The sequence below is a fragment of the Macrosteles quadrilineatus genome, unplaced genomic scaffold (assembly GCF_028750875.1).
Source record: "Macrosteles quadrilineatus isolate MER2022 unplaced genomic scaffold, UCM_ALF_1.0 Scaffold_9__3_contigs__length_116548681, whole genome shotgun sequence".
Classification (NCBI taxonomy): Eukaryota; Metazoa; Arthropoda; class Insecta; order Hemiptera; family Cicadellidae; genus Macrosteles; species Macrosteles quadrilineatus.
Window position 1 is genome coordinate 14,270,143 of NW_026542602.1, and position 60,948 is coordinate 14,331,090.

Below are 60,948 nucleotides of genomic sequence, written 5' to 3' on the forward strand. Positions count from 1 at the left end.
ATAGGTACATAAAATCAAAATCCATTGGTTATTGGCGGGGTCGAACTCCGAAGCCCCGCACTCTACCACTAGACCAGCTCAACCCCCCCCCCCCCCCCCCAAAAAAAAAGCTATTATAAACCGGATCTTACTTTAAAACCCTTCAAATTATATGATAATAATAGTCTAATGTTCGAAATCACTGGGAAAACGTAAAAAACTGCAGTATATAAAGTGAGTTGTCTTGAAATCGCATATTTGTACAAAATTTGAATTGTTTGATGTTTACACTCAAGTTTGATTATGTGAATATCTAAATCTTACCTGAAAATGAAACTATAAATCGTTGTGTATTACTTTCAGAATTTTTTTAAGTGCGATTATTCGATATTCCTTTATCGTATTAAAAATTAATTTAGGACCTAAAAGTAACAGTGGTTCTTTTTCGTTCATTCGCTACCACTACTTTTTTTTATTGCAGCTCCGATATTTTTAACAGTTGGCCTAGTCTATGAATATATCAATTATAAAATGAGACTATTACAAACTAACCTAACCAACCAAACTTGCTGATTGTGAAAAAAACTCTGGTAGTGAATAAACAGAATTGCAATAAAAATGGTAGTGAATTTACTTAAAAGGACCGTAATAGTTAAAGATTTTACCCAACCCGCCATGTTAAACTTCCCTATCCCAAGCGTGATGTAAACAATTTCTTTACTTCACTCGGTGAAGTAATGAAATCCATTCAAATAACATTGAGTGCTCAACTTAATAAAATATACCTCTATACATTGACGCTAGAAATCAGCTGTGCGCTTATGCTTTAAAGTACTTTCCTACACTAGCTTTTGTTTGTAAAAGAACGTTACTGTTAGAAGATGAGTGAAATGGACAAAGGAAAATATTGTACCCCCTGCAATACTTAGTTGAATATTATACATCACTTAGGTGAATTATGCAACTCGCTTCCGCTCGTTGCACAACATTCACCTGCGTGATGTAAAAACGCTCTTACTACACTTGTAATGTAAATAGCTATTACACACATGTTTTAGTGTTAGGCCAAAATTTTCGTGTTCATATTATGTATCGATATTTTAACAGTTTAACTATCTATGAACACTTAGGTGCATTAAAATAGTGGAAAGATTTTAATTACTTTTTTAATAATTTTAAACTATTTTTAAATAGCCTGTGAGGTAAAATCTGATGTCACATGATTGTCAGGACTTATCATTGTCTCTGAGGCATTTCAGACTACATTGAAGACAGCCAACGGAGCGTACAAATTGTGGATCAGAGTGTAGTAGGGGACAATACATTACACATGAGCTCGCTTTTGTGTTACAAAGGACAATTCATTGGAGCTTTGTTTTCTAAGTCGGACTGTGAAACTAGTTTATGGTGGTGTACGTCCCACAGTAATACAACAAGCCGTAACAAGCAACCCCCTTGATTATGATACAGGGTGTCCCGTAAGTAAACAGCCAAACTCCGAGAAAAAGATAGGAGATTTTCCCCAAAAACGCTTCGTTACAGATATCTACAATTTTTTACATAAAAAATTTTAGTCTATGCTTTTACAAAAACTAAAATGACCGCCTCGAATTCGACCAATTCAATATTCTTTCTAACATAGCTTTCTTCTATCTTAAAATCCATACTAAGTTTTATAAAGAACGGAAAAAAATGTAAAAAGGCAAATATTTGGTTAAGGAAGTGTTTTGGGGTGTAATGTTATTATTTATTTTCTCTTATTTTGGCCCATATCACTATCTTTTGGAGTTTGGCTATTTACTTACAAAACACCATGTATAATGCAATGCACATTTCCATTGTAGTCTTTGGAGTACAAATGTTATGGGATTAAAATTTTAACAGTAAAAATTCTAAGATAGAGGTTGCTAACCAACCATTCCCTCATAACTATAACGTTTATGTATTTACTAAAAAAATCAGTAATCTGTTTAGTTACAAAAACTGAATGGATTTAACTTCAATGAAATCTCCTCGATTAATCTGGGAAACTTTAGACATTTTAGCTTTGGGAGATTTAGCCTATTTAGTTCTTGACACGTTACAACCCTGTATATCTATGAACATTGTTTTAATTTATCTTCTTCTATATAAATAAAATTAGATTTTTGTCTGTGCATTGCTCAGAATCATAAACTTTTAGGTTATTTTTACGTGTTATACATTAATGAAACCGAAACAAGTCTCATCTAAATTTCTGTCTGTCTGTCTCCCTGTCTGTCACGGCCCAAGAGCCATTTTAAGCGGCCTTCTCCTGAAAAACGAGAGTACCTATCATGTTCCAAATCATTTTAATCATTCACTGGATTGGCGAGATTGTCTTTAGCCATTAAAATGTGGCGTCACTACTTTGTAAATAAAATGACGGACGTTTAAAACCCCAATTTTGTGCGATGTTTTGTAAAAGTTTTCCCACGATTACTAGAAAAATACCGGTATGGATCATAAACATAAACAAATGACGTTGTTGGTCCGAATCATATACTAATTGCATTGAACATATGTTTTGGCAGTTCCATTTAAGCAATGTAAAATAATGTTTATTTTCGGGCCAAAAACGTCATTTGTTTATGTTTATGATCCATACCGGTATTTTTATAGTAATCTTGAGTTTTCCCAATGTTTATCACATATTCATCTATGAAATAACGAACAGCTGTTCGAATCAAGATTATTTCTTCTAGCTGTCACTGATATGTTTACATTGAATGTTGTTTACAAATAACGCAACCATTTCCGATCACGTTTTGAAAGCAAATCCAAAAGATTTAAAACGTTTTTCCTTACATAATAGTTATTTGTGCAACTAGTGAGAAAATTGAGCAATTGACTCACTCGAGATAAATCCTTACTCACGAGCCGTAGGCGAGTGTCGAATGGTTTCTCGAGTGAGGCAATTGTACTTTGAACTCGAGTTGCACATTATACTTTTCCTACAGTTACCATAAAACAAATAAATTGGTGAAGAAACATAACCTATTTTTACACAGAAGTGAAATTTTAATATAACATTTAATGTGAAGTGACAAATACAACAATACAACAGCTGACTAGCTGATTTACAGCCAGTGCTGCCAACGTATTTCGCGCGCATACGACGTTGCCTGCATGTTACGCGCTCACTATTTCGCGCCTTCACGTTGCAAATCTGGAGTGAGACAAAGTAATTAGAGTGAGACAATGTTAAAATTGTCTCACTGATGAGCGAATTGGCCACTTTGCTTTCTCAAATCAGTGAGAGAACATGTACATTGTTAGGTAACTGTAAAGGATCTAATTAATCGCAAGTGCAATAATTAGTAGGGTATCCGTAAATGATAATAGAGATTTTTTGTGAATAAAATTGTTCTTGAGTTTTGATAACCGATAAAAAGGCCTTGAATCAGTGTTGTATATGGCTGGGAAACTTACATATTTAAATGAGCGTTTTCAGTCGAGAATCGGCACAAGACCGACGCGCGTCTACATGTCCATAGTAAAAATAAAAGTAGGCATACCGTGTATTTATGTTTTATTCGTCATGTGTATAGTTCGTGTATGTGTTTCAAAAACTCCGAGACGCACCTAATGGGGAAGCTCAAGACCTTATATTAGGACTGATAATGGCGATTTAATTTTCCCGAAATGCATCTCCTGTAATAGGATAACTTACATTAGGATCGACCGGCGGACACAGGTAATTTTACCTTTTATTGATTGTCATACCGATTCGGAACAACAACAAACAACCTAAAATGAAGTTATGTGTAACTAGCTGTAACCCGCGGGCTTTGCCCCGTTTAACTTCTTAATTTTCAAGATTATCTCGTTTGCATGGCTCAATCACGTCCTGGATTAAGTTTGTTCGCTACGCTCACTCACCTTTAGGTTGGAGCTTGTTCGCTACGCTCACTCACCTTTAGGTCGGAGCTCGTTCGCTGCGCTCACTTGCCTTCAGGTTAGCTCGTTCGCTACGGTAACTTGCCTCCAGGTTGAAGTTCGTTCGCTACGCTCCCTCACCTTTTGGTTGCAAATTAGGGGATCACATCATTTGTCCGAGTTTGTTAACAATTACAAAATATTTGAAAAATCATTTGTCCGAGTTTTCAACTGTCCGAGTTTTGATAGATAACTAATAATAATTAGATAAATCAACTGTCCGAGTTTTCATTTGTCCGAGTTTTTAAATTATTTAAAAAAATATCAAAATATCATTTGTCCGAGTTTTCAACTGTCCGAGTAGGGGCAACATCAAAATGTGACCGGCGCGCCGAGACTAGCGTGTCTAGCGCCTAGTCAGAAGTCGATGTAAACCCCTTCTGTGAAGGAGTCAGGCATCGTGCGAGCCGCGAGAGCCCCTCACGTCGAATTAAGAATTAAGAAAAATAATTTAATTTTATATAAGACTAATTTTACAATTATTAATTATAAAATTTAACTCTCATCACCTAACACAACCAACCAAACTTGCTGATAATATAAAATACCCCCGCCATTATTATATTATCAGCAAGTTTGGTTGGTTGTGTTTGGTGATGACAGTTTAATTTTATAATTAAAAATTGTAAAATTAGTCTTATAATACAAAATAATATAATTTTTCTTAAGTCGACGTGAGGGCCTCTTGCGGCTCGCACAATGCCCGACTCCTTCACAGAAGGGGTTCACATCGACTTCTGAACAGGCGCTTTAGACGCGCTAGTCTCGGCGCGCATTGTCACATTTTGATGTTGCCCCTACTCGGACAGTTGAAAACTCGGACAAATGATATTTTGATATTTTTTTTAATAATTTAAAAACTCGGACAAATGAAAACTCGGACAGTTAATTTAACGAAATATTATTATTATTTAAACCATACTCGGACAGTTAAAAACTCGGACAAATGATTTTTCAAATATTTTGTAATTTTTAACAAACTCGGACAGTTGAAAACTCGGACAAATGAACCTCACCCCAAATTAGCTGTTGTCATAAATGTAAAAGAAGTAATAGTGCCGCACCCTGTTGGTAATCCTTGTAACTTTAATGCTATTGAACATCATAGAACAGAACCAACTTGTTTAATTGAAACAGCTGTTAAGATTCAATGATTCCATTTCTCATAAGGTTAACATGGGAAACTCCAGAGCCTCTGGGGTGGAGCCCGAAAGGATTTTTGAAATAAGAATATGCCTATATGTTAATCGGGAATGTGAGCTATCATCATGCCAAATTTCAGCCCAATCCGACCAGTATTTTTCGCGTTCACTTGTCACAAACATACATCCATACATCCATCCATACATCCAAACTTTCTCATTTATAATATTATAAGTAGGATATTTTGGCCAGCATATCTGAAAATATGCAAACCAACTGCTGTTTTTTATATATATGAAGGTTTCAACTGAATACTAAAAGATCCCCGGGCGTAGAACGGGTACACAGCTAGTTACTTGATAAAAAACCATGAAATGTGATCGCTCCGCTCAACTGGCTTTCACTGCTATGAAAGTTCCTAGATTATAATGAATTCCTAAATCTCTTAGATAACTATGCAACAATGCAGACCAGATGATTGACAATGAAGTAACGAAAACAAGGGTACAAACATATAAGCTTTTTTGTCACTAAATGTGTCTCACAGAACTTTTAATTTGGGTTTAACGAATTTAAAAAAAAAACTACTTGTAGGCCTATTTCCCCATCAAATGTTTAGAATTGGTGTAACTTAGTATCTCAATGAAAAAAGGATATTGGAAATGAATTTGAATGAGTTTTAAAAAAGAGTTATTAAAACCCTACAAGTATTTTGCATAACGCTTTCAGAAATCTAATGCACCATAAAGGTTGCCTAATGCATATTGAAGTGTGCTTTTACCGCAACAGAGGTTAATGGATTGGATATTCGACCACAATGGAAATCAATTTCCATGTCCGTCAAACTGTTAGGCTGTTTATGCAGTAGGAATATTAAGATTTTACTCAAATTAACTTACTTCATTTCAATTTTTTAAATCTTTGACATCTAGCATGCATACTGAATAATGATAATGATAGTATAGAGTGTATAGTTTTAACATATGAATCCAAACAACACCATACAATTATTATCCATGCATATCACTGTTTAAACACTATTTTTAACACAGGTCCGCTCGCCGTGTTTACTGGTTTATTTTATCGGCCATATGTGTGTGCCGTGCGCGCTGTGTTTGTGTACGTATATACGTTAAAAAACCTTGTGTCAAAAACCTTTAACCCTGTCGACCTCCATGTGAAGTAATACTCATCCTTGTATACACCTGATGATGACCTCCTATCAGGATGAACCTAGCTGAGGAATACGACAATTGGGTTACCAGAATCAGGTATTTAAACCATATTACTAGTTATTCTTGGTAAACAAAGGCTATTCATACAACAACTATTTAATTGATTTTTTGCTTCAAATTATGTACTTTAAAACATATATGCAAATTAAAATGAATAAATAAAATACAAATTGAACACATAAATGAAATATGCATTGGATTTGATTAAAGGCGAAAACCAATTCACAATAAATTGATATTGCTTTTATAATACTAAAGTAGTTTAACTCGTGTTCCTTGAGGGCAAATGTGATTGGTGTTATTTTTTTACCTTATCAGGACGGTTATTATTTTATTAATGAGTTAGTTTTGGCATATGTTTGCAATTTAAAGGGAGATCATAGTAGTTTAAGGGATGCATAAATAAAAAGGTCGTTATTGAGCCAGTGAGTACTGGGATGCAAAATTAACAATAGTGATTTGTTATTTTATTCTCTAGAGTGTAGATCTTACTGTAAATTAAGCTGGCCGTTGATTTATAACTGAATAAATACTTTTTTTAAGTTAACAGAATAGCGTCTATATTGATTAAAAAAATTATAATAATTTAAGAAAATGCGGTAGTTCTAACCACCCACAAGCCGACCCGCACCTACCAGCTCTGGCAGAAGAGCTGGGAACTGGAGACGCGGGGACGTTGGACCCTAGGAGCCTCCTAGGTTGGACCAGGAGACTGACTCAGCAAGTCCAACCATGGGTTGACCGACGGTATGGTGAGGTGGACTATTACCTTACCCAGTTTCTGACAGGGCACGGGTTTTTCCGGTCGTACCTGTTCAGGATGGTCAAAGCTGTGTCACCCAAATGCGCGTCAAAAATCACGCTTAGTTTATTTCGGTGTGATTGTAATAAAAGTAAAATTGATTTAATACAACTGTAACTATCATCCAATATTGATTTTATTCTTTTCGGTGGTGTTGTAATAGAATCCAATTGCTTCGAATAAAGAGTTTGATTTTTATTTTAACCAAAACTATTTTCATGGGTCTCTTTGTTTCTAGAACCAGATGGTTTAGGTTGAGCTATGTTCGTTAGTTATTTTACTTTTTTTTAAGGACTATAAAGTTGTTTTAATAACTCCGATGTTATTTCAAACAGTTTCGAAGATATAGTATACATTTAGTTTTTTTATGTTTTATTGTCTCATTTATATGCAATTGTTTGTCATTGTTGACACTAGCTCATTTCCCAAGAGAAATAACCACGAATGTCCGCTTTCTTGCAAACCACTCTCATGCCGAGCTTCATCGGACATCACGCCGGACAGATCAGCGAGATCTTGGAAACCCTTAGCTGTATAGTTCAGCAGGCGGTACACAATATAGTTAATTTCCCCTTACCAATTTTAAAGTACTCAGTAGGGCAAAAAATAAGGTATTTCCATCATAAAGTATTTCACAGATATACTTTAATATTGAGTGCGGCAAAGTAAAATGAGTCGACAAAGTCAAATGAGTGCGACAAAGTAAAATAAGTGCGGCAAAGTAAAGTGATTGCGGCAAAGTAAGTAAATGCAGGATTACCAATAGTTTTATGTTGTTATTTCGGGTAAAAAATAATTAATTTGCCACCATTTTGGAACAAAACTTGATAAACTTACCTTTAATAATTAACCTTTTTCCTAAAAATAGGTCTTCTCGTTGATTATCTATGCAACCAATTTCAATTCACTACAAAAATGTAAATAAGTTAAACACACATTGTTTATGCCGTCAATATATGTTTCATGTGACCTGACGATGAGAAGGGTACATTTTACATTGGCTGATTTATTATTCTCTTTGTATGAAAATTCTGTAACAAAATTAACTCGCATGCAAATAAAGCCCCAATTTTCAATTGCATCTGAATATTTTGCTGGGACGAGAAGTTCCGTTTCGTTTGCAAATGTTGTAAAAACCTAATTTATTTCGGTAAAAATATAATAATTATATTTCATTTACTATCATCATATTGGTTTGTTATTAGCTATTATATATGTATCTATTTGATCTGTGTATGCAGAAATGTCAATGCTTGACTGTTGTTTACACATCCTTTGAATGAAACGTTTTATCTAATAAAATTTGTTTTTATTGATATTGAACGTTTTGAGATTTTACAACAGTTTAAGATTTTACTGTTCTTTTAGGCCTCTATACCAAATGTGTAAATCTATGAAAAAGGTAATATTTTTTACTAGTAGTAGTAGTAGTAGTAGTAAGTATTTTAATAATCCTGAAAGTCCAAAATGTAATGTGCGATTATTCAGTTTGTACCTGATTTCTAAATACCCCCGCCGCAGCAAACCTGCAGACTAAGCGAATTTCCGTTAACCTGATTGGATTTACACTAAAATGCCTTCATAAAAATATCACATTTATTACCTATTTAAATAGAATTAGTTTAACGAGTACTTAGGTTTGCTGCAACAGGGAGGGTAAAAAAGATTTTTTTTATAAAATGATAATAGTTTAGTAAGAAATAAAAGTATTTTCCAAAATCAATCAAAATATGTTCATAAACAAGCAATCTACAATAGTTGACTTATTCTCCATAAGAATAACATGGGAATTTTAAAATTACAACTTTCTTGAATTTTCTCCGTAACAATTAGGCGCATAATAACGCTTCAATATACTAAATTATTTGTTTTTTTAAGCTCTACAAAATGGTTTAAAAACAAATTGTGAAATTTTGTGTTTTTAGGGTCAAAAATGGGAAAACCCTATTTTTACCCCATAAAACCCCCCATAAACCCCCGTTCCCATAGTCCGATCATGCTGGTTCGCGAACTCATTCAAGTTTATCCCGCCTTACACCTTCAAACCAAATTTTATCAAAATCGGACAAAAATTACTCAAGTTATCGTGCGGATGGACACACACATATATATATATATATATAGATATATAAAAATTTGAACGAATGGTGTTTTTGGCCTCTGGGGACATCAAAATGAAAAAGTAAATCGGTCCCGGGCTTAGGTCTTACCATGAGACCTACGGTAATAGCTACTTCCCTATAGGGAAATTCGCTAAAAACCGTTCATTCGATAACCATTACATGAAACTTTGGGAAATCGCTCTACATAAACCAGGGAAGGATTACAGATAAGACATTGCAGATTTACTGTTCTGAGAGTGTTTCGTTATGTTTTTTTGCTGATTCGATGTATTTAATTATTTTGTTTTATGGTTTTGGCAATTCAAGGCAAAACAACATAAATTTGATTTGATTTATATATATATATATATATATATATATATATATATATATATTACATACACTGTATACTTTAAATAGATATCGTTTTCCATATATGGTATAACTTATTTCCTACATATCCCTAAGATAGTTAGCCTAAACCAAAAAAAGCTTTACAATAAGCCATTTATAGATAGTTCTATTATAACCTACTTTAAGGAACACCTTACACTACCTATCTTCTGTACTTCCCTTTGAAATCCATGCAATACAGTTTGTTGGATCGAGCAAAAGCAGAGATATTTTACCCTAGTATCGGTCCTCTGCAGATGACATCCGTTCACTTCCTGTCGATTAACCTTGAAATGTTGCTTTCTTATCTGTATGCATCCATGCAGCCTCTGCGTAAACTAGCCTTACATTTTCCTCACGTTTCTTAAATAATCGTAAAACTAATAACTATTAAGATGTCAAAGATTCTCATATAAAATACATTTACTCCATTATAATTAACTAGTAGAGTACCGGTACCAGTCCTTCGTACGGGGTTGGCGTATAAGTATAAAATACTTTTGGCAGTTATAATCGTGCTTTGCGTTTGCAATAGAGGAGGATAGTGTTTGAGAAAATTGTGATTCTTTAAATTTACGGTATGCTATAGTATAACACATCTCCCATAGTTCTACCACTGCACCTAAACAATAGAAAATAGTATATTTCATTACTAAAACCGAAAGTGGCATTTTACGTCACGTGCACAAGTTTTTGTGTGAGGCGAAGCCGAACACAGGGAACCCCAATTTCACGTGCGAGGCGATGCCGAGGACGGGAATAATGGAGCAAGTGCCGGATAATAACTTTTGGTACGAGTTATGAACGATACTTTTCATCACGACGCAAAAATACACAAACACAGATTAGCAGACCTCAGTAATATTACAACTATTTTATTTCTCAATTAATTTGATTGAACATCAAAATAAAATAAAATCCTCTAAAAGGAAACCAACGTATATTTATCAATAAATTTGGTTTAAACACGAAAGAAATAGTTATTTGTGCAACTAGTGAGAAAAGTGAGCAATTGACTCACTCGAGAGAAATCCTTACTCACGAGCCGTAGGCGAGTGAGGAATGGTTTCTCGAGTGAGGCAATTGTACTTTGAACTCGAGTTGCACATTATACTTTACCTACAGTTACCATAAAACAAATAAATTGGTGAAGAAACATAACCCATTTTTAAACAGAAGTAAACTTTTAATATAAAATTTAACGTGAAATGACAAATACAACAGTACAACAGCTGACCAGCTGATTTACAGCCAGTGCTGCCAACGTATTTCGCGCGCATACGACGTTGCTCGCATGTTAGCGCTCACTATTTCGTGCCTTCACGTTGCAAATCTGGAGTGAGACAAAGTAATTAGAGTGAGACAATGTTAACATTGTCTCTCTGATGAGCGAATTGGCCACTTTGCTTTCTCAAATCAGTGAGAGAACATGTACATTGATAGGTAACTGTAGGAAAAAGAATAAAACAACGTTTAACAATACATACAGCTGATTCAAATCATTAAATTAAACCTTAACAAAACACTAGCGCGCGTATAGAATAAATGGAGAATTAATTGAAAGCGAGGGAAAGTAAATTTAGAGCGAGGGAAAATCAGCTGATCGATTTTCCCCCGCCCAAAATTAGAGCTTGGGAAACTACTACTTTCATTGATGTGAGCTGTTATCGAAAATAGTTACTTTCGTAACGGAGTGATGAAAAAGGAAATTAACAAACACTAGCTTTTAACCAAGGACTTCACCCCGTTTGACTTCATAAAAGTATTAACAAAACTATCGATTGGTTAAGTTCAGCCAAAACAAAATAAACAAAACAGAATACAGTAATACAAACAAATAATCACACGTGATTTTAATAAGGTAATAAATTGAAAGAACAGCTGAGGTATTTTTAACATTACAACATTAGGTATATGGAAAGTAACAGTGCAATTTATGAAATAATGCTTTGCGCAATGTTTCTCGTCATGATGAACATTTCAAGTAGGCTATACGGTTTATGGGGGTGTGACTTTTAGTTTTCTCAAAAGTTAATGGGTATAAGGATTTATATATGGATTCGCACAATATCACACGTTATTTATTAAATTAAGAACATAATCATAATTGTAAACAATCCTACTTTGACAGTTCTCATTGTGTATCACAGCTTGAATGTTGCTGCACCCTGTTGTAACCCTGCTGTCACCTTGCAACTTTTAATGCTATTAAATATCTTAGGACCAACTTTTTTAATTGGCAAAATTCAAATTCCTTTTAAATATTAATACTCATTAGAATAACATGGAAACTTTGAATTTCATCTCAGTCGGCCCTTAGTTTTCACGTGATGGAACTTCAGAGTTACACACAAACATCTATACTTTCATATTTATAATATTAGTAAGATTAATTTGTACGGTTTTAATTGTGACACAATGTCAAACCTTATATTCTCTAGGCTTTCATGGAGTCATGTCTTAAAAACTACAGTTCGTTACTCTCAATGCTCATACTAACCTCGAATCTTAGTCCATCCTATCCCAAAATGGGAAACTGGAGGGAGAAACATTTCACAAATTCATTCGCTACCTGGCGGAACCCGAGTGGCGATTTAGGTGTTATTGTTACAATCCTGCAAATCTAGCCCTTCTAATCAGCGAATTCTGTGGTCGCTGCTTCTAATAAACTGTTAGGCGATGGTTTAGGTATCTTGGGACGGTTATAAAACTCGTGGTGGTTAAATATTTCCTGTTTTTTTGGTAGATTATATCTATGCCTAATTGTTATTTGCCTAATTGTCGTATTTGTTCGTTTACGGGTTGTATATTTGCATGTAAGTAATGAGTATAGTATATAACTGCTATAGGCCTATAAGTAACAAATCCTATAATTTTTTTGACATCGAAAGTCGATGCGTATAGTATAAGCCCTGAAGGATTGACTATGGCCTGGGATAAGCACTACAGAGAACGAGGCAGTGCTGGGATCGTAATACCATTGACTATATAACCACAACTGTTGTGGTTATATAGTCAATGGTTATACCAATCACAATAAATACTGTAACTACAATCAATGTAGGCTTACTCGATTCGATTAACTGTATATAACAACTGAAAATTTTTGCCCAATATTATAAACAAATTAAGGTGTAAACTATTATCAAAATAATTATGCGGATATATCTAGTATGCTTGTTTTTATTATGGTATACTGATTTGGGAAAGTAAGTGGTTTAATATGTGATAATTAAAAGTATTATCTCCATTATTTTCTTAGGTGTTTTGATTATACAGGGTGAATAAAAAGTCAAGACCCCCCCCCCTCTAATATTTTTCCAAGTAAATATACAGAGATATCCTTTTGGTGGTCGAGCAATCTTAGTAGGAAGTTTCATTTTATCATTTTAAAATTTTTGAGTGTTCCCCCAAAAGAGGGGATTTGGGGGGCAACTTAAATATTTGAAATGCAAACCCCCTTCAAGTGACACCTCATTTTGAAGTGTTTACAAAAACTTAAAGAATGGTGAAAACTAGAGGTCGCTATCTCTTCTCTATCCAAAATGGCAGCCAATATTAACAATTTTACCGTTGATTTACTACAACATTTGACGGGCTACCATTTTGGATAGAGAAGAGATAGCGACCGCTAGTTTTCACCATTCTTTAAGTTTTTGTAAACACTTCAAAATGAGGTGTCACTTGAAGGGGGTTTGCATTTCAAATATTTAAGTTGCCCCCCAAATCCCCCCTTTTGGGGGAACACTCAAAAATTTTAAAATGATAAAATGAAACTTCCTGCTAAGATTGCTCGACCACCAAAAGGATATCTCTGTATATTTACTTGGAAAAATATAAGAGGGGGGGTCTTGACTTTTTATTCACCCGTATAGTTCTGTCAAACGCCCTACATTTCTAACTACAACTACAACATTATTTCAACTTTAGATTTGTATTGGTTGAACCCGAAGTAGTAGGACGACCTCCAAAACTTCGCACGTATATTCCTAAGTTTGGTTTGTGATAACACGTGCAAACTACTGGTTGTCTCACATAAAATCGTTTTATCTGTAGGCCTATGGCAAATATGGGAAGAAGGATCAGTGACAACTCTTATTACCAAAATAGAAAATAACACTCTATTTACAACAACAACTATTAGCCTATGATACAAAAGGAGTCAAGGACAATACTTAATACACAGAGTATAAGGCAGTGAAACACATCATAGATGATAAACATGAAATACATTTAGGTAAAATAATATAATTCGGTAAAAGAATACAGTAGTATATTTTGCTGTCCTACAAATGTGTTCATGATAGTGAAATAAAATCATTTAACAATTTGATTTTTGCTCGCACGCCCATTAATGATAAAGTCACTCTTTCGAAGAAGAGAAAAAGTTATCCTAAGCGTTTTTGCTTTTTCGTCTCATAGTTGAAGTTAAAAACTAAAGCATTTACAAGTCTTATTTAAAAAAATTACACACAGTATGTGTAACACATACTGTGTAACAGTATGTGTCATAGATTATAGTTTTACTTAGCTTCATTCACAATTTGATTAAAGAACAGTATTTAACTAAATGATATTACAAAGCATCATTTCCACATCAGGACTACTATAAAACGATAGGTTAAAATCATATTTCCAACCTGCATTAGGACTTGTTGTCTCTGAGACAGTTTAAATTACACTGTATTGAAGATGAACAATTGAGCGTACAAATGTTGGTAGTTTACCAGAGGACAATACATTACACATGAACCCAGTTTGTATCACAAAGGACAGTCCGTTGGGGCCATGTTTTGTAAATTGGACCGTGAACCACCTGTTAACTGGTTTACGTCTGTACCGTTAACGTTACAAACACAAACGAAACTACTAAACATTGAGTTAGGTAAAACAGTTATGAAGTTTACTGGCGTGGTCCATTTAATTTACAAATTTAGTCCATTTTAATCTTACGATATATCAAAACCACTGCAATGCCTTAGAAGATTTATCATAGTTGAAATGTTTATTATAGAATGTTAACGGATACCCAAAACTTTGCCTATACAACCAAATTTGCATCCATTTAATTTTAAACTCGATTTCACTTTACGATTATTTTTTTCCAATTGAAAATTTGGTTAGTTTATTTATTTTACAGGTTGGGTTATACCCTGGTCCCGGGTCCAGAGTTTACCATTTAACATATGGTAATAGTTTATTCCCTATAAGGGAATAACTAGGAAAAACTAGACTAGTGTAAAATGTTCCTCAGCGAATTGAAAATGAAAGGAGTCTGAAAACAATCAAAAAAGCTAAGTTAAATCATGCGATGGAATAATATAAGGAGACTCATATTATATCGTTCTTTGGAATGAATTATGTTTGTTTCAAGAGCAATGGGAATAAATCTTGGTTTACAATTTCAACTCGTAATAAAACCTAATCTTTTATTCATGAATTGAAATTGAATTAGAACTCTTAAGAGCAAATAAGAGAATGTATTTTTAATACGGTTATACAATGCTGTATTTTTTAAATATCCCTTATTATTTTGGCATAAATTCATTGGCATGAGAATAATTTATAAAATTCGTCTTGCTTCTCAATATACATGTATATTTTGACACCGTTCTACAAAAAGCATTTTACGTTGGATTGTATAAAAGTCCTAATTCAAGTTTGGCTACATATGGAACTTTCAAGTTAGAAATTACTGTTCTCTTTTTTACGATATGGCCACAAAAGCACACAAACAATAAAAACACAATTCAATTGTAAGAGAATACAATATAAAGGTAAATCCTGCCAGGTTAATATTCTGAGGATCTCAATGTTAAACGTAACAAAAGGTTTGTTTTATTTTATGGAAATAAGATATACCATGTAAATTTTTTTTAAACTTTCAAATGTGATAGAAAGTAATGATAAATATCTATCAATTATCGTCAAAGTACACGTGTAACTACAGCGTGTAGCGGCAGCCATATTTGCAGCAATTAAACCCTAATTACTATACCAGATACCGTACCACTGGTTACAAACGTAAACGGAGAGAAATACAAGCATGTTAAAATGCAAACGAAAAACTCTAAGTTCAATATTGTTTCTTGATTCTCAGTATTCATTAATCACTATTAGATTCTACATTTTTTATCTATATTATCGAATCTTGACTGTCACTTGTCGGTAGTATTTTCTGAATCCTCAATTCTTCATATACATGTATTTGGCATTTAAAGTTTATTATCCTACCAGTTCGGCCAAAATCAATGAATCAGATGTAACGTTGGGCATAAGCTCCGTGACTTGGTCAAATACACGGATATAGGCTTAGGCTAATAATACTGATAGTTATACTAGTTATAGTGACAAGTGGTGCATGCATAGAGTAAACTATGCCTCTGTAAACTATGACCCTGAAGACCGTGTCGGAATCCGCCCCTCATACAAAATATACAACCATCCATGAAACTTGAGTCTCAATTATCATTAATTTTTTACTCTTATTTTTCATTCTTCGTTCTTTTGTGGGTAAATATCGGATCTCTACATTTGGTCCTATAGTTGGTTCTTGATTTTCCGATCTTGGATTTTTTGTTCTCGGACCTCGGTTTTTTGTTCTTTATCCTTAATTATAAATTTTCTATTCTGTGATATTAGTTCTTAGTTTCGACTCTCACTCGAGATTCTAAATTTTAGATTCCCAAATCTCTGTTTTTGATTCTTGATCCTCAATTTCAAACTCCTCCATTTCTGGATTCTATTTTTTATTCTTGGTTGTAAATACTAAATACTTGAAATTCGACTTTTAACTCTCAGTTTCTGGACTTCGTTATTTTCAATTCCGAAAGATAAGATGTTAACATCTAATTGCAGCCAGCTAGCAAGAATAGATGATGGGACTCATCATTTTGTGTACAGTCCTGTCTATAAGTATTGTGTAACTGTACCCAGTTTTGTGACTGTTATATTTTTTGTTGAATGTGTATCAAGTGGCAATTTCAATTTATGTTGTGGTTGTGATGGAGGGTTTGTTCCTCGTTGTAAATCTTATAAGATACTATATTGCCACTTATCTCTTATCAGCATACATTGTCGACACCTTATAACGATCGCTGCTCTCAAGGGAGCGTTTTACGCACATCTTCTATATTCCATGCTATTGAAATCTTGAAAATCTTAGGTATAAAATCATATAATAGAACCATAATAGTATCTGTTAAAGTTTTCTTGTGACTATAAATTAATAAATAACCATATATAAACTAGCTGTAACCCGCGGGCTTTGCCCCGTTTAACTTCTTAATTTTAAAGATGTTCTTGCTCGCATGGCTCAATCACGTCCTGGTTGAAGTTCGTTCGCTACGCTCACTAACCTTTAGGTTGGAGCTCGTTCGCTGCGCTCACTTGCCTTCAGGTTAGCTCGTTCGCTACGCTAACTCGCCTCCAGGTTGAAGTTCGTTCGCTACGCTCACTCACCTTTTGGTTGCAAATTAGCTGTTGTCATAAATGTAAAAGAAATAATAGTGCTGCACCCTGTTGGTAATCCTTGTAACTTTAATGCTATTGAACATCATAGAACAGAACCAACTTGTTTAATTGAAACAGCTGTTAAGATTCATTAATTCCATTTCTCATAAGGTTAACATGGGAAACTCCAGAGCCACTGGGGTGGAGCCGATTGGACGGATCGCGAAATTGATGGTGTATAAACCTATTCCATGACATTCTACACGTATGTACCAAGTTTCGTGGCAATCGGTTCAGCGGTGTCCGAGTTTATCACTGCCAAACAAATATACAAACATCCTCTTTTATACTTATAGATATTACAAAATTGGGTTGATCCTAATTTAAATATCTATCTATACTATTATATAAAAATCTAATGGTGTCCGTCTGTATGTGTATTACTAATATGTGCAAAAACTACTGAACCAACTGGGCTTAAATTTTACAAAAATATAGTTACCATACCAAGGACCATTATAGGACTATTCACACTTCGATACTGACCGTGGGCTTTGCCACTTTGGCTTTAAAAGTTCTGGGGTGAGGATTTTAAAAGTAAATATTGATTGGTATCCATGGCTGCAATGAGAATACTCACAATGTTTACATTTGCTTTGACATTTCAATGTAAACAAGAAGAACTGCCAAATTGCATTTTTCACATTTTAAGACAGCTGATAAAATGATATTTAATATCATATTTCATACAATTATGTGGTTGGTTTATTTAATCTAAAAATTTATCAAAGATCATTTTTTCAAAAACTATGTCAATGATTATAGAATTTTAAAAATATTCTAAAAGCATTGTTGCATCAACTCAGGCTCTACTTTCGATTTTTAAGGTGTCTTAAGCTTAAGTGTTATGAAAATAATGTTATTGATATATTTTCATGAAAACAATAAGAAAATTACAATGTTTTATATGAATTTGGAGTCTACTTTAAATAAATTCGAACTGCTTAACATGTGTTAGATTAACTTAACATAACTTCAACATCACATTGTTTTTGTTTTTTTTTATAGCCTAATGTGTTAATGTGTTTTAGTATGTGTTAATGATGTTATTATATTTAGGTAAATTTAGTTATTGTGTTTTGCTAAACTAAAGAATATCATCAATAAATAAATTGTATATCGTTGATTTAAATACTCTTATTTTATCTTAACATAGGTTTCAGTTCACATTTACTTTATTTGATAAATTTATTATTTGTGTTTTGTCACATCACTGATTAAATTAAACCAAGGAAAATATAATAAAACTAAGCAGTACACAGTGTTCTTTTGTTTCTAAAATCAATGAAATATCTGTTACTACGTTTACTTAATGGTAAGTGTGAAAATGTAAAGGCAATAGACGATGGAACTGATTAAAAGAACTGGTATGATATTAAGTTGTTTGTTGATATTTTTGTAGAGTAGAATCAGAGATGCAATGAAGCATATACTATTACATTTACTTTTGTCCTTGGTCCTTGATGCTTTGATAATCATATTAGTTTTGTCTGCTGTAGTTAATGCTAAATTATTTGTTTAACATTTTTTATAGTACAGAAATAGTCTATTTAATATTTCAAAAGACTATTGATAAGGCACAATATTTCTAAAGATTATAACAGCTGACTTAGTTTTGCTAATGATTTATTATGAAGAAACTGAATATGGAAGGATTTGTGATTTAATATGAAGAAGAGTAAAATTTAAAAAATGTTCATTTAAATTTAAAAAATTGTATTTTTGCAACTTCAAAATTGAAATTAAAAATGTCAAAATAAAGAAAAAAGATATGTAACAAAGGGTGATGAAGGTAAATCATGTATGTGAAAGTTTTATTCGAAGATTTGGTCAGTTTTTCTCATATCAGCCTACACAAGATTTTAAATTAATCAAACCCATAATGGTGGTATCCACTACTTACCAGATTTAAAAGTCATAGCTTAAACGATTCTATTAAGGTCATAAAAGTTTAATTTTGTTTCTAAAAGCGTTGGTGGATGTCTAACTATATTACATGCAACAGATGTAAAGATAAAAATGTTTCTATTTTGTGTCCTTTCCCCGTTGCAAAGCACGGGTACAACAGCTAGTATTTTATAAATTACTAATTTGTACTTAAACCCAATTATTAAACACTCCTTCATTGAGTTATCATTATATCATTCTTATCCCCCCACTATGAGAAGGTGGGACCCTTAGGTTAACGTGTAGCCGGGCAAATTTTAAAAACACAATCAATTTACAATACATAAAACAAATTTACACACAACATTTTGGAAAATCAACCATTTTTAACATTTTCTGGCGTAGGACCCCTGAACCCCACTTTTTACTGGGGGAAGCCTTCCCTCCAAGTCCCCCCTTATGGAACAGCTAGATTGACGCCCATTCTGTCTGGTTTATGCGTAGGGCTTTTTGTTTTTTACAACGATTCGATTCCTGTTCCTTAACCAACATTTTAATTAATTTACCTGAATATTACAATAGTATATAGCTGCATTATATCAAGTTAAATAACTTCTTGATCAGCATTGTACGTGTTATTAAATTTACGGAGTAAATAAAAGATACGTCACCACTTAGAACATATATTTACGCTTATACTATTACTTACAAGACGGTAAATATACAAAAAAGATGGTAGCCTAAGTGGTGATCGATTTCGATTGGACACTCCAATCATCATCAGACCCAATAGGCGAATGTTGGCCTATGTTGGAATCTTGGACATTCGCCTTTGGGTCTGATGATGATTGGAGTGTCCAATCGAAATCGATCACCACTTACCATATTTTTTGTATATTTACCGTTTTGAGTAACGGTATAAGCGTAAATATATGTTTTAAGTGTTATAAGACGTATCTTTTATTTACTTTCCGTATATTAAGTTGCATTGAATAAACAATAAAGTATGATGGTTAATTGACATAATTGACTCTGACGACTCGTTCTCCACCGCCCGCCCCACTCCCATCTAGACACACTTTGAAACCCGTAGTACCTCTGTCACTATTACAGTTATATTATTTTTTATTTAAACTTAATTATGCCACTAGTATTTTTTCACATGGTTTGCTCTTGTAACTCCATTTAGACCATATCTTCACCTCATCATATCTTCTGTTATTTATTTATTTAGATTTTGTTTTTGATAAATAATGTTATGTTTGGATGCAACTATACAGTCTACGCACAGGCTCGCTGCCCATGTCGGCTTATTCTTTATAAACATGTACGCTTTGTAAACATAGATGTAATGCAAAGGTTAATTTTATGTTATTCTTTTAAATTCACTTATGTTTTTCTCCTTTAGGATTTGTGTACAAATTCTGTAAATAATTTGTTGGAATAAAGATATACCCAATAAAGAAAGATAAAGATAAAGATATGTATTCCTAAGCCGCTAATAGGCTCGGCGGAAAGCTTTTCGACAAGGAACGTCGTCAATCCATGTAAAGTGTTAGAGTTGCTTGATTTTAAAGTGGGAGAACTGAAATTTACAATATTTATGTAATCTCCAATCTGTATACATAATTTAAAACATATTACGATGAAAACGGATGCTACTTAAACCACTGGGACTGCCACCTTTAATTCCAGGCCGCGGCCTGGTAGAATTGGCAACGTTCAAGTAAAGCTGTTTAGAGTCAGACGTCCCAAGCTAACATGGCAGACATGTGACACCCGTTCACTTCATTATTAACTATGTATTATTTTAAAAGATAAAAAATGAAACTTATAGTGTCCTACACCAAAACAATATAAAATAAAATTTAGTTCTGTACATCAATAGCTACTTCCCTATAGGGAAATTCGCTAAAAATTGAGTCAATTTTTTTCATGGCCCAGTAACCAAGCTTTCGCATTCTTAAAAAATACACAAATACGCATTAGCTAGGCTACTAACAAACAAAACAGCTGTTACGGCACTACTGACAGCGTTGCCACTTTGAAGGCCACGGTCTGGAGTTAAAGGTGGCCGCGCTTAAACCGTAACCCTTAATAGGCTTTAATATAATGTACAAATAAAATAGTTCTATTAACATTTCACATAAAAAACTGGTTTTTCGCAACAAATTTATTTTCATAAATTTTGTCATTCAAGCACATAGACCATGCAAACTCCAAAACTCAACCTTTTATTTTAATAACGCTTAGAAACTCTTTCAAAATATATTTTATTGTTGCACAGTTATACCTTTGACTATTCCAATAGTCAATGGTTATACATACATGCTCAATGCTCGGTGTTTTGTTTGAAGAGGGGTTGTATAAAAGAGATTTTTGTTACTCTTTGTCACCCATATGGCGTTTGGCTTTTCGTTTTAGTCGATTTTTCTAACCAATCATATTAAAATGTCAAAATGATCATAACAATAAAATTCTGGTTTAAAGTTTAAAAGTTTGTAAACTTACTTGGATCGTTTAGTTTCTTCGTTTAAACAGGCATTTTTCATTCTGGGTGAGTATAGAAACAGTTAATTTGAAGAAATATTTTCATGCTAGAACTTAATAAAAACTAACTTCTGCAGAGCTTAAGTTTTCACATTATCCTGTAAAACCTAGAAGTGTTATGTAACCCACAAGTTGTTAAAATTGCCAACTTACATAAAGTATCGAAATAGAAAGAACCACAGAGTGAGGCAATTTTAATTAATACACCAAGAATATTTATGAGCTAGATAAGTAAGTATGTACTACTGTATTTACATACTTAACTATTTCTTAAAAACTATGGTTTGATAACCTAGTCATATGCCTGCTTGGTAAACTGATGCAGTACTGGGCTGCACTTTACTTGACGTCCTACACTCATTCGAACGAAAATATTGATCGATATATCGATTAATCGATTGCTTCATTCGATATATCGTTTGGTTAGTTAGGTAAGGTTAACCTAATTACGTTAATTACCTCCTTCGTCACCAAGACCAGCGATGCCGGATAGGTTCTGTCAATACTATTTACATATTACTCAAAACAAAACTTTTCTCTTTAGATAAACTTTTATGTCATGGCGGTGGATACACCCATACCTTCGAAAAAATCTCTCAGGCTATAATATGGCCTATCTTTTAGCCATGTCTTCAGGGCAGTGCTAAACTTAGGAGCTTCCAGGTTCTTCAGTGTTTGGGGTAGACTATTGTAAATCCTGAGTGCCATGGTCGGGTATGAATTTTTTGTTTTTGAGAGTCTGCAGAAAGGGATGTCTATTTCATTGTTACGCCTGGTTTGATGTGCATGTATGGTACTTCTTGTAGGGAAATTTAATAGGTTGTCTTTAACATGGACGGAACACAGAAGGATGTATTGGTTATAGACTGTTAGGACCTTTGTTTTCATGAAGAGCGGCTTACAGTGATCCAGTCTTTTACTAAAAGTAATCACACGAATTGCCCTCTTCTGGAGTATGAGGATGTCCTCACAAGCAGGCGCGTGTCCCCATAGCATTAGACCATAGCTCAATACACTATGGAAGAGAGCGTGGTATATCACCAGCAAATAGTGTGGACTTATCATATGGGTGAGTTTTCTAAGTAGGTGTACAACTCTTGATAGCCTTGTGCTGACCGCGTCTATATGCTTGGTCCATGTAAGTTTTTGGTCTATTTTAAAGCCAAGGAGAGAGACCACGCTATTTTACTAACCTAACTAACCAAACGATATATCGAATAAAACAATCGAATGAAAATATTGAATTGAAAAAACAATCGGATGAGTGTAGGACGTCAAGTAAAGTGCAGCCAAAAAGAATATAACAAATATTGTATTTTTATATAGATAGGCCTACTGTACAATAACAAGTTGTACAACCGAAAATCGTGTTATACAACAAGCTACACCTTTCCCGACCCATGTCGAAAATATGGAACTTGTTTACTAAACATGTGTTCCGCTATCTGGGCTCTAGATCAGTTTGCTAATTTCAGTCTGCCTAGCTTACACAACAGTCTACACATGGCATTCTTAAGTTTTTGTTGCTAGACCTACTGTACAATCAGTCCTCAATTCCCGATCCAACAAATCTTTGTTATCTCGTTCAAATCTTGTAACATTTCACTTACTTGTATAAGGTTACTTGTGATGATCCTACTAGTAAGTTAGCTTTCCAGCCGTTGTCGTCAAAGGTATTATTCAGGTATGTAGGGCCTATTTTTTCAAATTCTTCTAATTTGTTGTAGGCCTTTACTATTAAATAGTTCTTGAGCTTTTTCTTGAAAATGTTTTTATCTTGGCAGCTTCTTATGTCCTCTGGCAGTTTGTTAAATAGTTTACTTGCTGAATGATGTGGTCCGGCTATTACCAATGATGTTCGGTGACAATTTAAATGTCTAGCCTATGTGATTTTGTTGCCTGGTGTTGTAATTATGTACTTCATGGTTGCGGTTAAAGACTTCAGGAAATTTCCATATTATCATAGCTGATTCTAATATATATAGGCCTAAACGGAGGTAAGGGTGGGGACTAAGATTAGTAAAAAGTGGCCTGCGCCTTGCAATTAAAAAAAATGGATTTTACATATTATTCTAACAATTATTTTTGTAGTAACTTAGACTATTTCCTTATATCATTTGTATGTTTTAATTCTAATATGTCATGATCGGGTAGGGTCAACCGGGGCTAATATGAACACACCAAAATATTGGGGCTAATATGAACAATGACTTAAAAAGTCGTTTATCTGGGATTTTTAATCATGAAAAAAATATAATTATAAAGGAAATTTATTGTATTTTTTGTGTCCATAATGAGAAAACTTCAAATTTGACTTTTAGGTACTTTAAAAAAATACTTTGTTAAAACACTTTTTTTCCGCCCAAAAAACTTTTCCGCGCAAAGTGAAAACTTTTGTTATAACAATTTTTACATTGGTTGTAGGAATAATCTTAAGCCTGAATTTTGTTAAATAAGAATTGGGGATTATTTTTCTTTTCCCAAAGTTAAAATATATTAATAACAGCCAAAGTTATAAGCTTTCAAAGTTGGGGGGCTAATGTGAACAGTGAATGGGGGCTATTATGAACAACAATATATACAGTATATATTGTACTATATATACAAGCTCAGGCTGACGGGGAGATCGAAGTGATGGGATTTAAATCCTGTGATGAGGAAAAAAAATCATTCCTGAAAAAAGAAGATGATATATTTATTGTTTCTACCACTGACATTTTGGGGAAACTTCCAGACCCTAATGTATGTGGAACCAGTGATAGACATAAGTATGTCTTCGACAAAATTGTCGAAGTTTTTGAGGCGTAAGTTCCTCAATAAACTTCTTTGAAGGCCTTACAGTGATAAAACAGTTTTAATTTTATAAAGACAACAGTTAAGGTGTTGAATAGGCCTAGCCCACATTTTTATATTTACCTAATAGGCCTAAAAGTGCAATAAACTGTCATTTGCCTAAACGAACAATTTGCATTGTCTTAAATTATTGTTTTTTTAAGAGTGCTTTAAACAATTTGTATGTGGAAGAAATTTTTAATAAATAGGTACTCAGGTATGTTGACAGATAATTTTTTTCTTGTTTATATCTTATTATTATCCCTGTATAATATTTATAAATGGTTTTAAAAAAAAGGGTTACCGTAGGGCGACCCGCGGCTCTCCAAAGATACCTTCATATCTCAAAAACTATTTAAGATAAAATATTGAGACTTATTGCAACTGGTAGACTAGACCCTAGGCTTGTTCACAACAGCCCCCACATATGCCTAGTGTTGTAAATAACAGAGTTATTAAGAGTGTTCACATTAGCCCCATGGGCTGTTCACATTAGCCCCTTTTAGCGGGGCTAATGTGAACAGTGGTTTTTAATTTTTTTTTAAATAATGGTTACATTTATGGTTTTTGTTAGTAAATAAATAGATTCAGCTAAAAGAGCTGTATACACTACTATTTTTTCTTTTCTTCTGTCATTTACCATTTTTGAGTTAATGTCAAAAGTTTACTTTTTTTGTTCATATTAGCCCCGGTTGACCCTAGGTAAATCTACCATAACTTATTGACGTTTGGTAAGTCCGAGTATATACCTGAGTTAGCTCCAACTAAATTGTTTGTTGTGAAGGTCCGTAGCAGCGAAGGTGTTAAACATGTTCTTGGTAGCCTAATTCTTTTTGGCGCATACAACGTGCCAACAATCGTATAAATACAAGGTCAAGTTGAATAAACCAAAAGTTTAACTTAACATGTTTGACAAACAAAAGTTTTAACAAGTTGTGTAGTGTAAATGCGCTGCTTTAGGCCTGTAGTGCCGAATACAAAGATTGTCTCAAGTATTGGCTATGCTCATCCCATTGAATGGATTTGAATTACTGAATGATTAATGTATAACCTTCCAAAATTCCAAGCAGAACATGCTGACGATAAAACACGATCTCAAGAAAAGATAATGTATTATATTTTATCTTCATTACCTGCAAATTTATACGTATTGAATTTGCGGACAAAATGCCAGGTAGCCAGTAAATGTCTCAATCAGGCCAAGGTGGTAAATGCTGTTAAAATCCACCTCTATAAATCTCACAGAGCCATACTGCATTGATATATCTACCTGGATAACAAGTCCAATACCTATATCGACCCAACTGATAAACGTTACTGCCTAATAAAGTGATCTATTAACCTTAAAATCCCTAATGGATGAATCGAGTAATGGTTATCCATGTTTTTTAATGTTACACTAAAATAAAGCCTATCAATTTAATAGCCCTAGGTCTGTAACTGATTTGTGTAATTAGGAGTGTAGTTGTATCTCTAGGAAAAGGGAACTTTGATATACTACTCACTCTACTGGTTATCGATTTATAATACATCTATCCCATATTAATCGATCTTATCAATGTGTTAAATGTCTTGTGCAACAAATCATGTCTATGCCTTATTGACAGCCTTAGGTCTATGATTGGACTGTTATCTATTTGGAAACTACAAGTATTTGATTCTAACTGATAAGAATTACCCTATAATACATGTCGTCCTAGCCTAATTTATTAGGCCTATTAGTAAATTTTAAGATAACAGACACATGGGATTTTTAAGTAGGTAGTAATTTTGACTCAAATACTTAAATAAGACTTAAAATGCATAGTGCAACTAAAGAAAATAGCAGGAAATCATATTTAACCTATCCTAACATATACCATCTAAAGCCCCTGTCACACAGAGCTTTTTGCAGCAGCTAGTTCTCACTGCGAGGTCCAGCAGCTTTAGTTGCTAGTTCTCCAGCGCGCTAGAAGTCCAGTCAGACGAAGCTGGAGAACTATCGCTACAGCTTACAAGTTTGGTGATGTAATTGGAACTGAGTGTGTAGTTAAAAGAAAATAATGTTGTCTGTTGGTATTAGAAGTGATGTTTTGTCTATGATCAGCCATCATAGAAGTAAAAAGTGCAAGGAAAAAATAAAATTTTAATATATAAACACTATTATTTTGTATCTACTACAGGCATGTAAACTAATTAAAATTGAATAAGTTGTGGTAGGCGTATAACAAAAGGATTTTATCTTTCATCAACACAAAAAAACACATTCATTTAATAAATAAATGTGAGATGTAGCAATCGTTTTACAACAAGAAAATTATGACAATGCGTGAAAAAATTCCTAAACATGAAAGTTTAAATTTATTCTTGATTAGTTTGAATATGTATTCAATTAATTTAAATTAATTTTTCTTATTGCAAGAACTAGCACGATACTGTCGGACAGAGCTGGAACGGTACTAGAGACAACAGCTGGGTGGTCACATGACCTGCTAGTGACTCTTCAAGCGCTTGTAATATTAAACTGTTTGAAAACTCCAGCGGCTGGAGATACCAGCTCATGCGAGTGTTTCTAGCAGCTGGAGAATCGGTCACACGATGCTTCAAGCAAATTTCAATTTACCTCATTGGATTTTGACTCTAATATTTCCTTGAACTTGTGAAATTTATTCTCTATTTGTGCTTAATAACATTATATTTAATGAGTAAGTTACTTTTGTTGGCTGCTATAGGAAAGGAAATTCATTGTTTCCTTAGAATCAATTTGTCAGATTAATCTGCAGGTTTGCTGCGGCAGGGGTTTCAATACCGGTAGGCCTATGCTAAAATTTGTGCTGTGAATTGTTCATAGATTATGTGTTGGTTCAGCTCCCCCTTTTTAAGGAAACCACAGTAATGGATCCTATTATGCTGCAATCTATGATTTTTTGACCAATTACTTTGTCAAGAAAATTTCATTAGTTTCATTTATCTTGACCCTGTAAAAAGATTATGCAAGCTATTTTTTTGTGTTTTTATGCACTCACCAGTAAGATTGAGTTTTAACCGAGTGCTATCATTATCATTATACCTCCGCTATTCACAGCCTTAAGTTGTCTTGGATTTTAGCCTTAGACTAGCAAGGGTGAGGTTCATAACTCCAAGTTTTCATAACTCCAAGTACTTTTAAATACAACATTTCATAACTCCAAGTAAAATTATGTCCAAGTAAATTAAAACCAAAATATCATAAGACCAAGTTTCATAACTCCAAGCGTTCATAACTCCAAGATTCATAAGTCCAAGTTAAAATAAAACCAAGTAAATTAAAATACAAAATTTCATAACTCCAAACGTACAGATTTGCAAGGACCACAAGTCCAAGTTTCATAACTCCAAGGGTTCATAACACCAAGTTTCATAACTCCAAGTGACAATGGGTACAGTCCGTGCAGGAAACGATAACGTACGCACACACACGCACCCATTACACACACACATGCTGGAAGAGAGTTTCCGATGTTGGCGAGACTATTCGAAGTGGTGCGTTCCCTGTCGCTTTGCACGTTCGTCTAAATTGTAATACAAATAGTGAGAGGATTAAATTTACATATTAAATTCTGCGTAAACTGATGTTTAATACTATATAAATACAATTTAGTTCGTGCAGATGATTAATGTTTAATAATGGAAAATATGAAAAGGTTGTTCAATGTAAACATGAAAAAGTAAGTGAGCGAGGATTTTTTTAATATTTTGGTCAGATGAAAACTTTCAGAGAGAAAAGTATACATAATAAGATGTTCTTCAATTTTTGTTCCAAACATTTTTTCGTAAGACTTTTAGTTTGTCCAATAATCGACTTAGATGACCACCACGAGGTATGAATGAATTAGTTTACGCGCACGGTATTTTAGCAATTGCCGTCTTCCAACAACAATATTAAGGAAATACAGTATTAGTTCACGTTTTAAAATTTCTAAACTATGAAAAATATTTAGACTTAACTTCTTCAGCTGTATGTACGAAATTTCGAAATTTTTTCTACATAATATTCGTGATACACAACGCAAATAAGTCGTACTGCCTTTTTTCCACTATTTTTCATCTCCTATTTTTCGGAAAAAATTTAACCACGTTAAGGTTTCATCTTGTAGCATTCATTTGTAAATATAAAATTTGATTATAGTTACAATTACTTGTTCCCTCATAAATCTTTATTCCGTAACAAATATGAGAGTGTATGTTAGCAAAGTAAATTGTACGCAAAATGTATGTAGTGCATAATGGGTTTAATAAAAAAATACCATATTTAAAATTTTAAAAATACTATCTAGATTTGTATGATCCAAACAAGCGGATATAATCTATAGATAGGTCTAAACATTTGGATTTCGAGACTAAATTATCATAGAAATATGTTTTTGAGTAAATACATCTATATACTTAATACCAGATTGTTTTATTTGAGTTAAATAGAAGGTATTTATCATTTAGGTATTATTTAAGTACCTTAATGAGTTAAGTACTTTAATATAAGAATTGATGTCGTCCAGTGGTCAAAACTTGACCACAATCCAAATAAAATATGAACTTATCTATATTCATCCCGCGCTGAAAATCAAACATGTGATGATTGTGTGCCAGTCTTCAATTTGTTTTGATTTTCTGTATATTTATCGTTTTTATTGCGTCACCAGAATTTTAACTCATAATCCAAATGTTAGTTTTTTGCTTATGTTAAATTCGTTTTCGTACTTATTTTTCATCATTTTTTTAATTTATTAAGTTGTTCTGTTTATCTACAGGAAAATATGTTTCTAACTATGCGTAGATTTTCCTTGCGATGCACACGAGCTGAGAAAAGGGCCTTAAAGAAACATATTTGCCTATTAATATATAGATATAGCTAATACTTGTCATACCAATAAGGAGAATAAATAAGCAGACACAAGAAGGATCTTATTTAAGAAACATAATTTAATGTAGGCTATTCTAATAGCCAGTGAAATTTATTTTTGTAAACCTCACAAGAGAGATAATAGTAATAATAATCGAAAGTATATAGTAAAATTAGTGGGATTCTGTTAACTGCCGCAAACATTTTATCAGTACTGTTCACCTTTGTACTGTAGTACTGGCTAATCCCTTGCTTTGCTGGATACGTTACACACACAGATCTGTAGTCTTATGTGGACAGGCAAATGTTAAAAATTTTTAACAGAGACCACACACCTCTTTGTTTCCCTAGTTGGAACACATAATTCTTCATCCAAACTCTATGGGCCTTGATTGTCACTTAATTGTATACACAACATATGTAAGCAATATCAGTAGTGTGTTTTAGCTAATTTCCCATATAGGGAATAAGCTATTACCGTAGTACTCATGTAAGACCTGGACCCGGACCAAATTAATTTTCGTTTTGAGATCCCTAGAGGCCAAAAACACCATCCGTTCCTTTTTTGTTAAATTTTTTAGACAAATTAAAATATGATATTATGGAGCTATTTATGTTGCTAGCGCTAATAAGTGGATGATACTTAAATAATTTAGTACCTGGAGACCACTCTGCGATGCCAGCCTTTACTACTTCCTTCACCATTTCCTACGTCATTGTTTCCCTCCCTTCTCATACCTAGCATTTAAGTATTAGAGTTGCATTAATCTAACTGCCACAAACGGTTCCCACACTCTGCGATGCTAAACTTTACTACTTCCTACGTCGTGGACATGTTGTCATCTCTTTCCATTGCATTTTAGTATTTTAAATACATCTAATTGCCAACAACATTTCCCACACTCCGCACTGCTAGCATTTACTAATTCCTATGTCTGGAGATCTTTCCATCCCATCTCATAGCATTTCAGTATTTCACTTTCAGATACAAAAATCGAACTGTTACAATTGGTTTCCAGTTCCCAGACTCCACAGTGCTCGCCTTTACTACTTCATTCACCTTTTCCTACGTCGCGGACCTGTTTCCCTCCCTTCCCATTGCATTTTAAGATTGCAGATACCTTAAACTAATCCTTATAAACAGTTCCCACACTCCGGACTGCTCGCCTTGACTACTTCCTTTACCACTTCCTACGTTTCGGACCTGTTTTCCTACCTTCCCATAGCATTTTAAGATTGTAGATACCTTAATCTAATCGTCGTTAACAGTTCCCACACTCCGGGCTACTCGCCTTTACTACTTCCTTCGCCACTTCCTACGTCGCGGACCTGTTTCCCTCCCTTCCCATTGCATTTTAAGATTGCAGATACCTTAAACTAATCCTTATAAACAGTTCCCACACTCCGGACTGCTCGCCTTGACTACTTCCTTTACCACTTCCTACGTTTCGGACCTGTTTTCCTACCTTCCCATAGCATTTTAAGATTGTAGATACCTTAATCTAATCGTCGTTAACAGTTCCCACACTCCGGGCTACTCGCCTTTACTACTTCCTTCGCCACTTCCTACGCCGCGGACCTGTTTCCCTCCCTTCCCATTGCATTTTAAGAATGCAGATACCTTAATCTAATCCTTATAAACAGTTCCCACACTCCGGACTGCTCGCCTTGACTACTTCCTTTACCACTTCCTACGTCGCGGACCTGTTTCCCTCCCTTCCCATAGGAGCATTTTAGGATTGTAGATACCTTAATCTAATCGTCATAGACAGTTACCACACTCCGGACTAATATTTACCACAAAACTGATAACAACAATTAAACGAAATAATCTGCTTGGAATAATTCAGTAAGGCCACCAGAAATTATGCAAATCGGTGTATTGTTAATCAACGCTTAATGGTATTCATCGGACTCCTTTTCTTTTGTACTGTCTTTTGTAAATAGGCCATATGTGCATGCGTAAGCTGAGGTGCTCGTGGGTACAGAACGTCACGTTATGTCTTAAAATGTAAACAAAATGACAATAATGGCAGAATGTTTTCTCATAAGGCCCATGTTAAATTTTCAAAAGTTTGTACTCATATTATGGCGAAAATAGATTTTTCCTGGCTATACCACTGGTCTAGAACTTATTTTTGACACAGAACTTAGTAATTCCGTAAATATAAACGATTTTGTTAGAGCCGATTCCCAGATCGAAGTAACAATTATTCAAACTTTACTCGAGAACGGATTGTCCAATTAATTTGTTTGTGGCGTCAAACCATATGTTTATGAGAGTAAGGAATCTGTTACCAATACTAACTAGTGTACATTTTGCTCGAATTCGAGCAATTGCAAGGTACTGGTATTACAGAAATTATTTCAAAAACAATAACAGTAATATTTACAATGAGTTTAAAAGAGTCAACTCAAAGCTTACTGGTGTGTATCATATGGAGATACTCACGATGTACATAACAGTAATCAACATTTCCTAAAAATATATATAGCCGCATAAGGTTGTCCATGTTTATCTTCGTTACTAGCTGTACCCGCGGGCTTTGCCCCGCTTCATAAGTATTCGCATGGCTCAATCACGTCCTGGTTGAAGTTCGTTCGCTACGCTCACTCACCTTCAGGTTGGAAATCGTTCGCTGCGCTCACTTGTTTTCAGGTTAGCTCGTTCGCTACGCTTACTCGCCTCCAGGTTGATGTTCGTTCGCTACGCTCACTCACCTTTGGTTGCAAATTAGCTGTTGTCATACATTTAAAAAAGTCATCCCTTTATAGATAAAGGTTTTGATGTTTTAATATTTAACATTTGGAGAATTTAAACGTTGTTAAGTGCACAGATGTGCTGCGATTGGGGTTTAATACATTTGGACTTATTCAAAAGTAAAATAGTTTTCTGTGCTGCAATCTGTAGAGACACTGTGGCACTATTTCAAATCATGACTAATGCTAATACAGAATGTTGTAATTATTCAAACGTACAAAACAGTTGGTGAAAGTAAACATCTGCTTTTAAATTATATTTATTTGTAAAAATTCTAGATCAAAAAGTCTGACATTGGCCCACTTAAAACCCTCTGGGGCAGAGCCCTTTTGACGGATCTGCACCAAACTTCACTCGAACCATCCTTGAAAGATGCTTAATAATGCCTGAAAGTTTCATTACAATCTGTCGAGCGGTTTCGAAATCCATAACATATATACAGACACACACACACACACACATATACAATTATACATACATAGTTCCTCTTTTATAGATATAGATTGATAAACCTATGCATGTTACCACCCTTGTCGCCAGCAGTAAGTTTACAAATTTCATTCATTCTTTAATAAGGATAGAATCTGTTTTCATCACCACAAGGACTTCCTGTTGTCTGTCACAATTTTATTTGTTCAATTGGTATATTTTTTGTTTAGTTGCAATAACGTTAATTATATTTAACTGAGAAAATGCAAAGTTAAAGACCTTCTGTCGTTCAGTTGATTTTTGTTTCCCTTAGCATTATATGAATAATAATTAAAAGCCTTCAGTAAAATGTTAGTAAGGGGCTCTTGGATATTTTCATAGGCTATTATTAAAATTGTTTGACTTTTATGAAAACATAGATTAATGTCATTGACGTACCAGATTTATTTGGCTTTAGAGGGTCTCCTCTGCAATGATCACAGTCCATGTTTCCTAATAAAATTTGTAGCACTTCAGCTAACATCCTCGTTCATAGTTTGTAGGAATCTGAATCTTGTAGGTGTTCTTCATTATACAGGCTAATGACGATAGTTAATTCTTTAAAAAAATATTATCTCTATTTCTTCTACTAGGGGGCGTTCTATGACTTTTAATGTTTCAATAATTTGCAAATGGGTTCTTTCAATGATTTATTTTTTAAAGATCTAATTTTTGTAGGACGCTTTTCTTTGAAATGCAGCTTAAATATCGACAGCAATTAAGCAATTAGCTGATCAAAATTTTAACAATTATGATCTTCATAAGGATAACATGGGAACCTTCAAAGCCACTGGGGTAGAGCCCAAGGGACTTTTTCAAATCCAGTTCAAGACCAGTTGGCAAATCCACGCGACAGGCTCTTTCCAATGATACGTCAATGGATAAAATCGGTCAAGAAATGACGGAGGAGTTCAACCGACAAACTTCGTGTTCGCGTATTAATTATATAGATCTACGTATCACGTTTCGTTTAGCATACAGGCAGGAAATGTAATAACTTGAACCCATATGACATTATGGATCCTTTCATGTTCTGGAATTCATGGAGAGTTGCGTGGAGGGGCGAGCAGGGGCGTGTGGGACTTTTTTAGTATCCATACTGGCAACCTGCCTGCCGCTTACTTCGAATTGTCAATGTTACCAACATGACGTGGCTTCCATGCCCCGTCTTCTGAACTGCCCGTTTAAAAAATGTAAATTTAAGTAAGAAAGGCTTATAAATATTAATATAAATATAAATATAATATAATATAAAAAAAATTAATATAAATATAAATATAAATTAAAATATAAATATTGCATATAAATACAATCAAATTAAATGTAAACGGTTATGGCAGTTTACCAAATAAAAATATAGGCATACTGCACATCAAACTTGAGCTTAGAATGTGCATATTTGCTGAATATTATAGGTATGGACTAATTTCTCAGGTCCCCATAGGCCGATTTCAACGGGCTACGTCTGTTATGCTTTCACAGTTTGAATAATTTAATTCTGTTTATTTAATGAAAGAGCTGGGCAATGCAATTAATTGGCGTTTGTTTTATTTACTTGAAAAAATATGTTTTTGATGCTAGGAAATATGTTCATCTGGGGGATTATGTTCGGACAAAAATGTATTGCTCACAGTTTTATTTGTAATGTAAATAGTAATAACATATAAATAGGCATGACTCAAATTGAAGAAATGTCATAAAACATCTTATTGAATGAAACAGAAGCATTGATATCGAGGACCTTATTTGTGTTATTGCTACACTAAGGTATGTTGTCATAGTCTTTCGAACTGAAACATACGGTATCGGTTATTGGCAGTCCTAGGGGTAGCGTTGTTTCTTGCAACACAAAAATCATGAAAATATATCAAATGGTTATTGATTAGCATCGTGAAATAAATCACTCTGTGACGTTTTAATGTATAGTGTACATGTTGCTCGAAATCGAGCAATTGCAAAGAAGTCAAGTAGTTATTCAAAAACAAATAACATATTTGAAAACGAATGAAAGTCATAATTTCCGACGAGTTTAAGACTCAACTCATAGACTACGTACCTAACAGTTCCATAATAAACATTTCTTGTAAATATTTGATCATTTTTCAACATCTTATATGGTTTTTAGTGTATTCTACAATTTTATTCCACTTGTAGCCACATTATGTTAGTCAAAGAATCGTTTAAAAAGTACATTACCGTATAGTACACAGAAAAAGGGAAAAACAATAAGATTAATATCATTGAGCATAATTTACGACAAAATGAAAACAACCAATAATTATGGTCGCCGGAATAAGGCTGAAACACCTTTGACTTTAAATAATCTAAATATCCATTACATTTTAACCAAATATAAGCCTACAATTGAGTTATATTTCCATTTAACTTGCAATTCCAAGTAGGCTTTCCATTTCAGTGAACTAGAACTAGACTTACAATTAAATAATGCAGACTTAGGCAGAATAGGTACTGCAATAATTAGGACTTCCATTAATACGAACCGAAGATACCACTGAGTTTAGATGCTGCAAGTAGACATTCCATTGACGTGAACCAGACGTAACATAGACTTAATATACTGCGAATCGGCACTCCGTTTATGGGAATCAAATTAACCATTTCTTTGGATCCTGCGAGTAGACAATTTATTTATGTGAACGATATGTACCATTGAGTTTGTATACTTCAAGTAAACAATTCGTTTAAGTGAACCCGACATATAATTGACTTTGAATGCTGCAAATAGGCATCTTATTTATGTGAACCAAATGGACCATTGACATTGGATACTGCAAGTAAATTTCTCATCTTTGTGAAGCTGGTGTACTATTGATTTAGGATACTGCTACTGCAAATAGACATTTAATTTATGAGAACCAGATGAAACATATATACTTTGAAGTGGACAATACATTTAATTGAACCAGACTTGTAATTGACTTTGAATAACGAAATTAGACATTTCATTCATTTGAAACAAAATATATACTAATGAGATTGGATACTGCAAGTATGCATTTCATTTACGAGAAACATATGTAGCATTGACTTTAGAAAATTATTTGATTATTATGTCTGCTATCTGCTCAATATTGCAAGTAGACAACTGCATTGTACACCTAGTGTAAATTACCTGAAATGTAAAGTTAAAACTGTGAACGTTTCTCATCCAAAGTCCCCGTGCGATCTCTAGTGTTCACTTGGTAATACATGTGTATTACAAAGTATAGGGTGTTTTCAACTCCCCACGTGAGTGTTAACGTTTCGTAAAAAGTACAAGTTCCTGTATAAGGTAATGTTTTTTCTTTTTGCGAAAGACTCTAAAAGTAATGAAAGGACATTTTTTATTTACATTTATTTCGATAACAAACAAGTGTTTTTGACATATAAATGAATTTGTTTGCACAAAACTTGTGTGTATTACGATCCCCCCCCCTAAAAACTGTTTTTTTAGTAGTACATTTTAGGAAAAAATAATACCTTTACCATTCACAGACATAATATAATCTTTTAAAAATTATATATTTTCCGGATAGTACATATGCTAGTTATTCAATATCAAACAGTTCAATGACAAAATACATATTTTGTAATACAACAAATGGTTTATATGCAAAAGTTGACCAAATACACACACAAATTGCAGTTGGTAAAAGAAATATATTATTTACATTGTATAACTTAAAATAAATAACTCTTTCATATTGGAAACAGTATACAGTAAAACAAACTTAAATAACAACAAAAAATGTTATTTACCAATTATAACAAATATGTAATAACGGGGTGTCAAAAACACCCCACGCGAGTACATATACGTTAGTAAAACCCGCGCGAGTAGTTAAAGGTTAAAGTCCCTTTAGCATAGAAGTAAGAAGTATAGCAATTAATTAATCTGTAAGTATATAACAAAATTACATAATCGTTTGACAGGTGACGGTAGGTATATAGATACTGTACAATGATGCGGCAACGGCTGCTGACAGTATTACAGCGGAGCGGACAGCGCAGGAACTTGTGGCGCTGACTGTACTACACATTCCACTTGGAGATATGAGACTCCACTCAACTTTTGGAGTTATGAGACTGTGGTTTAATTTTTACTTGGACTTATGAAACTTTGGAGTTATGATCACTTGGACTTATGAAACTTTGGAGTTATGATCACTTGCGCTTATATTTTTCTTGGAGTAATGAAATTATCCCTTTTCGGGTACTTGTAGTTGTGAAACTTTGGATTAAATATAATTTGGAGTTATGATCTCTTGGACTTATGAAACTTTGGAGTTATGATCACTTGGAGTTGTGAAACCTTGGAGTTATGAGATGATCCCACTAGCAACACAACCAAAATTTTTAACTGATATTTTCTATGTTTACACATGCTATACTTGTAAATATGAACTTCATTATTTGCTTTACACTTTAACCAAACAATGTTTTTACTATCAGAGTTGCCCTACCAGACTAATTAAATCAATGTTTTATAAATGAGATAAGAGGTTCGGCCTATCTTGCAACATTGGTCTCAAATATTGCTCCAACCCAAACATAGATGGAACTCTGCTCCCACATGGCAGGTCAGGGGTAAACTGATAATACTGATAACAGCTAGTGGTTTGTAGTTGTAAACCCGCAGTGTTTTTGGCTCTTCCTTTAGGTGAGTAATGTCTACTATTTGATTGTTTTTTTTTTTTGTTTTTTATGTAAGTATTTAATATAATACAGGGTTTATTTTATATTAATTCAAATTCTTTTAACTTTCAAAAAAAGCGTAGGCCGTAGGCCTAAAATTGTCTGGTCTAAATTGCTAATGGCTATTCGCTAGTCTAGATTTTAAGATTGATACCTAACCTTGTTAACTGGATAAAAAATTACTAATACAGTTGGAAATAGTTCCAAAAAATATAAATACTTGATTTGTTACACAATTCACAGCAAATATTCAAACATTTTATGTCAAACGATACAGTTTTTACTGTAAATATTGACAAGTCTGAGGAATGCAAAAAATATAAAAACTTTGGATAAGTTATTGTGATTTTTTACAACTTTTCTTAGGTCCTTCCGAATCTTTCTCCGGACAGTCCGGATATAATAATATAATAATTTAAAACAAACAGATTGGTTGTTCAGTCTCATCGGTGGAGTCATAGCGTACGGTGTTGTTAGTGTTCTATTGTGTGAGTTTTTTGTACGTTAAACCTTTTATAGATTATAGTGTTTTGTGATTTGTTAAATTAATTGCATGTTGTATCATGACTTGACTGCTATACAGTGCATATTTTTTGACTACTACCCTCGGTAGTGTATTCCAACTTAGGTTGGGCGTTTGTGTATTGTTAGTTGTAATGTGTTAGTTAAGTTTTTTCACCTGAAGACGGGATCAGATTCCAGATCCCGAAACGTTGTGTATTGTTTTTTACATTCGTGATGGAAAATGTCCGCGATAAACCTTTGAACAACATTAACTCACCATCACCAACAATGAACTTCAAACAAAGAAACAGATTGCACATAAAAATTAGGTTACAAATCCTATCACAGATCTAAAAGAAAATGTATTTTCTTAATTTACTCTCTCGACTTTTTGGCATTGTGTGGGGGGGGGGGGTTCTCCGGACCTCTCGTCATAGGTCGTCCAAATAATTAGGTAGAGGGGATTTTGCGACATGGGTTTTGGGGGGGATTGGCACCCCTGCCGGACCTCAAATTTAATATAATATTGTAATTTATGTTATCAGCCAAAAAATCGGGATTACCATGAGGGCCACGGTATAAGTTTCTTACCTATTTGGTAATTTATTTCAAATTGAAACATTTACATTTTTAAACATACAGTATATTCTAATGGAGACATGGTTTGAAGCCTTCTTTATAAAAAAATGGCCATAAAGATGGGTCTACTGCAGTATCCAATAGTCAATGCTGGTACTAAAATAAGTGTATCTTTAATTTTAAGCTATGATTCTTCTAACATTAATTTATTCCTTTACATCATCAGTCATACTAGTGTACCTGTTGCTCAAATTCAAGCAATTGCAAAGCATTACAGGCATGGGCGCTCGCAGGATTTGGAACCGGGTTGCAATAGATAGTAAACATCCGGGAACCCGGGGAGATTTTGTGAAAATATGGATTTTTAAAACTGATTTAAATGCTATTCGGTTAGTAATAGAAGCCACAAAATGAAAATAGTATATTGTGCATCAAGGAAAGTAAGTCATCGTTTGTTATGCCAACGTTAAATAAACGGTATTAGCAATCTGACACATAAGTTACTTTCTCGGAGATGTCAGAGAATTGTCAGATTGCTAATAATACCGTTTATTTAATGTTCTTCTCCCATTCTAGCTTGTCAAACACCCATATCACATGGCTAAATGGAGAGAGTTAATTTTATAATTCATGGGGGAAATGACAAAGGTTGCAATAACTTGTAAACCGTAATTTTTACAGCAATAGGGGTTGTACCGTTTAGAGTTAAAAGGACTAAAACATAGCCTACACTACACAGTTTTAACCAAAATTAGTTAAATGGTTTTTATCCAATTTGTTTGTTGTTTCTTTTTTATTGGTCTTTGTGGAGAAAAGCTAAAAAAGTTACAAAAACTTTTGAACCAAATTTTTTACAGTGTTGTTGGTTATACCATCTTGTTTAGAGACAAAAGGACTGTAACATACTAAATTATTATATTTTTTAGTTTTGTGCGTTTTATGGGAAAATTAGGCTGCCATTAAAATCAAAATCTCAAAAAGTTATTAAAGGCCTGGAGATACCATGGATTAGTATCCACACACCAAATATCATCAAAATCGGACCACAGGTGTGGCCTGAAGCTACAATCACACATACCATTACTTCAAAAACCATTTTTTTTTTTTTTTTGTTCAGGATGACTTGTAATGGTCAAACTTTTTTACCAAATCAGTAAAATTTAATGTTTGTAGCACGTGTTGAGGCATAGCCCAAAGGACCTTTTAAAACATTTTTAGATCAGTTTGCACACTTACGCAACATACGCTTTCTAATGAGACATGAATGGTCAAAATCGTGGCGGAGGAGTTCATTCTACAAATTTTGTTTTTGGGTTGTCAACAATCGTTAACAACACAGCATGAATTGAAAATCAGAATGTTTACATCACACAGTGTGCACCAGCACCATGCATCATCCAAACCATACAAAATTGATGTGTGTGTACCTATCATAATTAATATGCTTTAAATATTTTGTTATCTCAATTTCAAGAACTTGAATTATATCTGATTTTCCTTTGTTCTTGTTGCCTGAGTACTTGAAGGTAAGATAGTTGTGTCACCCTATGCATTTCACCACCTTGTGTGGCATCTTCAGGGGTCTTCTTGTGAATTTATCATCTTGATTTATTTCATGGGCTATAATGGATGGTTATTGTTCCAGTGACCAGCAATGGGGCTCTTTCAAGCCTTGACTCGCCGCAAGTCCTTGGCATTGGTGATGAGTGAACCTTCACAGCTGGGCAAGGTACGATTGTGAAGAGTTAGTTCCGTAAAATGCCTAGGCATTCTCGTACTGGGACAAATGCCCACAGTTGGTAATGCTTGGTGTATTTAAAGAAATTTTACAATAATTTAGCCATTTAATTAGATAATGATTAAGGTCTATAAAGTCATATTCCTGATTAACTGGTCATGTAATTTTTGTTCGCAACTCCTTCTTGTTAGATAGTACAGGAAAGCCCACTTGTAATATGACTACGCAATAGTGTGTACCCCTTTTGGTTGCCCCTATGTGTACTGAGTTCTTTATTGCCTAGGACTGCCACCTGCAGTAGACAATACTTACATGCACTGTAGACTTAATAGATTATTGTTTCCCCTTTTAGCACCCTATAGGGGTACATTCTGCATTTATATTTGTAAAATGTAAATCTTGAATAAAGTGTTTCTGAATCTGAATCTGAATAGCAACCAATGATTACTATAAGCAGGTATTTAAACAATTTACGCGATATTATAAACCTAACGTCACATAATGGTTAACAAATTGAAGAACATACTTTGTAACACAAATTGTAATTGTATATGTACTGTTTGCAGGTGCTATCAACCTTTGACCTGATCGCTCTAGGTGTGGGCACAACACTGGGTGTGGGAGTTTATCTCATTCCAGGAGGGGTAGCTAGAGATAGTGCAGGACCTGGAGTTGTTCTATCCTTCTTCTATGCAGCTGTAGCTTCCATGTTAGCAGGTGAAAATCTTAACATTAATTAAGTGTCTGTCACATTTTAATCACCATTTTAACCTAGACCATTTAAGCTATGAAAGTTTTGTTTTGATATTTTCCTATTGTTACACCCTGCCTTGTCCCTTTGGCGTGGCGGTCTAGACCATGACTGGTCTCACAAAAATGTTTATATCTTGGTTGTTTAACTGATCTTTACAGTTTAAATATCGTTGTCAGTCATAAAATGTCCCAAAATTGTATAGGCCTACTCTTTTGATAGTTTTTAGTATCATCACTTATTTTAAAGTTATTGAAGATAGACAATTTTAAATGGCTGCCATTTTGGATTGGTACAATTTATAAATCTGATACTTTCTGCAAAGATTAGACTTACTTGTCACTACTCACATACTAAGTTTCAAGTCAATCGCTTAAGGTATTCAAGTTATGGATTCATTTGTGAAAATCACATACAGACACACAGGTGGAAAACCAAGCATCTTAGAGCCATGTTTGTATGGAATTTTTGTAATTATTTTGACCTAAGAAACAAATACCTATACAAAAGGGTTCCAGAGAGTTCCGGGACACCCTGAATATATACAACATACATACAGTACATGTATACAAATTCCAACGAATTGTGTTTTTGGCCTATTGAGATCAAAATTTAAAAAGTAAATCAGCCCCGGTTCTAGGTCTTACCGTGCAACCTACGGTGATAGTTAAAGTACTTCCTTATAGGGAAATTCGCTATAAGGAGCTAAACATTTTCAAAGATAGATCTCTTAGCAAGAACTACCTGTAACAGTGATCATCTTCACTATGAACGTATAAATAAAATTATAATCAGTGCTCATTGTAAGCTATAAACTATACAGGCAATTAAACATTTGAATTGAATTATAATCATCACTTATATATATAATTTTATATCTGTATTTTTGTGTTTCAAGGTCTGTGCTATGCTGAATTCGGGGCAAGAGTGCCCAAAGCAGGCTCCGCATACATTTACAGCTATGTAACTGTTGGAGAGTTCATTGCTTTTATTATTGGCTGGAATCTCATCATAGAATACATAATTGGTAAGTTCACAATGTATTGGTATAGTAATAAGTTATAACCCCTATCATTATGTAATTTTCATTACATTGCTGTGTAATTTAACCAGAATATGAGGGAAGGATGTATGTAGACTGGAGTAACATGCCTTTTTTAACTTTAGCCATGACCATTGTTTACATAACAAGCAAAAACATTGTATATCGGTTCAAGGCGTAATAGGTTGTATTTTAACTAAACATTTAATGTTTGATAACATTTTGGGCCATTAGAAAGGTCTTGGTTGTACAATGAGAAGTCAATGGAAGTGATAAGATATTGCTATGAAGATTGACCTATGCCCTTGTCTGAAGATATTGTTTTTATAGTAAGTGATTGTAAATTTTCTTTTGACCATGTATAGCCACAGATTACATATAATTTTCTCTTAAAATAATTGTGTTGGCAGTTTAAATATACAATTTTGATATCCCCACTTTGTTGACGAGTTGCATTTATCGAGTTTGGCAAATATAATAAATACACATATACATATTCCTGAGTCTGCCATGAACTCTTTATCTTTTCTCATCTTTCCAGTTCCTCTCTTCTTCTTTCACCTATTTGGCCATTTGACGTATCGTCTCATTCATCTCTTCTGCCATCCTTTTCATCTCATTTGTCTACCTTCTTCCAGGTCTTTCCTTCTCTAAATTTAAGCAAACAAAAAACAATATTGGAAGGTGGTCAAATGTTAACTCAAAAAAATAAAGCTCGCTGAATTGTTATAATACATTTTAAATATTCCTCAGGTAATCAAAATAATTTACTTTGTTAATTTACAACTCTTTATCTTGCAGGTGCAGCCAGTGTTGCTAAGGCAAGCAGTGTGTATTTGGACGCTCTATTTGACTATGCTATGGCAGATTACTTCAAATCTATGTTCCCAGTAAATCTACCTTTTTTGTCAGGATATTTTGATATGTTTGCATTTGCTATTTCAGTCGTTGTATGCTGTAAGTACTTATTATTTATCACATTTTACTATTATTTCCATAATACTGTAAAACCTACTTGCATTTTCTAAATATTTTTAATTAATAGGTTTGTATAAACATGTGTGATATGGATATGGTGCTTCTTAATTCAGATCCGTTTTGTTATCAAACTAAAACATTAAGTAATGATAATAATAATTTATTTGCACATAACATACAAATTTGTGAAAATCACATGTACAGGTGCTTCGTCTTGATCTCTTAAAAATTGATTCTCAGTCCTTAATTATTCTAAAACATAAATTGGTTCCTAAGATGTTGATCACAGTTTTAAATTTAGTGCTACAATACAACATGAACATATTCAAACATAACAAGGTATAAAATTTGTAAATCAAACGGTAACAAAATGGCAACAAAAAAATTAACAGAGAATAAATATAACAATGATTTTATACAGAGAACAATAATATACGATTTTGGCACAAACAAATCGTAGTTTTTACAAGTAGTTTTTATTGAAATGAATTTGGATCTATCTTGACTTATACTCTAATAAACGGACCTGTTTTAGTTGGACTTGCCGTGGGCCTGAAGGAGTCAATAATCCTTAACAATCTTCTCTCAACTGTCAACTGCGGGATCGTCATCTTTGTCATTGTTCTGGGCAGTTTTTATGGTAAGCTTGAACCAAAATAGAAACTGATAATTTGTTATACTAAATCATTTTTGATACTATAATGTTAAGGGGATACGCCACTATCTCCAACTTTTTTTTTATTATTTTATTTTTGTCAACCTAGTTAGTATATTTTGTTTATACTAGACTTAGTTAGAAGATTTAGGTACAAAAATATTGAATTTATAACTTATTTACTAAATTTATATGCGTTTTTAGTTTTTTTCACCAAAATTTTTAAGAAGTCGTTATTGAGAATAACTTTTCAACTACTGATCGGAATGACATATTCTATTTATTTCCTGATTCAGGATGAAATAATTAGTATTTCTGTGTTATATCGTTATGGTAACTAAAAAAACAAAATTTTTAGGACACCTTTTATTCAAAATATAAAAAAGCTGAAAAAAATATTTAAAATTTTTGCGTAAACATAAATATTTTTAGTAAATGTAATGCTATAGGGCTTACTATACACACAATCCTTTATTACTATATAAAGAAGGTCTGGTGAAAATTTGAATACTATAAGTATAGTACTAACGGAGTTATTCAAACTTTTGTACAATAATAACCTAAAAAACACGGTATTGAGATAATCGCAGGTGATGTAACAGGTGGTTGACAGGAGAAAAATTCCCATAACTACTCTAACTTATTATTTTATATTATATATAAAAATAGCAAAGTACTTATTTTGTTTTAAATACATGTACCCTACTTTATAACTCCATAATACATAATTATGATACACAATTAAAAGTGTACATATCAGGAACAAAAAAAAATAGTTCAAAATTTTGTTAAATTGCTGGTTGCGGCGTTTTATATTTTATTTTTTTTATACTAGAAGGAGTTGTCAGATTGGCAAACAATTTTAGCTAAATGTTCACATTTAAATGACCTATCTAAAAATGCAACTTTTGGAAAATGTAAAAAAAATATAAAATATGGCCTACAGATAGTGGCGTATCCCCTTAACCCTTCACAGCATTTAACGAGCCTTTCTTGTCAAAAAAAGACACTTTGGTTTGACAAGACCCAAAGGTTCCCAGTTGGTGTCATGTGAGAATCAGAGAACTATTTTTATTTTTTTAACAAGGCTGTATACCACACATTGTTTATTGGTTGCTCAATATTTTACAGCTGTTACTGATCGTAGCGAGTGCAACAGAGACATATGTACTGTGTCGTGTCAAACATGAAAGCTATGGAAGATTATCAGTCATTTATTGTCTTAAGACATTTTCAACAGTCCAGCACAGATGGAAAAATGAATGATAGAATGGTCTCCGGATCATCTGAATTAACTATAGTTATTTATATTACCTTATTACTGTCCAAAACAATCCTTTGTAGTTTACTAGGACTACGTCAGTTTCGTGCATCAGATGGAGCACATCATCAGGTCACAAGAATGTTAAGACGTCACTTTTGACGAACTCAACCACAAGGAATATTCAATGATGTCTTGACATTCTTCAGACCTGATTATGTGCTCCATCTGAAGCACAAAACTGCTGTAGTCCTAGTAAACTACAAAGTATCGCTTTAGACAGTAACAAGATAATATTTAAACCACTATGGGAAAATGAAAATAAGTAAATACTTTAATACTTTACTTTGAAATAGGGACCATACGAAAGTAGGTATTTAAAGCCAATAATGAATGGAGATGAGTGTAGTGTGAATTTAATTATTTTAATAGCTATTCTAAAACATTTTTTGTCAATTTCCTGAGCACTTTATTCTATGTCAAGATATTTGGTGAATAGCACTGTTCAACTAATTCTATAAATTGATGACTTTAAAATATCTCTACCCTCTATCCCTTTAAAAATACGTCTGGTATTGTATCCATAACGGTTTTGAACATTGTGAATAAATAGTAACAATGGAACAAAATATGAAGATTTATGGTTATTTACATGCTCATTGCTCAGTTTACAAAAGGAGTATGGTATTGTTTTTAACCATGCGCATTAATAGTAACAAATAATCACTAACTAGTGTACATGAATAAATTAGCTATATGATTGACAATAGTCATATTTTCCAGCTGATTTCCAGAACTGGAAGCTGCCCAAGACCATAGTACCAGTTGGGTATGGTAGCGGAGGATTTCTATCATATGGTATTGTAGGCACCCTACAAGGAGCTGCCACATGTTTCTATGGTTTTGTTGGATTTGATGTCATTGCTACTTCAGGTAAGCCAGTTAGAGAGGATAAATATATTGTCCTCTTGGGGGGGGGGGGGGGCTGTCCAATGCAATTGTTTATGTTAAAAAGTACCTATTAACCTTTCTTGGGTCTTATTGCCTAAAACAGGTAAATATTGAAACATGTAGGATTGTAAGCCGCTTATAAGGTCAAAGCGCTTCTGAAGAGTGTGGGAAAGTAGGGCCATAGTGACCCAAACTTGTTGGTACTTAATAACGTGTTGGCAGAAACAACCGCAGTATTGACAGTGCCGTACTATTAATTCATGGCAGTGATGTTAAAGATTTTGTGTGGTGTACACCTCTAAGTGTTATCAGTACAGTTCATTCTTGTACTAAACTGGCCTAACTATTCCTTAACCATGCACAGTACCATGCACAGGCCCAAGAACTAAGTAGATGGGCAAATGCAAGGTTGAAAGAGGCCCCCAATCTCTTATTAACAATTGGAAAAAAACTCCAATAAAGTTTTACAGGTTTTTGAACGTGACTGACTAACCAGGCACCTCACTGTATACTAAAACAATTATGTATTAACATAAATAAAAAGGACAGCAATAGTTTTCATGTCACAAGGGTCAGTTAATGTTTGTAGTTTGTGAATGGACACAAGGAAATGTTTTTGCAGGAGAGGAAGTACGTAATCCCAGGAGAGCCATTCCTATATCCATCATAGCCTCTCTGTTCATCTGCTTCCTGGCGTACTCTGGAGTGTCTACAGTGTTGACTCTTATGTGGCCTTACTACCTCCAGGTAGTACCTACCTTATACTGTATAGCCTTACTATATAGTACAAGCCAGTGCTGTCCCTTGGGTTTTGTATCCCAAGAATCTCTCTTTTTATTTTAAATTGTTGAAAGTATGTTTACTATTCAAATCTAGTAATCACCTATTAGCTCAATAGCATTAGTCTATTGGGTCTGTTGATGATTGGAGTATCCAATCAAATCGATCACACTTATCATGTATTTACCGCCTAAACAAGGCTTTATATAACTGAAATAACAAGAAAAAATTTTAAACAAAAACATGATCCTAGAGTTGTTCCAAAAATTCTATGTTTACATGTGCTATTAAAATATGATCATCAGTTAACTCCTACCGCCACAAAATCCTTAAAACCTGGTCTAAACATTTTTACCAAATAGTTACCTAGTAGCTCTAGTAGTAACTTATTTTAAATGTTTCAGGATGAGGAAGCCCCAATACCATATGTATTTGCTGAGCTCAACCTAGAGTGGGCCAAATGGATAGTTACTTTTGGAAGTCTTTTTGGATTCGGAGCCAGGTATGGTATTTCAACAAATTTATCAGCACAAACCACTAAAACATTCTTCAAAATGTAGCTGGCATGTTGTACAACTGTAAAAAAAATGTATAGTGGTTTATTTTACCTTGTTACTGTCCAAAACAATCCTTTGTAGTTCGCTGTGACTACAGCTGTTTCGTGCTTCGGATGGAGCACATCATAGGGTCAAAAGAATGTCAAGAAGTGGTCATTAGATATTCCTCTTGGTGGAGTTCGTCAAAAGTGTATGGTAAAATAAATAACATGGACACTACATAAAACACGAAAACACAAAACGGAACATTTAACACTGGTCGACCAGACGGTAACGAAACACGTGATACGGCACCGGCTGAGAGCAAGTCGCGACTGTAAAAAAAAAATATTAAGTGTTATCCATATTTTAGTCCTACCAGCCACACGGAGAGATTATGAGTGTTTCTAGTCCAGTTTATCATGACCACCCACAAATATAGATAATCTCCTTTAAATAAAAAATATCATTCTCAGACAACAGGATGTTGTAGCATTTATGGGAGTAAAGGGTAATAGTCAGTAAGTAATAAATTGAATGAGTAATTTTGATTTAGTTGTTGTTTATTTTCCTAGCTTATTCGGAGGTCTGTTTCCCCTCCCGAGGATCATCTACTCCATGGCCCAAGACGGACTGCTGTTTGAGTGGCTTGGACAGGTTCATCCAAAGTTCAAGACTCCCTTCATTGGTACAATCGTCTCAGGAGTAATAACAGGTGATTGATTACCAAGCTTGTTTTTGCAATGATTTTACTCCTTTTACTTTTTCCCCTTATACATAGTATATGGAGAAAGTATTCTTTTTATGTGATTTTTTTGCACTTTGTGTAATGAGATAAAAAATAATGTATTGAAAATGGTGTGTCAATACCAAAATTTATCGATTCATCATAGCGATACCAATTCCAATCTAAATCCTTCTAAACACATTGAACAAATACAATACAAAATTTAAATTAAGATCTTACAAACAAATATTAAAAATAAATTTTTAATAAATAAAGGTGCTGACACACCTAATATTTTCGACCAAGCCGAGGTTGAGGTAATAATATGATTGTAAGAATATATTACTTACGTCAATCAGCTCATTAAGTCGTGAGTTTCACCTCAGTACATGTTTCGACACATTGTCATCATCAGCTGAGTTAGTACTTGTGAAGGTTTAATTCACCAGATGGCTTCGTCATGTTGAATAAATTAACACGTAACATGTAACACGAATACGACACGACACATATACAGTACATTTATAACACGTAAAACTTGAAGACATGCAGGCCTGCTCGAACAAAACATACGGTCACGCCGCGGGTCGGGGACAGACTGACTAATTGTTTATCCAGGCTTATCATTGTTATCTCGAAGGCAGTGGACAGCTGTTTCTTTGGTAGGAATGATAGAGTTGAATATTGAGTTGGAGCTGAAATTTAGTTTTTCATTTAGAACAACTTCCTTTGCGTCGTTATTTTTATGAGCTCTGTAGATTTCATATTCTTCTAACGTGTCCAATTTTCTGCCTTTTTCACAAATGTGGAGTATTTCTAGACTGTTTTCTATTGTTCCGAATGAGTGGTTGTGGTCGATTATATGTTGGCTGAATGCTGACTTCTGTTTGTTCGTCCTAGGGTTGGGTCTGTGTTCTTTAAACCGTGTGTTAAACCCGCGACCAGTTTGGCCTATATATATGCTCGGGCAGTCAGCACATTTTAGTTTATAGACACCAGTTTTGTTATTAGTATTCGTTTCTACATTTGGCGTTTTGTAATTCAGCAAGTTTTTTGTTTTATTCTTAGTGTTGAATACTAGGGTTAAGTTGTTATCTTTCATAGATTTGTTCAACGTGTGTTGTATGGTGTGACTGTATTCAATACATACATATTTGGCCTTATTTTCACGGTTTGGTTGACAAGTTTCACTTTTATTTTCTCGTTTGTTCTTATGTTTGGTGATAAGTCTGTCCACTAAACTGTCAACATAACCATTTGCCCTAGCGATATGTTTTATTATTGTTACCTCTGATTCAAAATCGGATTTATTTAATGGTATACTTAGTAAACGATGTATCATTGAGTTGTAGGCACCCATTTTTTGTGAATGTGGATGGTATGAGCTGGCATGGATTGTTTGATCAGTTGTGGTCGGTTTTCTGTAAATGCTGAATTCCAGTTTCGTGTCCTTCTTTTTCAGGGTTAAATCGAGAAAGTTGAGTTGGTTATTATTTTCTATTTCGATGGTGAATTTAAGTTTTGGGGCTATTTTGTTGAGGTAGTTGTGGAGGAGATTCAGTTGTCTATTGTTTCCATTGAATAACAGTATTGTGTCGTCTACATATCTATAGTAGAATAATATTTTGTCCTTATATTTGTTTTTATTTGAAAAGATGTGTTCATTTTCAATATGATCAAGGTAGATATTGGCTAGAAACCCTGATAGTGGTGAGCCCATGGCTAGACCGTCAGTTTGTTGATAAAATCTGTCTTCAAACATAAAATAATTTTGTTTTAATATCTCAGCTAGAAGTTCCATTAACTCATTTATTGCTTGAGGTTCTAGGGTTGCAACCCTAGGACGAACAAACAGAAGTCAGCATTCAGCCAACATATAATCGACCACAACCACTCATTCGGAACAATAGAAAACAGTCTAGAAATACTCCACATTTGTGAAAAAGGCAGAAAATTGGACACGTTAGAAGAATATGAAATCTACAGAGCTCATAAAAATAACGACGCAAAGGAAGTTGTTCTAAATGAAAAACTAAATTTCAGCTCCAACTCAATATTCAACTCTATCATTCCTACCAAAGAAACAGCTGTCCACTGCCTTCGAGATAACAATGATAAGCCTGGATAAACAATTAGTCAGTCTGTCCCCGACCCGCGGCGTGACCGTATGTTTTGTTCGAGCAGGCCTGCATGTCTTCAAGTTTTACGTGTTATAAATGTACTGTATATGTGTCGTGTCGTATTCGTGTTACATGTTACGTGTTAATTTATTCAACATGACGAAGCCATCTGGTGAATTAAACCTTCACAAGTACTAACTCAGCTGATGATGACAATGTGTCGAAACATGTACTGAGGTGAAACTCACGACTTAATGAGCTGATTGACGTAAGTAATATATTCTTACAATAATATCCACAGCTCAGGGGCTTAACAATGAATTTAAATAATATGATCATCTCCTATGGTCGTGGAGACATCTTCACTGTCTTCCACGATCACTGCAAAATCCTTAATATCTTTCTGAGTTACAAAAGCATCTTATCACTGCTTCCACGTTCTTGGAAAATTCCTTAACAAAAATACAAACATCATTGTCTTCCACGACCACGACAGAATCTTAAGTATCTAACTTGGTCACAGGATCATCATCATCACCATTGTCTTCCCCGAACAGGGCCAAACCCTGAGTACCTCCCGCTGTCATTAGACTTTATCATTGTCTCCTAATGTCACATAAAAATATCGTCGTCATCCACAATCGAGGCAAAAGCCTGAATTTTTTATTGCACGATCTTCGTGGAGTTGTCAAACATAGATATTGACTTTTGACGATCAATTCTCTATACCAATAGCAATGTGCAATAATCAGTGAACAAAATTCTAGATGGTATTTTACCTCCTGGTGTACTCTTACTCATCTTCAACCCTTCTTCCCAGTCTTCATAGGCCGGTGCCACACTATCCCGTTTCGCCGGTCCGGTTAAACGGAACCCGTTTGGCGGGATGATTCAAACTCATGGGTTTTAATGGGAGCGGTTGCAGTGCGTCAGCGGAATCCACCGCATGCATGCTGCGGCGTAGCGGGACGACAGGACGAACTGCAAAACACATGGAGTTTAATGAGAGCAGCTACACTAGCTGGTTGTGCCGCGCGTTTATCCCTACTTTTATTGCTATCAACAGTGCTCAGCATGTGATGCTCGTGCTCTTCACTCGAAGTATGTTGCGGTAGAACAGGAAGGTGTGACAGGGTAATGTCAGTGTGGTAAAAACGCATCCCGCTAAACGAGATAATGAGGTGGGAGGTGATAGTCTACTCTAGTTTCAATCTTGTACTTTATTTGAATTCATAATGGAATCATTGAATGATGAATGATGTTCTGCTTGACAGGTTTGATGGCGGCTGTATTTAGCCTTAAACATCTGATGCAGCTCATGTCAATGGCTACATTGGTCTGCTACATCATAGTAGCAATGGCAGTGCTTATACTGAGGTGAGCTCAATGCAAACATTAAGAATTCATAAACAATTATTAATAGTGCTTTTTTGCATCAACAAACAACCAGTTTGAACATAAAAAAATGTATTTAGATAGGAAAAATGTTTTTTTTTACTACAAAATCGGAGAAAGATCAAGGTGGACTTGATCTGCTCTAGTCAGGTGATTGGTTTTAGTGCTTGCCTAGCAATCCAAAGGTTGTCAGTTTGATCCTGAAAAACGTTTTTAGCTTTTTCAATGTTCAAAACTTTATCATAGTGTGTTGTGTGATAGGAGTGTAATCTAGTTAGAATTATGTTAATTCGTCGCCTGGTTTGTGCAGATATCGCCAGGAGGGAGATTTCATAGAGGGAGGACTCTCTGACAGTGAAAACTCTCCTCTGCTGGCGTCCAAGTCTAAACAGACACAGGCCGAGAGCAGATTTGACCCAACCAAACCTCCATTCACACATGTGCCTTTCATGGTCTACCTGCTCAGTAAGTTTATGTACCTCTATATCATTCAAAAATATCCCCGTAAACACAGTAAGTAATTGCTTTTTGTCGGGTCTATTTGTTCAAAGCACATAACTGATTATTATTTTAGTGGCGGACCAATTATTTCTCTTTCAATAGGAACCCCTAGTAATGAAGTTCTTAAGATAGAAGTTTAGGTTTGGCGTACCAAAAAAATCTTTTACTTGTTAAGATCTTTCTGTAGTTGGTGGTACTTTTGCCTAATGTATCCCCAAATTGAGAGGTATGTAATATATTTTTTAAAGTCTGCAAAAGAAGACAAGAATTACACTTGAAACAAATATTCAAACCTCAGTCAAACAAGTGGATTATCCTTTTCTAAAATTATTAACCTAAAAGTGAGGTACCCAGTTCAATTTTAAACACATGTAAACTTTTGTACTTGTGTAAAACCGGTATCTTTTGTCGTCAAGCTCTCTTTTCATTCGATCCCAATATAGGATATTTTACAGGGGGGGAGTGTTGTACGACGTCCAAATGTCATGATGTCCAATGAAATACGTAGGCTATTCAGAAAGTAAGGAACGTTTCTTTCTGACGCCACTACGCATATACCGATCTCATACATTTTGGTGTGTGTACACTCGGCAACTCAGTCGGCGTTCAGCCGTGACAACGGGAACATCTCGCTGCCCGTTATTTTTGCCATTTCAACTAAAGATGTGTGCTGCGATTAAAAACCCCACTAGTTGTGAGGTGCGGTCAGTAATAAGGTTTTTGTTGGCAAAAAACTGTTATCACCAAGTGTGTGAAGTTTACGGAAACAACTTAATGAATGAAAGATCTGTTAGACGGTGGTGCATTCAGTTTAAAAATGACCGAACTGAAGTTCATGACAAAGCGAAGAGTGGACGTCCGAGCATTGTGACTGATGAACTGGTCATTAAAGTTGATGAAAGGGTTCACAAAAACAGCCGATCCACGCTAACGGAGCTTTCGCTTTGTTTCCGACAAGTTTCTTGGACTTTGACATTTGAAATTGTCACATAACAAAGAGAAAGCCCTGTAAATTCACCACTGAATTACACCTCGCCCAAAAATATAACATTTACAAATAACAGACTCATTCACATTTTCAATCCTGTATAAAATCTGAATTGTTTTTCTGTGATTTTTATTTGAAGAAGAATGTAGAATGTGTTTGACGGGTTATACGTACAATGATTGTTTGTTACAGCGTTCCTATGTATACTGTTGGTGATGGGGTTGATTCATATCCAGCATATGCCCTCGGGTAGTGACCCAGGCCTGTGGTCGTACTTCTGTGTAGTCCTCGTACTTCTGATAGGTCTCATGCTGGCCTGCTTCCAGGGAATGCCTCATGGCACTTCTTCCATCATGTTTCAGGTCTGTAACGGTTATCTTTTACATTTGTGCTCAACTCTTACACATGGGCGACAGATATATTTGCATATGTTTGTTGATGTTGTGGAGAGGAAACAAATAGCCTTGCCAATATCCGTAGTCAGACTGGTTGGTGTTTGTACAATATCCAGCAGGATCACGCAACTTTAACGTTTACTTTCCCTTACTGAAAATTTGACATTTTTGTACTTAGCTTACCACCCTTCTCCCCTCGCTAAACACAAAAATGTTTTTATTTGGACATGTTTATAAAAATATTTTTTCAAATTACCACATGATGTCCCCTTCCAAATAAAGTATTTTTCATTAAATAACATAAAAACCTTTTATTCTTCTTTATTTTACAAACTGCTTACACCTAGTAGGCTAAGCAACGATTGTCCTCACTTTGTAGGTTCCCTAATCCCTTAATTGACTGTGACAATTTTGTTAATGTCTAGGTGCCTGGTCTACCTCTGACTCCGACAATCAGCATCTTCCTGAACCTCTACTTCATGTTCATTATGGAGTTTGACACCTGGATACGCTTCATACTGTGGATGATTGTTGGTGAGTAGGCCTACTGGACGGCATCCTTTTGATATTTTGGACAGTATACTAAAAATAAAGTCAATCCGTGATTAAGATTGGGGTTTGGGGTACAGGGGACAAACAATCAAACTCACAAAAAGTAAATTTTTCAGGCTAATATTTTTAAAGTTTACAGACTTATTGTACAGAAAGAACACATATATAAGATAAATGACATTTTTTCTTCTGAAAGACTTTGCATATATTTCCTTCAAGTTTGGGATATAGTTTAACCTTATATGACCAAAAAAATATTTTTTGGGGGAGTTAAAAAAAATGCCACGAGCATGATCGTTTTCCCCTGTGACACAGGTTTAATTTTTGGAAATACCAAAATTATACACAAATTTTATGTTTATTTCACTACATTAACTTTAATTTCAGATTAATTGTATAATGTTCTGGATATTGAAACAAGAGTATATCGATAAAATAATAAAAATAAAATAAGTCTGTATATAAAACAATATCTTGAACAAATTAAGTTTTAAGGCTACCGGTATTGTTTATAAAGATTGGGCCCAAGTCATGTTCTTAATTATCTCTTTTTAGTTGTACTTACATTTTGACCAGTGTGATCATCACTAACTTCACTGTTATCCATATTTTTTCACTTAAACACTAAAATCATTATACATCTACTGTAAATATCACATATTAGCTCACAGTATTATAAATATAACACAATTTATTCATACAAATTTATTAAAACTGCTTTAACATAGTGAAATCAATAGTACACAACACGCAAAACACCAATATAGAGCAAAGGACAGACTGATGCAACGGGGTATTTCCTGTTACGACAGGCAAGGAGTTCAATCCTTGTTCCCAAAATGCACCAGCATTTGATCGTTATTCTCCTGTTCTGTTACACGTATACTTCCTGAGTGATTACAAGGAATCTGAACGTTTTTCCCATGTATCCTTACAATGATACTATTCGGCAGCATCAGCTGATTTTAATGATACATTCATCTCAATTTCCGATTTTTTTGGAGTTATATCGATTTTCCCTGTATATTATTTTACCATAAAACCCATGAAAAAACAGAAAAATTGATTTAAAATAAACCCCCCGGCTCTGATTGAAATTCCTCTGGTATGGTCCTTATAATTCTGAACCAAATAGTGCAACCCTCTATTCCTGTAAAAATTACGGTTCAGAAGTCAATGTAACTTTTGTGTTATTATTTATTACCAATTAAATATCATAGTTACTCTCATCGCTTACCCATGATAAAGGTTGTTGACGAGGTAATGGGAGAAAGTATGTGTCAGATTACTGATACCATTTATTTTATTTATATTGTAAGTGAACTTACTATATAGTAATAGCATAAAAGTTATTATTTGAAAAATTTTTGATCAAAATAAGATAATATATTTTTTAGGAGAAATAGATAAATTTGTACAAAATATAAATGCCAGAAAGCCTGTCTCAAATCCTCAAGTTTAAACTAGCACGAGTTTACACTCAGTTGAAATCATGTCAGATTTGGTCAGCAGTAAAAAGCAGTATTAAATTTAGTATTAGCCTACCTATCATAAATCATAAATCAGCTGTAATTTGCATTGATCACATTCCTGTGCTGACTGTAATCTTTAATATCTTGATCATTTTCATTATCATCATCACCTAAGGTAACCAAAACATCATCGTCTTTCATGATCACAGTAAAATCCCAGTATCTCCCGCGGTAACAGAAACATCACCATCATTGCCTCCTGCGATAGCAGCCAAATCCCTATCGTTCACCGAAACATTATCATCAGCGGCATAATCCTGAACATTTCACACAGAAACAGGAATGTTATACTCGCTATCCGCATTCGCGGCAATATACAAATATCACCCGTGGTCATTTAATCATCATCGTCTTCTGCGATCACGGAAATGTTATCATCACCATCGTGGCATAATTATGAATAACTAACACAGTTACATGGTCATTATCATCGCACCTTGTATCTGTCCTATGCAATCAACATTTTGGGTTTACATAATTCTTTGTTGTCTTTCCGGATCTTTTGCCCCAGCTTTTTCTCTGCATTTGACAGCCCTGGCCGCTGGTTGGCGACTGTGCGGTGCTGCTACCTGTTGCTCTTGCTGAACTACATCTATAAACACCAGTATGCAGCATAAGCTATACTGTGGCTCTTTAGTTGGTTGGAACAGAACTTAAACTATTTCTTGCCCTTCTCTTTCCATTGCCAGTTGCCACACATCCGCTGTGAATTCTTTTTTTCTTCATGCAACCGTTCTGTTTACTATTAAATGAATTGCTTAAACCCTGCTTTACTCATGCAATTCCATTGCATTTCACAAAGCACATTTGGTTAACATCCTTGCTGTATTGGAGCATACTTAGCATGATTTCACGTGTTAGTTAACATTTTTTCATATTATTCAACTTGTTTCCGGATGGTGCTCTTACAATCATTGAATTCTAATTGTTTATTTTTGTGTACCAGTACTTTTATATCCAACTTTTCTTTATTTTATTCGAAGAAAGGTTCTCCTTATTTCTGATTAGTTTAATAATCTTCCAGCATTTGATATAATTTAACTAAAAAACTGAATAATAGTATTAATCTGTGAATTTTAATTTAAACTTTTCAACACTTGAGTAACTTTTTGGCAATATTGTTGCAGGATTACTCATCTACTTCTTTTATGGACTGAAACACAGTAAAGCAAATAATGAATCTGACAAGCCAACCTACGAACAGCTTCAGAACAGTGACTAGTCTAAATGTTAGGTTTTGTTTTGTCTTACTACGATTTGTAAGTACAAGTTTGTTACATATTTGTTTGTTAAGAATTTTTTAACATCGACCTTTTACTAGCCAATATTTTGCTTTAGCAGTATTAAACTTTGGAGGATCTGGTGTATTATTAAGTGATAAGCAAGTGATCATTTTATACCAGGCATTATCTGATAAAATAATAATTCTTTATTTTATGTTTTATCAAAATTTATAAGCAGGAGTTTAGTCTATTAGTCTATTGTATTTACAACACATTTTGCATGTAGGCTAGTTTAAATATGTTTTTTCGAATTTAATCTATTTGTTCTATACCATTTTAGTGTAATTTAATTTGTTAATCTTTTATTATATTTGTATTTCCATTAGAATTTATAAAAGTTATGATTTATTTTAATTTACTTTAGGTATGCTCTTTACTCTAATAATAATTCTGTATTGAACATTATTTGTTGTTTGTTAGATTGTGATTTCCCTTCTACAGTAATATTAAGATTTATGTTGTTTTATTCGTACAAAGATTGCATTTTTTAGGGCTATGAGATTATAACCTAATATTATATACCTTATAAGGTCAACTGTCCACAAATTACAATGTGATTAGATAGAGGATATTTTACTTTTCACCCATTACATAATTTTATGTATAGATAGTTATTTTTCTTTTATTGAAAAATAAATGTGTTAATGTTATGTTGTTCAATGAGAGTTAAGTTTTTTAGATTTAATATGTAATTCATGTGATATGTGTGATGTTAGTACAGTTAGTATTTAGGACAGATATTTTGTGTTAAAAAAGTAAAGCTGTAAAAACCCGTTCCCTGTTGTGCCTTAATGGCTGTTAGTCAAAACATATTTTCTGACTAAAATCAATCTGTAAATTCTGTTCTTAACCTCTTTATAGTGATGTATGGTAGATTTGTTGTACTATGAAAAACTGGGAATTGGGAATTTTAGATGAGAAAATGGGGGTGAATTTGAATTTTAGAAGCTATGTAAAATTACATGGATATTTTGAGAAACAAAAAACTCTGACTTTCAAATAGACTTCATAGTGGGCGTTTAAAGAGTGCATCTAGTTTTTATCTCATTTCAATGCCACATTAACTCTCCGATTCTTTGGATCTGCCAAGTGCTACATGACTGTGTAAACAAAACCTTGATTACAGAGAAGTAAAATACAGAGGATACGTTGGATTGTACATTTAAGTGGTGTCTAGCTCTAACACCAGTCTCTGGTTTCTAGATTAAATTATATTTGTCCCCTTCCTCTCTCCTTTCCCCCTAGCCCTCACGCTCTACAGCCCTCACGTTGTAGGAAGATCCTGTGTGCTACAACTGCTGTACAACAACGCTATGTGGGCATCCTTGCTCATTACAAGTACATTTCCGCCCCAACTTACCAGAGCTAAAAGATCACGGTTCTCTCATAAGCTTGTATGTATCTGACTTCTCCGTGTCTTGATACACTACCTGTCAATGCTACAGAATGTAACATTATACATTTTGCTGTGAAAATAACAATGCTTATCGCTTTTGGTATAATTTACTCATTACAAAACATGTTATTTTTACTTACTAGGTTACTATAGATTAATAAATAAGCCACATTGACTTTAATAAATTTATATACTTTTCATTTTGTAGCTTTTAAAACCCTTCTTTTGATTAACCTTATTATTTAATATTTACTACATTCTGGATCTTCCGGTGAGAGTTGCATCAAATTTGTATTTACACAATTTACAAAACCCTTTCCATTTACACTTCGCCCACTCTACGATGTGTCTCATCCTCATCAGTGATAAAGCTGAGACTTTTTTAAAAATAACAATTTGACCCAGCTCTCATCGGACAACCTAGAACGTAGTGGTGACACATGCCACTTAACACATTTGCTGCGGCCCGTCAATGACAGGCGTAGACCTGGTGCGGTGCAGTGTAGAATGAACCTGATTGCCGGTTGATCGGCTTTCAAATATTTCGGTCTGACGAATAGCAAATAACGTTCCCTGATGTGCTGCTTTACAAAAAGAGTCGGCGTATTTCGATAAAACACCCACAGATAGTAGCACTACTTGGGAGGTAGCCGGTTCTATTGTATTGCCAATTGGAGGGAGGAAAACGGGACAAGTTGATTTCTAAGCTAGCCAGACAGGGATTTTACAGGGAAATTTACAACCAACCACAATTAGAGACTGGTATTAGAGACACAATACTAACGCTTACCAACCGTCCTCGGCTTGATCCTGACTGGGCAAACAATGCATTGCACACTCCCTGGTGACGCAGCCGTTTCGCACCACGGCACCCCATGCGTCACCGCAGCAAATGTGTTAAGCCTACAAATAAAAATTTTACATTTACAAGTTTTTTAAATTGTTTTTTTTTACCTGAAAGTAGGAACAAACTAGTCATAATGTATCAGTCAGTAGATAAAAATAAGAGTGGTTTAGATGGTCAATTTATTCAACTTGATCTTCTTTTATAAGTAGATAACAATCAATATTAGGATACGTTAATGATTACAATGGTGTTGGTATTGTTAAACATAGGGACTTTGACTAATTGACATGGATGTGTCTATAGTTTTTAACTATGTGTATTTTTAATACTAGGTTTTTATTGGATTGAGTAAAAGCAGAAGAATATGTAAGTGTCAGTCATATTCTAGTCTTTAGGAAACTAACTCCAGTAAATGTTCTCGAATAAATTTACTAAAAGAGTGCCTAAATATGATCTTTTTTATATCGAGTTATTGACATTTTTCTGATTTATTTTTAAAACACTCAAGGATTATAATATGCAACACGTTGATTTTTTTTTGTTTTTTTTCACACTAACACATAAATGTGTATTTTAAGGTAAATAAGTAAATATAAAAGCTGAGTGAGTATAGTGAAGTGTAATTATTTGTAGAGTAATGATATCTGTGTATGGACAAATGAGTTGGCTTTTAATCATAACTAGTGGTCGTCCTGTGGTCGAAACTCGACCAAAAATAATTAATGTACAGACTTCTCTATTTTCTCCCCACACTATGTAAATAAAACATATGATTGGAATTTCTCCATTTGTTTTGATTTTCTGTTTACATTTTGTTGTTATTTCGTCACCATCATGGCAACCCATATGGTTCATGTTAATTTTTTGAAGTTTTCAAATTCATTTTTTGTTCTTATTTGTTAGCCTATTTTAATTTTTAAAGGCATTCTGCACATCTACAGGAAAATATCTTTCCAACAGTATACGTAGATTTTCCCTGCGATGCACACGAGCTGAGAAAAAAGGTTTTAAAGAAACATGCTTGCCTATTAATATATAGATAGATGCCAATCATAAGCTCAATGAACTGTGTTGTACTGTATGGTTAAGTTACGGATTTATATCTTATTTGCTATATTTTCTGTTGTTATTGATTGTTGCCGTTGTATGATTACCTATACAAAATATCTGTAAACTTTTGTAAAACAATAAAGAGGTTTATTTTATATCACTTTTTGCCTTTTTATTGTTTAGGCCTAAAGCTCACAATTAATAACCTTTTGGGTTTTCTTGAGTTGGGTTTCTGCCACAGTAATGCTTCCCCCATAACATGTAAAATTTGGTTAACATTTTCTGAAACCAATAAATCTTTAATTTTTCTTAGACTTCAAAACTCAATTTTTAGTTTGCTCCAAAAACAACACAAAACAGCCTTACACCTTCCTATTATTTTAAAGTTACCTAATGTATTGGACAAAGTCTGAATCACAGCATTGGGCCATGTCAACACAGTTGTAATATTTGATGAAACTTACGACACAAGTGACCAAATCTACTAGGTAAATATTTTTTAATGACATTCCATGATTTTTTCATCAATTTTTTTCATCAGAAACTTTTGATAGACACCATTGTTATACAAAATGGAGAAGGTGAGAGCTACAAACCCTTTTTGGATTGCTTTAAATCAATTATTTCTTTACATTAGTTAGTAATTACTAAACAGTAAAGTCACAATCAGTGATCACAAGCTGCTATCTTGAACTTCTGTTTCAACATTTCAAATGCACCACTGTAAAATTTCTATTTGTTAAATTGTAAATTTTGTAATACGTTTTTGTTGCAATTCAATGAAGAATAAAGTCGATGACAAACCATTTTTGGCAGAGAAGAAAAGGGGGGAAATGCAGAGTGATTTAGACGACCCTTTAAGCCACAAAATATTGAAGGTTATAGCCCTAATACTCTTTTCCCCTCTTTGCTGAACACAGTGTTTCCTTACATCTCGGCCAGGTTAATTCTTTATTCTCAAATTGTGTGGGTAAAAACAAGTTTTAAACATTAAAGTGCCTCTAGTTTCAAATATTCTTTGATGTTTGAAGTTTGGGAGAATGGCAAGGATACCTATTTTTTTTTATTTTATACTTTAAGAGAAGCAGGAAGGCTTGAAATTATAAAATAGTTTATGTATGTGGTTTAAATGTTCCTCTTTGTGATTTTTTTAATAGCTTTTGGATTATTATGGCTCCCTTCATGTGAAAACTATTTAGTACTGAAATTCATC

The 60,948-nt window shown here is 34.0% G+C and overlaps 1 protein-coding gene across 3 annotated transcripts; it reads left to right on the plus strand.

Moving 5' to 3' along the window:
• Nucleotides 1-21,430: 21,430 nt before the first annotated feature.
• Nucleotides 21,431-59,895, plus strand: LOC129002381 (cationic amino acid transporter 2-like). Of its 3 annotated transcripts, none has more exons than XM_054430128.1 (15): nt 21,431-21,567; nt 39,903-39,986; nt 40,562-40,712; nt 41,645-41,773; nt 42,590-42,745; nt 43,302-43,406; nt 45,466-45,615; nt 46,256-46,380; nt 46,818-46,915; nt 47,525-47,664; nt 51,071-51,173; nt 51,502-51,656; nt 52,873-53,042; nt 53,501-53,609; nt 56,287-59,895. In XM_054430128.1, exons 2-15 carry the CDS (start codon nt 39,912-39,914, stop codon nt 56,379-56,381), a joined length of 1,761 nt encoding a protein of 586 aa, XP_054286103.1. In that variant the 5' UTR covers nt 21,431-21,567; nt 39,903-39,911; the 3' UTR covers nt 56,382-59,895. The 3 variants fall into 3 exon arrangements, with proteins under 3 accessions (XP_054286103.1, XP_054286104.1, XP_054286105.1); XM_054430129.1 differs by lacking the exon at nt 21,431-21,567 and adding an exon at nt 21,767-21,791; XM_054430130.1 differs by lacking the exon at nt 21,431-21,567 and adding an exon at nt 37,116-37,139.
• The last annotated feature ends 1,053 nt before the right edge of the window (nt 59,896-60,948 follow it).

What these genes read in the sequence shown, in the direction of transcription:
- LOC129002381 (XM_054430128.1), top strand. Translation starts at nt 39,912, where the DNA reads ATGGGGCTCTTTCAAGCCTTGACTCGCCGCAAGTCCTTGGCATTGGTG. An exon ending in AACCTTCACAGCTGGGCAAG is followed by an intron (nt 39,987 to 40,561) that starts GTACGATTGTGA and finishes TACTGTTTGCAG; the next exon opens with GTGCTATCAACCTTTGACCT. An exon ending in CATACTGTGGATGATTGTTG is followed by an intron (nt 53,610 to 56,286) that starts GTGAGTAGGCCT and finishes ATATTGTTGCAG; the next exon opens with GATTACTCATCTACTTCTTT.